General features: G+C 39.5%; 1 protein-coding gene across 1 annotated transcript; it reads left to right on the top strand.

Annotated features, from left to right (window-relative positions):
- The first annotated feature begins 38,167 nt into the window (after window positions 1–38,167).
- On the top strand, window positions 38,168–66,156 carry slc7a11 (solute carrier family 7 member 11). Its single transcript, XM_029512507.1, has 13 exons — window positions 38,168–38,256; window positions 38,495–38,698; window positions 40,111–40,237; window positions 52,683–52,798; window positions 53,258–53,383; window positions 56,493–56,592; window positions 56,764–56,808; window positions 58,117–58,240; window positions 61,987–62,090; window positions 62,589–62,685; window positions 62,941–63,090; window positions 64,391–64,568; window positions 65,187–66,156. The coding sequence occupies exons 1-13, from the start codon at window positions 38,229–38,231 to the stop codon at window positions 65,240–65,242; spliced, it is 1,455 nt and encodes a 484-aa protein (XP_029368367.1). The 5' UTR covers window positions 38,168–38,228; the 3' UTR covers window positions 65,243–66,156.
- The last annotated feature ends 5,933 nt before the right edge of the window (window positions 66,157–72,089 follow it).

Raw genomic sequence — 72,089 nt, 5'->3', positions numbered from 1 at the left:
ATTAATTTTTTTTCAGGAACATTTCTTTGATGCTGCAAGCAACACAGGGTACATTTCTTGGCGTCTGAAAACAGTCCAAAGACAGATTCGTCGAGGGTCTGCAACACCACCAAATAGCTCCATTGACATTTCTCCAGGAGGCCCAAATTTCCAAAGGACTGTTAATGTTGACGGGCAGCTTGATGGTGATGCTTGCCAAGAAGCCTTTTAATGTTCGTCTTTTTAGATTCAAATTTGTTTTTGTGTTTTTTTAGATTACCACGATTAGACATTCTTGAATAACTTTTGATAGGAAGGTGATAGAGACATGAAACCAAGCTCTATCCCCACTAATTCGGGTACGCCCTTTCCAACGGTACCCTGGGGTCTGTACGACCTTCCGTTCCGGAGATACGTCACTTCCTGTGACGACGAGTGCATATCTCGGGAACGGAAGGTCGTAGAGACACGGGACCAGGACTAGCGCGTTCAGCGCCCCGGAATTATGCCTGGAGGACGCTATCCCCGAGTGTCTAGGACGTTCGGTTCCGGAGTTACAGACGATTAGGTGTTCCCATTGCAAATGAATGGGATACGACTGTAACGAAAATTTGACGTGCGGAGGCCAAAACCCACCAGGTAGAAAGTGGTTAGGAGCACGTTTCGGAGCATTTGGAGTCATTTGGTACCCATTTTGAAGTGTCGTTTTCAAAAAAGTGTTAGCCAAGTCAACAAGTTGATTGTAAAATTAATGGAAATAACATCAAAAAGTTTAAACTGAGCTCATCTGCAGTGGGTCCTCACCTTATTCATCATCTTGTTCTGCTTGTGGAAGAACTCCACCTTGATATCTCCACAGACAGGAAGTGGCTGCGGGAAGACAAATAGCATCAATTTGTCTTCCCGCCGTGTGGTTGCGGGTTAGAAGTGTGAATCTTGACTTTCAGCTGGTACACCACAAACTGGGGTTACACTCAAAAAAATAACTTGTTGGGTGAACATAATAAAATTATGGAAAGAATTTCCACCTAAATGAGAAAGAATTTTGTTGACTCAACTAAATGTAAATATGCTGGGTCAACATGATGTACTGGGGGTGACGGTTAGTTAATTACCATGGTTCAGTCCAACTAGATTTGTATAGGCAAATGTAACATATTTACCATAGGTGGATCTGACTTGATTTTTTTGGGCTATTTAAACTTGTATGATATGATTATGAGTTACTTAATTTAATAGGGTAGTTACAACTTATTCTTAAAGTAGTACAATTACATGAAGTTAAGTTTATTCATCAAATAATGCTTTAGGCTGAGATATTAGCCTTTAAATTTTTTTTTAAGAAAATTAACATAATTACTCAGAAAAGTCATTTTTGAAGTTTATATAGTCAGGAATTAAAACACTTATGTTAATTTAGTTTACCCCCAGCTGGGGTCAAGTTTGGAAAAGAAAAACACAGCAAACCGAATTTGTTGGAATTAAACTTTACCAGAAAAGGCAAAACTGACTTAGCAACTGCTTAGAAATATGTTGCTGTGAAAACACAACAAGCAGACAGCCTAAAACTTAAGTTCAAACACAGACAGTGCATTATGTCATGTCTTTTAAAACAAACAAAAAAAAAAAGAATAGCATTCAACATCAACATATAAAATGTATTCATTTCAGCAAAACGGATCTATAGAAACTCAGGTAGACATCTCAGTATAAAACTATGAACATTTCTTAGACTGGATTCTTGGATTCTGACTATGTAGCCACAAAAGCTCAAGTGGTTTTTGAAAAATCAGTCTGCAACCTACATTCCTATACAGATTTCAAGTGTAAACCATTTAACAATTAAACATTAGATATCTAAATTAAGAGCTTTCTGATTACCAAAATACAAATCAAAGCTGATTACTAAGTTATGTGCAGAACGTGGTCCTGGCAACTGAGTGCAAACAAAAATGTTTGCACTAAAGAGATATTTCACAACATTCTATTTTCTAACCCCCAAATAGCAACAGTTGGAAGTGGTAAATGACAAACACAGCATGCCATTTTTTAAAAAGCAAACTGCTCATCATATGTCTTCAAATGCCTTCCAGCAAGAGTAACCCCTAGGTCACTATTGACGATGACTATAACGTGCAAGTAGAGTTTTCAGTGCTTGATTTTTTTTTGAGAGTTTCCATCAAGCTCCATGATGATCTTCTAAATTTGAGGAGGACGAGAGGGGTGATCTTAAGGGAGGAAGACTTTCCTCAGGAAGAAGACCAATCAGATTTGATCGAGTGGGCACCATTAGAAGAATCTTCCATCCAACACTCACCCCATAGGGATCTGTTAGACCTGTTCGAGGAAGAGGAGGAAAGGAGGACGAAGAAGAGGAAGACGATAATTGGGTAGTTCAAAGCCCCAGACCTTCTTCAGGCCATAGCCCCAGGCCTTCAATTGGATCTTCAAGTCAGGGGATCCATACACCAATCCGGCACATGGTTCAAATTCATCAAAGACCAGAGGAAGATGGAGAGGCCGATCTTCCGGAGGTTCTCAGGGATTTTACACAGGGACGGTTTCAACCAAAACGTCATATAAACACCCAACGGAAACTTACCGATTGGAACCTGGTGGTGGAGAAGAAGTGGATTCTGATGGGAGATTCTAATCTCAGTAAGTTGCCAGACCACTCCTGTGTGGATTTACAAATTGACTGTTTCCCAGGAGGACATTTCCGCCATGCCCAGGCCTTGATGGAAAAAACCTGCCCACCGAGGAAATTGGTGGTGGAGAAGATCATTCTCGCCTTTGGGATAAATTCCAGGACAAACAAATCGAAGGAGACAACCGTCAAGAACCTACAAGGGGCAATTAGGTCTGCCAAGACGAAGTTCCCTTATGCGGAGGTATGGATTCCACTGGTGAATTTTTCAACCAACCTGCCTTTGGAGGAGCAACTGAATCTACGGACACTCAACGACCACATCGAAAAGAACATGGGATTTATCCCTCTGCTGCCACAGCACCTGTTTCAAACAGAAGCAGATGATATTCATTGGACGGAGGACACGGGTAAGGCAATGTTTCAACATTGGTGGAGAGAGTTAAACTGCCCCCCCCGTAAGTCTTTCATTAGAGGGGGAGTATAGACCACCATCACTAATTAATCAGAGTGTGGTTTTGGCTAAGAAATTTAAATTGTCCAAATCGCAGCATGACTTGTTGAGTAAGGGATTGACCTTTGTACCAACTCGGGTTAGAAGAAGAAATCATCAATTACAATTACAGGTAGACTTACAGAATTATCATCGTAAAATAAAACTAGCAGATTTTTTTAAAAATCCGATACCAACAGAAAAAAGACCCTTTATAGGACCTTCTATTTGGTCACCTTCATTAGCCGAGATTGCACCAGAAGTTAAAAATTTGATTGAGAAAGATATTAAAATATTTCAAAATCATTGTAAAACGTATAGCGAAATTCCTAATTTAAAAACAATTGAAATCCAGGCACTTAATGAGTTAAAAAAGGCTAAACACATTGTGATTAAACCTGCCGACAAGGGGTCGGCAGTGGTCATTTTAGATCAAGAACAATACGTTCTTGAAGTCCAAAGGCAATTGAATGATAAGGTATATTATAAAAAGTTGGACAGACCCATATATATGGAGACAATCCCATTAATTAATGATATTTTATTAAAATTAAAAAAGAAGAAATTCATAAACACGAAACAGGTCCAATATTTAAAAGGAGAGATTCACAAAGATCCAGAGACATGGACAATTCCATTTCAAGTTCCTAAGGGGAGACCAATAGTTTCGGATTGTAATAGTGAAACGTACTTTACAGCTGAATTTTTAGATTTTTTTCTTAATCCCTTGTCAACTAGGCACCCTTCAAATGTGAAAGATACATATCATTTTGTGGAGTTGGTTAAAAATTTAAAGATCCCTTCCAAGTTTAATTTTTTTTTCGATGGACGTTGCTAGCCTTTATACGAACATTGATATTGAAGCTGGAATTGCAGCGGTGAAAAAGACCTTTGAGAGGTATCCTGACCCCAAGAGGCCGGATGAAGAATTGCTTCAACTTTTGGACATTAATCTGAAACGAAATGATTTTGTGTTTGATGGACAGTTTTTCCTTCAAATTAAGGGCACGGCAATGGGGAAAAGATTTGCCCCGGCTTATGCCAACATATTTATGTCAATATGGGAAGAGGAAATATTTTTGAAATGTACAAAGAAACCACTGTATTATCTAAGATATTTGGACGACATATGGGGTATTTGGGAGGGATCAAAGGAAGAATTTGGAGAATTTTTGTCTATTTTAAATGCTCATGATCCGTCAATTCAGTTGGAATCGGAAATCCATTCAGAATCGATCAATTTTCTGGATACTACTGTATTTAAAGGAAGAGACTTTGAAAACACTCACCAATTGGAGATAAAAGTCTTTTTCAAAAAAACTGATTTACATGCCCTGTTGTTTAAGTCAAGTTTTCATCCTAAACATACTTTTGGAGGGATAGTAAAATCTCAATTATTGAGGTTTCACAGAATCTGTACACAATCAGAATTCTTCATGGAAGCAGTTAAAATCCTGTTTAATTCCTTACGGAAAAGAGGTTATTCTAGACAATTTTTAAGACGGTGTCTAAAAAATTTTAAATTTGAAAAACAAAAAGATGATGGGAATTTGATCCCTTTGATTACCACATTTGATTCAGTGAGTAAAAAGCTGAATAATAAATGGAAAAATAATTTTTACATAACTTTAAATAGGTCAAAATTACTTCCTAATTTTAAGGTAATCTCTGCATACAGAAGGAACCCGAATCTTAAGGACCTTTTGGTGGATGCTAAGCTTCCAAATTTACAAGTGGAGAAACCACAAAGATATACGGAACAGTTTTCTAGGTTGAGGTTTATTAAAAATTCTAAAGAAAACACAATAATCAAGATCACACAATCGTTTACAACAAAATCATACAATTGTGTTTATGTTTTATTTTGTGTGAAATGTATGATGAAGTATGTGGGGGAAACTAAAAATGCTTTGTTTACACGTTTGATACAGCATAGATACAATATTAGACATAAGAAAGAATCACATACTTTGATTGTTCAACATTTTATATATCATGGTTTGGATGCTTTGAGAATGGCTGGCTTACAAAGGAGTGAGATTTGGACAGACTGGGAACGGAAAAAGATGGAGAAAAAAGGGATTTACATATTGGGGACGAGAGAACCAAATGGATTGAATATGAAATCTTAATTTTTCTAGAATTAATGCTCTTCTGGATCTGTCCGGGGTCTTAAATTAAATTTTATTTTAATAATCCTAAATCTGGCCCTAACCCTAACCATTATCTTAATATAGGCCCTAACCCTAACCATAATCCTAATCTGGCCCTAACCCTAACCATAATCTTAATTTGGCCCTAACCCTAACCATAATCCTAATCTGGCCCTAACCCTAACCATTATCTTAATCTGGCCCTAACCCTAACCATAACTCTAATCTGGCCCTAACCCTAACCATAACTCTAATCTGGCCCTAACCCTAACCATAATCCTAATCTGGCCCTAACCCTAACCATAATTTTAATTTGGCCCTAACCCTAACCATAATCCTAATCTGACCCTAAACCTAACCATAATCCTAATCTGGCCCTAACCCTAACCATTATCTTAATATGGCCCTAACCCTAACCATAATTCTAATCTGGCCCTAACCCTAACCATAACTCTAATCTGGCCTAATTGAGGGATCCTAATTGTTAAGGGGAAAGGAAATTTTCTTTAATAAAATCATATTAAGATCGTACAGAATAGGAGATTTATAAAATAAAATAAGGTTAGTGACAAATATAAAAGTGCTAATAGAAAAGTGCTGTATAAATAAGTGCTATAAAAAGGAATAACAAAATGAAGTGCTATAAAATATAATAAAATTATTAAAATGAGTTTAGAAGTGCTATAAAATGTAAAAGAAAATTAAAAAAACATGCAAATAGGTATTATCAAACATCATTAAGTGCTATAAAAAACTGGAAAAAACATGTCAAACCTGCAACAAAACAAGACTAACAAAAACATGCATAATTAGTAAAAGAATTAAATTAATCTCCTATAATGTCTAAGAAATTTCCGTCCTTATGGGGACTTGAACCCTGGTCGGCTAGGGGCAGGGTGGGGTTAGGGTTAGGGTTAGGAGGGTTAGGGTTAGGTTTTGGGAAAGAGAAGGGCGCCATCCCCTGGGGGATGGTCCCTTAGTGCACGCGCACTTCCCAGGGACCCCCTGGTCCCCCTTACTGAGTCGTGTTTTGTTTTTGTTTTTTTATTATTTTATTTAAACTTAAATTAAATTATAATAAAAAACGAATAAAATAATCAAAAGAAATAATTCCCATTAAAAAAAGGCCATTCCCAACACACACCGCCGCGACGTTTCGACCTGGTATTTGGTCTTCCTCAGGCTAAAGGTGTGTACTCTCCCCAAACAAAAAAGAAATGAAATGAGGGAGCTGGAGCGCTTCTCCTTTTATATGCTCCCTGGCTCCTCCTACTTTGGCTGTTCTTGAGTTTTGTTTTTACCGAATTTAGTTTTAGGTTTCCAATTTGCGGTTTTTAGTTTTTTCTTTTTTCTTTTGTATTTCAATGGTTTTAATAGATTTTTTTATAGAATTTTATTGCCAATCAATTGTGGATGATACTGTTTTTAGTTTTAATTATTTTTAGGCCTTATTTTTTAATATAAATTTTTATATTTATATCAATAGTTTTTTATACATAGTTTTTAACCCAATTTTTAATCAATTTTATATTTATACTTGTTTTTACTTGTATTTTTATTCCAATTGTTACTGTTTTTAACTTATTTTTTTATTCTTTTGCAGGTAAATTTTCAGGTAAGTATCCAGGTAATTAATTCAGGTAAGTATCATTTTTCTTTTTAATTTTTCTTTCACAGGTTTCCAGGTAAGTATTGTTTTATTAAACTTCTGTTTTTTTCTTTCTTTCTTTCTTTTAGGTGAGTCCCCGGGTGAGTAATTGATCACCAAGTTACTGTTTTTAATTTTTTATATATCCAATTTTTAATCATATTTATATTCATTTTATAATCATATTTCCCCTCTTTTCTCTCCTTCCTGCTTTTTCCTTTCCATCCCACTGCATCTTCTTTTCTTTCTTCCTTTCCTTATTCTTGTCTTCCTTGTCCCCCCTCGCTTTTCGCTTCACTATCCTGCCATCTCCTCTCTCCTTAGCCTCGGCACTACCGTAGTCCGACTTGGCCTCATGCGGGGTATGCTTCTTCCCGTGGGCAATAAATTTGGGCTTCACTGGGGCAGTCCTCATCCCAGGAGCAATAATGACTCGGCAGCGGGCATCCAAATTGGGTTGATGTGTAGGTTCGCGAGCTATTAGGGTTAGGGTTAGTGTCAGATTTGAATTTAGTTAGGTTTAGAGTCCGGAATCTGGGTGGAGCTAGACAGGTCAATTACGGTTAGTTCAAATTTTGGGGATTTATTATTATAATTAATTATTTTATTTTTAGAAGTCCAATTAGGGTTAGGGTTAGGTGTTATGGTGTTTTGGCCATCCCCGTGCACTGGCCATCAGCAGGTCGCCCCCTAGTTCCCATCCAAACTTTTGTTTTTATTATTTGTTTTTAGAAATTAAATTAACTAAATAATAAAACATAATAAAATAAAACCCCAAAATAAAGAAATTAAAATAATAGGCCTTTGTGTGCACTGCCGCGACGTTTCGACCGAAGTAGGTCTTCTTCAGGCTGAAATCACTTCAAAAACTGCTGAATATATGCTTTTCTCTTCATTTCTTGCTGGAAACTGCTTAATTTACTGTTTTTCAAAGTGGTTCAACATGTAGAGTGAGTTTTTCACATTTCAACAAAATGCAACTCAATTGCTGAAATCACTTCACAAACTACTGAATACATGCTTTTCTCTTGATTTCTTGCTGGAAACTGCTTAATTTACTGTTTTTCACAGTAGTCCAACATGTAGAGTGAGTTTTTCACATTTCAACAAAATGCAACTCAATTGCTGAAATCACTTCACAAACTACTGAATACATGCTTTTCTGTTGATTTCTTGCTGGAAACTGCTTAATTTACTGTTTTTCACAGTAATTCAACATGTAGAGTGAGTTTTTCACATTTCAACAAAATGCAACTCAATTGCTGAAATCACTTCACAAACTACTGAATATATGCTTTTCTGTTGATTTCTTGCTGGAAACTGCTTAATTTACTGTTTTTCACAGTAGTCCACACATAATTCAACATGTAGAGTGAGTTTTTCACATTTCAACAACATGCAACTCAATTGCTGAAATCACTTCACAAACTACTGAATACATGCTTTTCTGTTGATTTCTTGCTGGAAACTGCTTAATTTACTGTTTTTCACAGTAATTCAACATGTAGAGTGAGTTTTTCACATTTCAACAAAATGCAACTCAATTGCTGAAATCACTTCACAAACTATTGAATACATGCTTTTCTCTTAATTTCTTGCTGGAAACTGCTTAATTTACTGTTTTTCACAGTAGTCCAACATGTAGAGTGAGTTTTTCACATTTCAACAAAATGCAACTCAATTGCTGAAATCACTTCACAAACTACTGAATATATGCTTTTCTCTTGATTTCTTGCTGGAAACTGCTTAATTTACTGTTTTTCACAGTGGTCCACACATAATTCAACATGTAGAGTGAGTTTTTCACATTTCAAAAACAGACAACTCAATTGCTGAAATCACTTCACAAACTACTGAATCAATGCTTTTCTCTTGATTTCTTGCTGGAAACTGCTTAAATTACTGTTTTTCACAGTTTTCCAACATGTAGAGTGAGTTTTTCACATTTCAACAACATGCAACTCAATTGCTGAAATCACTTCACAAACTACTGAATACATGCTTTTCTGTTGATTTCTTGCTGGAAACTGCTTAATTTACTGTTTTTCACAGTAATTCAACATGTAGAGTGAGTTTTTCACATTTCAACAAAATGCAACTCAATTGCTGAAATCACTTCACAAACTACTGAATACATGCTTTTCTCTTAATTTCTTGCTGGAAACTGCTTAATTTACTGTTTTTCACAGTAGTCCAACATGTAGAGTGAGTTTTTCACATTTCAACAAAATGCAACTCAATTGCTGAAATCACTTCACAAACTACTGAATCAATGCTTTTCTCTTGATTTCTTGCTGGAAACTGCTTAATTTACTGTTTTTAACAGTAGTCCACACATAATTCAACATGTAGAGTGAGTTTTTCACATTTCAACAAAATGCAACTCAATTGCTGAAATCACTTCACAAACTACTGAATACATGCTTTTCTCTTCATTTCTTGCTGGAAACTGCTTAATTTACTGTTTTTCACAGTAGTTGAACATGTAGAGTGAGTTTTTCACATTTCAACAAAATGCAACTCAATTGCTGAAATCACTTCACAAACTAATGAATACATGCTTTTCTCTTCATTCCTTGCTGGAAACTGCTTAATTTACTGTTTTTCAAAGTGGTTCAACATGTAGAGTGAGTTTTTCACATTTCAACAACATGCAACTCAATTGCTGAAATCACTTCACAAACTACTGAATATATGCTTTTCTGTTGATTTCTTGTTGGAAACTGCTTAATTTACTGTTTTTCACAGTAGTCCACACATAATTCAACATGTAGAGTGAGTTTTTCACATTTCAACAACATGCAACTAATTGCTGAAATCACTTCACAAACTACTGAATACATGCTTTTCTGTTGATTTCAAATCATATCAAATCAAATCAGATTTATTTGTATAGCGCCAAATCATAACAAAGTTACATCAAGGCACTTTACATATAGAGCAGGTCTAGACCAAACTCTTTATAAATTATTTAAAGAGACCCAACAGATCCCCCAATGAGCAAGCACTTGGCAACAGTGGCAAGGAAAAACTTCCTTTAAGAGGCAGAAACCTCGAGCAGAACCAGGCTCAGGGGGGGCGGCCATCTGCCTCGACCGGTTGGGTTGAGAGAGAGAGAGAGAGAGAGAGAGAGAGAGAGAGAGAGAGAGAGAGAGAGACAGGCAGGCAGGCAGGCATTGGAGGGGGTGGTGTAGGCAGGAACATGTTGTTGCATGAAGTTCATGGAGTTGAGCTGTAATACAGAATTCATGCTATATGGGACCAGCATGTGTTGCAGGAACATGGGCTGGAGATGAGTCACCACCTGCAGGATGAGGACAGGGAGAGAGAGGAGAGGAACTGGGAGAGACAGAGACTTTGGCAGAACATGGTTAGTAAATGCAGTATAAATGCTTAGAACTGGGTGAAACTGTTTTGTTTTTGTTTTTGTTTTTTTTTTTTAAGAAGGATGGTTTTTATCAGCGCATGCAAGGAGGGAGTTAGAGAGAAAGAGGGAGAGAGGGTGACAGGGAGAGACAGAGAGCGAGAGAGAGAGAGAGAGAGAGAGAGAGAGAGAGAGAAGCTCAGTCCTTCCCCCAGCAGCCTAGGCCTATAGCAGCATAGCTAAGGAGTAGAGGACTTTTTAACTGTACGCTCTGTCATACAGGAAAGTTTTAAGCCTGGTCTTGAAAGTTACTAAAGAGTCCGCCCCCCGGACCAATGCTGGGAGTTGGTTCCATAGAAGAGGAGCCTGATAACTGAACGATCTGCCTCCAGATTTACTCTTGGAGACTCTAGGAACCACAAGTAAACCTCCATCTAGAGAGCATCCTGTTAATATTCGTGCAGCAGCGTTCTGAATTAACTGAAGGCCTTTTAGAGATTTGTTTGGACATCCAGATAGTAATGAGTTACAGTAGTCCAGCCTAGAAGTTACAAATGCATGGACTAGTTTTTCTGCATCATCCTGAGAAAGGATGTTTCTGATTTTCCTAATGTTTCTCAGGTGGAAGAAAGCTGCCCGACTAACTTGTTTTATGTGAGGGACAAAGGACATGTCCTGGTCAAAAATTACTCCAAGGTTTCTTACAGTGGAGCTGGAGGCCAAAGTAATGCCGTCCAGACTGATTAGATGTTTAGATAGTATTTTTCTGAGGTGCTTAGGACCGAGTACAATAACTTCTGTTTTGTCAGAGTTGAGAAGTAAAAAATTTCCAGTCATCCAGACTTTTATGTCTTCAAGACATGCCTGCAGTCTGACTATCTGACTGACTTCATTTGGCTTCATTGATAGGTACAGCTGAGTATCGTCTGCGTAGCAGTGGAAGTTGATGCTGTGTTTCCTGATAATGTTGCCTAGAGGAAGCAGATAAAGCGTAAAGAGGATTGGTCCAAGTACCGAACCCTGCGGGACTCCATGACTGACTACAGTACATGAGGAGGAGCTGTTGTTTACATGAACAAACTGATGTCTATCTGATAAGTAGGATTTGAACCACTTTAGTGCAGTCCCTTTAATTCCAATTTCATGTTCCAGTCTCTGTAGTAAAATATTATGATCTATGGTGTCGAATGCAGCACTAAGATCTAGAAGGAGAAGTATGGAGGCTGATCCATTGTCTGAGGCCATTAGAATGTCATTGGAGACTTTAACCAGCGCTGTTTCTGTGCTATGATGGGCTCTAAATCCTGACTGAAACTCTTCAAACAAACTGTTCCCATCCAGATGCTCGTGTAGTTGTTTTGCTACAGCTTTCTCAATGATTTTAGAAATAAATGGAAGGTTCGATATGGGTCTATAGTTTGCCAAAACATCTGGATCAAGATTAGGCTTTTTAAGCTGGGGTTTGATGACCGCAGTCTTAAGTGCCTGAGGTACATAACCCAGAAATAAAGTCAGATTAACCAAATCTAGAATAAACGGCTCAATTACATAAAAGATCTCTTTAAAGAGGCTAGTTGGTACTGGGTCTAATAGACAGGTTGACGGTCTGGATGATGAAACTATAGAAGCTAGCTCTGAGAGATTTAGAGGTGAGAATGATTCCAGATGTAAAGGAGGCGCCGCAGCTGATTCAGCAGTTGCCGTCTTCAGAAGGGGATTTTTATCTAACGTAGGCAAGAGCTGATAAATTCTTTCTCTGATCGTGAGAATTTTGTCTGAAAAAAAACTAATAAAATCATTACTGCTTAGAGCTAAGGGGATCACTGGTTCAACTGAGCTATGGCTCTCTGTCAGCCTGGCTACAGTGCTGAAGAGAAACCTGGGGTTGTTCTTGTTTTCTTCTATGAGTGCTGAGTAATATGAACTTCTAGCACTGCGGAGAGCTTTTTTATACGTTTTTAGGCTGTCTTTCCAGGCTCTGTGAGACTCTTCTGACTTACTGGAACGCCAGTTTCTTTCTAATTTCCTTGATGTCTGCCTCAAGGTACGGATTTGGTAACTATACCAGGGAGCCATCCTCCTCAGATTGAATACTTTCTTTTTGAGAGGGGCGGCATTATCAAGATTCGAACGCAGTGTGGCCATAGTGCTAGTCACAAGGTCATCAACCTGCGTATGGGAGAAATCCTCATTTAAATTTAGATATGGCATTGTTGGGAATGATGACCAAATGTTCTCTTTAAATTTAGCCACAGCAGCTTCAGATAAACATCTTCTATAGCTGAATTTATTCCTCAATGCTGTGGAGCCCATTAAAGTAAACTCAAATGTAATAAGGTAATGGTCAGACAGGAGAGAATTTTGGGGAAGAATTGTTAGCTTGTCAATTTCAATGCCATATGTTAGAACAAGATCAAGGATATGATTGTAGAAGTGAGTGGGTTCATTCACATGCTGGGAAAAGCCAATTGAGTCTAGTAGGGAAAGAAACCCAGAACTAAGGCTGTCGCTTTCTACATCAACATGTATATTGAAATCTCCCAGAATAATGATTTTATCTGTACTAAGTACTAACTCTGATATAAACTCAGAAAACTCTGATAGGAATTCTGAGTACGGACCAGGTGGACGGTATACTGTAACTAACAGAACTGGTTTTTCACCTTTCCAGTCCGAGTGGGAGAGACTAAGAGTGAGGCTTTCAAAAGACCTGCAGCCAGATTTTGGTCTCGGGTTGATTAATAGGCTTGACTGAAATATTGCAGCCACCCCACCTCCTCGACCTGTGGTACGAGGGATATGAAAGTTAACATGAGTTGGGGGTGTAGCTTCATTAATGCTAACATACTCATCCTGCTGCAGCCACGTTTCAGTTATACAAAATAAATCAATATGATGATCAGCTATGAGATCGTTAACTAGTAGAGATTTTGATGATAATGATCGAATGTTCAACAGTCCACATTTGATTGCAGTGTTATTTGAGACTAAATTTGTGGCTGTTTTAATTACAGTTAGGTTTTTGTTTTTAGCTCCTGTTCTGTTTAATTTGGGTTTTTTAACTTTTCTAAATTTAGGTGGTCGGGGGACAGACACGGTTTCTATAGACCTAAACATAGACAGAGACTCTATTCTATTCTCGGCAGATGACCGCTCTGACTGAGGCGCAGAGGAGCGTGTTAAGCTGCGGCTCTGCCTCCTGGTCTCGACCCGGGATTGTCAGGGTTTTGGATTTCTAATAAAATCGGCCATATTTCTAGAAATGAGAGCGGCCCCGTCCACGGTGGGATGGACACCATCTCTCCTAATTAGACCAGGTCTCCCCCAGAAAGACTTCCAGTTATCTATGTAGCCCACGTTGTTTTCGGGACACCACCTCGACAGCCAGCGGTTAAATGACATGCGGCTGTACATGTCATCACTGGTCCGATTGGGGAGGTGGCCGGAGAAAACTACAGTGTCCGACATCGTTTTAGCAAAAGTACACACCGATTCCACATTAATTTTTGTGACTTCCGACTGGCGAAGTCGGGTGTCGTTACTGCCGACGTGAACTACAATATTAGCATATTTACGTTTACCCTTAGCCAGCAGTTTCAGATAAGACTGGATGTCGCCTGCTCTGGCCCCCGGGATACACTTCACTATGGCCGCCGGTGTCGCTAACTTCACGTTCCTCAGAATAGAATCACCAATCACTAGAGTCGGCTTTTCAGCGGGTGTGTCGCTGAGAGGGGAGAACCTGTTGGAAACGTGAACTGGTCGGTGGTGAACAGGGGGCTGCTGCCTACGACTATGCCTCTTGTCTCGGACAGTCACCCAGCCGCCCTGACTAGATCCCGGCTGCTCGGGAGCCACTGGGGGGGAGGAAACTATCTTAGCTGCCGTATGAACTCGTCTAGGTTGGCCCGCACCGGCTACAGAGGGGGGACTAGCTACACTAGCATAGGTTGGGCTAGCTAAAGTGCGGAGCCGGGATTCTAGCTCATTAATCTTCGCCTCCATTTCTACCATCATCCTACATCTATGACAAGAGGTGCTGTCATAAAAGGAGGCAGAAGAATAACTACACATGAGGCACAGAGAACAGGAGAGGAGAGGAGGAGGAGAAGGAGGAACAGAGAGTGGAGACAATGAGCTAGAGGACATTGCTAATCGGGTAGTTTGATTAGCGGAGGAACAGAAACGGTTATAAACTTCGGAGAAAGGGGAGATATTGACTTCTAAAACCTAGTGTTGGTATGAAAATAATTTTCTGCCTTATTACTCGAGTGAATTAGGAAATAATAGCAGAAGAACAGTGGAAACAACGCAAGCACAATAGAGAGCACAACCGCCAGTGACCGGAAATGACGCAACACGCTTACCGCACGCCAACCACACTCGAAGTAGTTTGTGAAGTGATTTCTTGCTGGAAACTGCTTAATTTACTGTTTTTCACAGTAGTTCAACATGTAGAGTGAGTTTTTCACATTTCAACAACATGCAACTCAATTGCTGAAATCACTTCACTGTTTTTCACAGTAGTTCAACATGTAGAGTGAGTTTTTCACATTTCAACAAAATGCAACTCAATTGCTAAAATCACTTCACAAACTACTGAATATATGCTTTTCTGTTGATTTCTTGCTGGAAACTGCTTAATTTACTGTTTTTCACAGTAGTCCACACATAATTCAACATGTAGAGTGAGTTTTTCACATTTCAAAAACAGACAACTCAATTGCTGAAATCACTTCACAAACTACTGAATACATGCTTTTCTGTTGATTTCTTGCTGGAAACTGCTTAATTTACTGTTTTTCACAGTAGTTCAACATGTAGAGTGAGTTTTTCACATTTCAACAACATGCAACTCAATTGCTGAAATCACTTCACTGTTTTTCACAGTAGTTCAACATGTAGAGTGAGTTTTTCACATTTCAACAAAATGCAACTCAATTGCTAAAATCACTTCACAAACTACTGAATATATGCTTTTCTGTTGATTTCTTGCTGGAAACTGCTTAATTTACTGTTTTTCACAGTAGTCCACACATAATTCAACATGTAGAGTGAGTTTTTCACATTTCAAAAACAGACAACTCAATTGCTGAAATCACTTCACAAACTACTGAATCAATGCTTTTCTGTTGATTTCTTACTGGAAACTGCTTAATTTACTGTTTTTCACAGTAGTTCAACATGTAGAGTGAGTTTTTCACATTTCAACAACATGCATCTCAATTGCTGAAATCACTTCACAAATTATTAAAGACATGCTTTTCTCTTCATTTCTTGCTGGAAACTGCTTAATTTACTGTTTTTCACAGTAGTTCAACATGTAGAGTGAGTTTTTCACATATCAACAAAATGCAACTCAATTGCTGAAATCACTTCACAAATTAATGAATACATGCTTTTCTGTTGATTTCTTGCTAGAAACTGCTTAATTTACTGTTTTTCACAGTAGTCCACACATAATTCAACATGTAGAGTGAGTTTTTCACATTTCAACAACATGAAACTCAATTGCAGAAATCACTTCACAAACTACTGAATACATGCTTTTCTGTTCATTTCTTGCTGGAAACTGCTTAATTTACTGTTTTTCACAGTAGTCCACACATAATTCAACATGTAGAGTGAGTTTTTCACATTTCAACAACATGAAACTCAATTGATGAAATTACTTCACAAACTACTGAATATATGCTTTTCTGTTGATTTCTTGCTGGAAACTGCTTAATTTACTGTTTTTCACAGTAGTCCACACATAATTCAACATGTAGAGTGAGTTTTTCACATTTCAACAACATGCAACTCAATTGCTGAAATCACTTCACAAACTACTGAATATATGCTTTTCTGTTGATTTCTTGCTGGAAACTGCTTAATTTACTGTTTTTCACAGTAGTCCACACATAATTCAACATGTAGAGTGAGTTTTTCACATTTCAACAACATGCAACTCAATTGCTGAAATCACTTCACAAACTACTGAATATATGCTTTTCTGTTGATTTCTTGCTGGAAACTGCTTAAATTACTGTTTTTCACAGTAGTCCACATGTAGAGTGAGTTTTTCACATTTCAAAAACATGCAACTCAATTGCTGAAATCACTTCACAAACTCCTGAATATATGCTTTTCTGTTGATTTCTTGCTGGAAACTGCTTAATTTACTGTTTTTCACAGTAGTCCAGAAGCAAATCACAATGTAAAGTGAGTTTTTCACATTTCAACAAAAATTAAGGCAAAGTTGTCAAATTGCTTCACAACTTGTTAAAAAGATGTGTTCTGTTCATTTCTGGTAGAAAATTGCTTAATTTACTGTTTTTACAAGAGTCCAGAAGCAATTCACCATGCACAGTGAGTTTTTCACATTTCAAGAAATATGCAACTCATGTGCTCAGATCCCTTCGCAAACTACTAAATACCTGTTTTCTGTTCATTTCTGATGGAATTTGCTTAATTTTCTTTTCTTACAAGAGTTCAGAAGCAATTCACCATTGAGTGTCGAGTGAGTTTTTCACATTTCCACAAATATGCAAATCATGTGCTCAGATCCCTTCACAAATAACTAAATACCTGTTTTCTGTTAATTTTCTGCTGGAAATTGCTTAATTTACTGTTTTTACAAGAGTTCAGAAGCAATTCACCATGCAGAGTGAGTTTTTTACATTTCAACAAAATTTAAGGCAAAGTTGTCAAATTGCTTCACAACGTGTTAAACAGATGTGTTCTGTTGATGTCTGGTAGAAAATTGCTTACAATACACAGCTCACAGCTCACAGTAGTCCAGAAGCAATTCACAATGCAGAGTGAGTTTTTCACGTTTCAACAATATTTAAGGCAAAGTTGTCAAATTGCTTCACAAACTGTTAAAAATATGTTTTCTGTTGATTTCTGCTGGAAATTACTTAATTTACTATTTTTCACAGGAGTCCACAAGCAATTCACCAGCTACAGTGAGTTTTTCATATGTCAACAAAAATTCAGGCAACGTTGTGACTGTTTTTACAAGATTTCAGAAGCAATTCACCATGTAGAGTGATTTTCTTCATATTTCAACAAAAATGCAACTCATGCGCTCAGATCTCTTCACAAACTACTAAATACATGCTTTCTGTTGATTTCTGCGGGAAATTGCTTAATTTAATGTTTTTACAAGAGTTAAGAAGCAATTAACCATGTAGAGTGAGTTTTTCACATTTCAACAAAAATTCAGGCAAATTGGTCAAATTGCTTCACAAACTGTTAAAAATATGTTTCCTATTAAATACATGCTATAAAACAGTAAATTAAGCAATTTCCAACAGAAATCAATAGAAAACATCTTTTTAAGAGTTTGTGAAGCAATTTGACAACTTGCCAAAATTTTTGTTGAAATGTGAAAAACTCACTCTACATGGTGAATTGCTTCTGAACTATTGTAAAAACAGTAAATTAAGCAAGTTCAAGGAGAAATCAACAGAAAGCACGTATTTAATAGTTTGTGAAGGGATCTGAGCACGAGTTGCATTTTTGTTGAAATGTGAAAAACTTACTCTACTGTTTTTACAATAGTTCAGAAGCAATTCACAATGTAGAGTAAGCAATTTCCAGCAGAAAGCAACAGAAAGCATGCATTTAGTAGTTCGTGAAGATTTGAGTAAATAAGTGGCACTTTGGTTGAAATGTGAAAAACTCCCTCTATGTGGTTAATTGCTTGTGTATTCTTATTCAAAAATAGTGACATAAGCAATTTCTGGCAGACCATAAATAGAAAGCATGTAGTGTATGAAGGGATGTGAGATTTTTGATTGCATTTTTGATAAAATGTTAAAATTTAAATCTAAATGGTGAATTGTTGGTGGACTTTTGGTTAAAAATAGTGAAATAAGCAATTTCCAGCAAATCAGAAAATCAACAAAACGAATGAACTCCGTGGTTTTTGAAGAGATTTGAGAACTTTGTTTGTATTTTTTGGTAAAATGTCAAAGACTCTATCTAAATGCTGAATTGTTGGTGGATTCCAGTGAAAAATAGGGAAATAAGCAATTTCTGGCTGAACATAAAGGTAAATCCTATATTTAGTAGTGTATCAAGGGATTTGAGAACTTTGCATTTTTTGGTAAAATGTGAATTCTAAATTGCTTGTGGATTCCTGTGAAAAATAGTAAATTAAGCAATTTCAGCAGAATATCAACAAAAAGCATGAATTTTGTAGTTTGTGAAGAGCTCTGGGCATCTTGATTGCATTTTTTGTTGGAATGTGAAAAAGGGTCAGGTGTACTCTTGGGTAAAAATAGTGAAATAAGCAATTTCCAGCAGAACATAAGAGACACAATATATTTAGTCATGCATGAAGGGATTTGAGAAGTTTGGTTGTTAAATTGCTTTGTAAATTGTAAATTGCTTGTTAAAAGTAGTTAAATAAGAAATTTCCAGCACCACATCTACATGAAGCATGGAGTGAGGGAAGAAATTTGAGACCTTTGGTTGCATGTTTGATGAAATTTGGAAATTTAACTCCTAATGGTGAATTGCTGGTGAACTACTGTGAAAAATGGGGAAATAAGCAATTTCCGGCAGAACATCAAAAAGAAGTATCCATTTATTTCGTTGTGAGGGAAGAGATTTTAGATCTTTTGCATTTTTTTATTGGAATGTGAAAAATGGTGAATTGCTAAATTGCTGGATAAAAATTGTGAAATAAGTAATTTCCAGCAGAAATCAACAGAAAGCATAGATTTAGTAGTTTTTGAAGAGATTTGAGAACTTTGTTTGCATCTTTTGGAGAAATGTGAAAGACTCAATCTAAATGCTGAATTGCTGAAAAATAGGAAATAAGAAATTTCCAGCAAAGTAGAATGGGAAAGCATTATTTTATGGTTTAAAGTTTATATGTATGGATATAATATTTTGTTAGATTACAAAATAATATTCCTCAAAGACAGAAATTAATAAATATCTTAAAATTATAAGGACTCTTTGAATAACCTGTATCATTTATGTATGCTATCTCTTGCCTGGGCGAGAGTGTCCTCTTCTTTGGAAATCAAAATATGGTCACCCATGCCAAGGAAAGGCACTTTGATTTTTTGAAAATCCACTCACTCACTCATCTTCATCCGCTTTTATCCGTCGCAGGGCTGCTGGAGCCAATCCCAGCTCACATCGGGTGAGGGGCGGGATACACCCTGGACAGGTCGCCAGTCCATCGCAAGGCCAACACTCAAGGACAAACAGAGACAAACAACCACTCACGGTCACATTCACACCTACGGTCAATTTAGAGTCTCCAGGTAACCTATACATGCATGTCTTTGGACAGTGGGAGGAAAACGGAGTACCTGGAGGAAACCCACACAGACGCGGGGAGAACATGCAAACTCCGCACAGAAAGGACCCAGGCCGGGGCGACAGTGCTGCCCTGTTGAGAATCAACTCACATGAGGAAGAGGGTTAGGGTTAGGGTTAGGGTCAGTGGAGTCTAATTCAGTGGGTGTCCTGTTTGCTATAGCTGAGTTATAAACTCATTTGATTTATAAATAAATAAGCTGAAATGCAATTCGTGTCCCTGAATAATTTAACTGGTGAAACTGGTGAAAGATTGATCTTGCACAATTGCCAGCACAATTGAAACTGAGGTGCAACAAAACACACATGCATTTTTCAGTTTATCCACTTGGAGGCACTTAAACACCAGAATCCAGGGGGCACAGCACTACAAGGAAGCAACAACTGTATATTAAATCGGCATAAGCAATCAAACCTGAAAAGAATGTGTGTGTGTGTATGTGTGTGTGTGTGAGAGAGAGAGAGATATGAGATAGAGCTGCAGTGTTTATGTCCAATAGAGAAGCCAGGACAAAAGCAAGTTAGAAAAGGAAAGATTATAGTTTGGACATGAAAGGAATCAGGATGGATTTGTGTGATAGAGAATGAATTAGTATTTTGGTGGTAGTAAGCACAGAGACAAACACAATCACATCTTCTGCTCGCTGATTTTTCCTGAGAAATTTCCATGACCTTTTCCAGCTGTCACTAAGTATACAGTGGCAACATAACTCATTCATGCTCTGTCCATACAGCCAATCACCCTCAAACACTGTTTAATAACTATAATGCTGCTACTTCTGGCTCACTTATGTAGACAGCTATGATCTTTACGCTTCCTCCTGGCTCTGTTTGAGTGAATGCCACATGGAGAAATATAAAAAGAAAATAAGAACTGTATGTAACATTTTTCATCAAATTTCAGGTGGCCTAGTTCCTGTCACATCTCTCTGGTACCCCTACACTGAGTTCCCAGACTGCAGGAACTGTAGATCGAGGTGAGGTGGCAGCTTTTGAAGAAGGCACAGCGGGCTCAGCAGGAGGAGGAGGAGGAGCAAGCAGGTAGTCCGTCTCCGCAATCTAATGGGATGTCTGTCTCAGAGTCCGCTGATTATCTGTAGCAGTGGAGGAGACATGGTTCATGAGTGGCCAGATCATAATTTGAGGCTTCTGGGTTTGAACCCAACAGCTGGATACCACTGACCTGGTGCAACTGCTGGTTGTGAGGCTCTGAGTGGGTTGGGGCCTCTGGGGAGGGGACTGTGGTTGGTGGTGAGCAGGCAGGGAGCAAATAATAGGCAAGATCAGGTTGACAAGGTTGGTCAGTTTTCAAGGGTAGTGACAAGAGAGATGGGTCAGCGACTGTCGGCAACAGGGAATCAGTCCAGTAGAAAGTGCTGGAAGGTCTTACATTAGGGCAATAAACAATTTGGCAAGGAGTGAGTGAGCGGCTGATGAGAGGCTTATATACTGACTGACTTCAAGGTGGATTCAGACTGAGTCAGAATTACAGCACAGACTCTTTTGCTCGATCTAAAATCGGTGAGGTCCATCTAAGAGTTTGTTGATAACATGTATGAAAATCTGATGGTCAGCATGGCCTGCCTCGACTCATTTGCTGCCGCATGGGTGGATCTTTACCTTTCAGAGCAGTTTTTTCTGTTTGAAAACCTTTAAAAAAATCTAATCAAATCAGATTGATTTATATAGCACCAAATCATAAGAAAAAGATAAGATAAGAAAACATGATTAGTAAATAGTTACATGTGGTTAGAACTAGGAGAAACAGGGACTACGGAAAAAACATGGTTAGTAGTATGTCGGCGCATGCAAGGGGGAGACAGAGAGGGAGCATAACTAAAGAGTACGTGAGCTTTGACCTTTTAACTATGAGCTCTGTCATACAGAAAAAGTTTTAAGTCTGCCCCTTATCTTGTCACCCTTTGAAATGCTGAAGGGAGCAACCATCTTCACAAAGCTTGACTTCTGCAACGCCTACCACCTGGTTCGCATCCATGAGGGGGATGAATGGAAGACAGCATTCAACAACCCCATGGGCCATTATGAATATTTGGTAATGCCATTTGGACTCGCTAAAGCTCCAGCCATGCTCCAAGCCCTTGTTAAAGACGTCCTCCACGACATGCTTAATAAGCACATCTTTGTTTACCTGGATGACATCCTAATTTTCTCCAAGACCTGCGAGGCGCACTTCCACCATCTTAAATCAGGGACAGAGCAGCAGCTACTGGAGAACTCACTCTTTGTAAAGGCAGAAAGTGAATGTGAGTTTCATGTCTTGTCAGTCTCCTTTCTTGGATACATCGTTTCCAGGGGTCACATCCAGATGGATCCTACCAAGGTCTCCGCTGTTGCCTCATGGCCTACCCCAGAATCCTGCAAGGCCTCCTGGGTTTTGCCAATTTCTACACATGGTTTATTAGAAACTACACATCTGTGGCTGCTCCGCTCATTGCCGTCACCAGTCCCAAGACCCTGTTCCTCTGGTTGCCAGCTGCTGAGGACACCTTCACTACACTCAAGAAGAGGTTCACGTTGGCCTCAATCCTCCAGATGCCAGATCCCAACGTCCAATTCAAAGTGGAATTGGATGTCTCAGATGTGGAAGTCAGAGGAGTCCTCTCTCAGACGTCTACTACGGACCAGAAGCTCCACCCCTGTCCCTTTTTCTCTTGAACATCTGTCCCCAGCTGAAAAAACTATGATATCGGCAACAGAGAACTCCTAGTAGTCATGTTGGCTCTGGCAGAATGGCGCCACTGGCTTGAAGGCGCCAAAGATCCCTTTCTGTTCTGGACCGAACACAAGAACCCGAGTACATTAAAACTGCCAAAAGACTTAACTCCCGCCAAGCCCGTTATTATCTGTTGTTCACTAGATTTAACTTCACCCTGTCCTATCACCTGGGTTCTTGCAACACCAAGCCTGATGTCCTATCCCGCTAATTCCTGCAAGACAGCTTCCATCCTTCCACCTCCCTGTGTTATCTCCAGCCTAACCTGGGACATTGAGGAGCGAGTAAGGGCTGCTTCTCTGGAGTAGCCAAACCCCAGCGCCTCCCTTCCCCACTGCATCTTCATCCCAGCGGCTTTAAGATCAGAGGTCCTGCTGTGGGCCCATCCCTCCTCCCATCAGGCCCTGGCAGAATCCTAAAGCCACTTCCCATCCCTAACCAACCTTGGTTGTCCAATGTCTCCTTGAACTTCGTTACTGGTCTGCCTCTGCCACTGGTATTGGCTCTGCCTGGCACCATGAGGACCCACCCGACATTCCACGTCTTTAAGATCAAGCCTGTGCATGAGAGTCACCTCCTCACTTCATTGATGGGGGTCCCACCTTCACAGTCCACCATCTTCAATATCTCGTTGGCTGGGAGGGTTACAGTCCAGAAGAAAGGTCGTGAGTGCCTGCCCGGGACATCTTAAATAAAGATCTTTTTAGGTATTGCCACTGCAGGCATGCCGACCAACCCTTGGGGAAGGGGCAGGGTCTCCCACTGTTAAGTCAAAACTGTTTTTTATTTGCTGTATGTGCAGAAGCAGGAGAGGGCAGTAATGAGCAGTCAGGTAGAGAAGGAGAGGGGAACCTGTAAGTCCCTGTTGTGCTGGTTATCTGACCCCTCGCCTGTCCCTGACTATCGAACTGTCTGCCCCCTTGTTCTCCTCCTCTGTCTGGACTGCTGAGCACAACACCTTGTGGCTCTCACTGCATTTACATGCACAGTTAAGTGGAGCTTGTCACAGTATACATGCATGGGAGTGGAATTGATTTATTTGTTGAAATCATGCCGCCTCTGCTACGATAGGTGGCAATATGCACTCTTTTGGCTTGTGTGTAATAGGCCACTACTGATTGACCTATGACATCACGGACCATAACAGAAACAGAAAGAAAAAAACCAAGTTAGTGACTCAGAGCATGAACCCTGTCTCTGTATCTGTCCAAAATGGGCTTTTGCTGCAGACTTTGCCATGTTCAACGTGTAGCAGTTGATGCTGTTGAAAGATTTCCTGTTAATGTAATCTCCTACATGTTCCCCTGAGTGCGTTTGATTGCGATATGGGTGCAATCCATTGCACCAATGACTTTACGGAAAGCTGTAACATGACATCACAAAGCTGTGATTATCCAACTCAGACTGATAAAAATTGGAAACTAATAGTTACAAGTTGAAAATAATGTTACCTGCAATCTTGTAAAACTCCACCTTGACATAGAGGAGTCTTCTGTGGACATTATCATTAGCATAGTAATATAACATGAGCCTGACAGTAATAATACCACATGAATTAATATAAAAAGACTGTTGCAATTAGAAACAGTCAACAGACTTCAATGAAATGATAAAAGAGAAAATATCAGTAATATTTTAATGCAGGATAATTAAAATTATGCAGCATTAGAAAGACCATGGAAATGCTGTAAAACACATTAATTTATCACAGGATTCACAGTAGAACTACCAGATGACTCACCAGGATTAATCTTACCCTGGTTGTTAGCCTGGAGCAGGCAAGCTGCAGAGAATAAATCACCATAGTAACTTGACTGGGATAAATTTGACCTACTTTCATGCAACTGACATAAGGCTAAATTCAGCCAGGATGACAAACATATCGTGGCTTACACATAACATTCAGAAAAGATTTAATTTCCAGCTTGTTGGCAATGTTTACGCACCACTCTTAAGAAGGGTTAGGGTTATTTTGTAGCCCAAAGGGAGCCCTGTCACTCTTTAATTTAATTCACAATGGTGTAGAATTTCTGGCTCCCTGGCAGCAATGCAAACAAATTCCCGAAAAGGCTTTCTATCAGGTTTCAGAACAGGGGAACCCAAAAGCACGAACACAGAGACAGTAGAGATGCCAACAGGCTTTAATCAGTCACAAAAAAACAGGCAGGGGTCAGTAACCAGGCAGGCAGGCAGATAATGCAGAGGAAATCCAGAGGGCTAGGCAGAAGAAGCTTCTGCCAGAGAGACAGGCAGGGGTCAGGAAACCAGGCGGGCAATTAGATAGGCAAAAAAAAACAATAGACAATCTGGCAGAGAGCAGAAGAAAGTGAACCAGTATACAAGTATGGAGTTGACTCTCTCTCACAGGTTTGAGGTGAGAATCATGAAACATAGGGTGGACCCTCATGGAATCAGGCAGGCAGAGGCAGGCTGCTGCAGGGTTGATGATCCTGGAAACAGGGAATGAGCCCACGGGGCCAGTTTCCAAAGATTGCGGTATTGGTGAGGGGTGTGGAGCAGGGTGGAGTGGGTTCAGGGTGCGGGTCATTCCAGGATGGCAGGCCAGGGGAGTGTCCCCATTGGACTACCTGGGAGCGAAGGTTGGCTAGCTCAAAGAGGCAGTTATTGGGGCAAGTGCTAGTGGCAGGAAACTGAGAATTTGCCTGTGTTACCTTTTCTTCCAAAGGCCAAGTGAGGGCACTGAGCAGATAGTGAGACAGGAGAATCTGGGTCTGCCTGGGAGGTGCTGACGTGGAGCTGGGCACCTACCTTGGAGTTCTTGGAGCCCCCTGGGTGTAGGAGAGGGTGAAGCGGAAGTTGTTGAAGAACAAGGCCCATCTGGCCTGGCGGGAGTTGAGCCTCTTAGCTGAGCAAATGTAATCTAAATTGTTGTGGTCCGTCCACACCACAAAAGGTTGTTCTGCCCCTTCCAGCCAGTGCATCCACTCCTCAAAGGCAAATTTGACCCGATTGGTGGGGCAAACCAGGTACAGGGAATAAAGGTAATTGCCAGGCAGGTGGGTGTGTAAGGAGAGAGTGATTAGGCAGATGTCACCATGACACTTTCAAGCCCCAATTTAACAATGGACTACCGGGAAATTTACACCTGAGTATTAACCGTAAGGACTTTAATGACGGGTACTCTGGGTTTGTGTCCCCTAGGTGGTGACTATGACTCACTGTCTCCCGTCTCAATTGGTAAGACTGGAGATGAGATTTAGAGTACTCTTGCTGCATACCACTATGCTTATCATCTAGGCTTGTTACGGTTCTATTCTGCAGATCAACTCTTAGAGACAGGTTTTGGCCAATTATTACAAAAAATAGATGGATAACATTCAGCCAGATGGCCTTTTAAATTGTCTGCTGGGGGATGTATTTTGTGGCATATAGGCTTCCAACCAACTGTCCTCACTGAACCCGTCCTTTACAACTCTCGCCAACATCACAGTCAACACACACTCAACCCATATGCTGGTAGAGCACTGGTTAGTTTTAACTCCGAAAAAGCGCGGGGAAGCGTTCTGTTTTTATGTTTCCTCTTTATTGTTTCTTATCTTTGATATTTTGTATTTGGTTATGAGGGACAAGTAAGTACACAACTATCTGTAGCTGTATTCATAAGGGGCAGGACTTAAACTCAAAGTGGGTGTGGTTTATACAAACTTATACAAATTTTTAAGCCTGAAATTGATATGGGTTGATGAGAGGTAAGAAGAGCGAGCCGACCAAAAAAAAAAAAGACCTGGTGAAGAAACAGCGAGAATGAGAAATGCAACGCAGGCTGCATGTAGCACCACTTCTGTTACGAATCAAGTTTTTACCCCATAACCCCATAAACAGGGCAGATTTCAAACATTTGGGTTATAAAAAGCTTTTTTAAAATAATGATGTAGCTATTAGCTGAAATGATGATCTTAATGGGGGACTCCATCAGGTAGTTGCAAATTAATGTATGACACCTCCGGCCATTTGTTGCAAGAATTTCTCCATGAAAATGAAGGCTAACAGAAGGGACAATAAGAAAGGCCCAAATATGTGAGTTTTGACTCATTTGGGTCATGGCTCCTACCATCTTGCTGGGTTTTTAATCTTCATATGGGCTATGTAAATCTACTGGAAAGGGGGCCTGGATAAGCCTTAGTTGGTCTACTGCTATTTCTCTTTCAATAGGGATTTGATCTAAAGGATGAGGAAACAAAGCCCCAGGTCAAATTTTAAACTCTTATTGATTTCTTGCATTTCTTTTAATGAAAGTTTAAGAAGTAACGTACCGTATTTTCCGCACTATAAGACCTGATCCTGACCTTGCCAACAAACAGTAGTCATCCACCATTTCTCTTTTCACCATTCTCAATTTGCACAGCTAGTATACCTCTTCTGTTAATAGGCAGCTGCAAGAGTGTTTAGCCCCTGCTCACGTAAAAAAATATATTATGTCATAATTGCCTTATCAAATAAAGATGAGATTCCAACAAACTAATTTTTTGTGGCACATTAATATTGCTGTCACACCACAGTCCTGATCAGTTTCTGACAGATCCGGTTAACACTGAAAACTCATACTGTTAAGTTGTGTTGACACATTGAAATTTCCATTTCACTGAACTGGCTTAAAACCTGAGTTGGAAAACCAATAATCCATTAAATTAAGTTGAAATTTCATAACTTAGTATGTTAATTAGAAGTAAATGATAGAAACAAGTTACGATAACTTATTGAGCTTAACACTTTTTACAGTGTGGAAGCAACAGTAGCACTACAGGACTGTTTTGGCACCACACACTGGGACATCTTCAGAGAGGCAGCAACACAAGATGGAAAGATAGATTTACAGGAATACACAGAATCTGTCATCAGTTATATCAACAAGTGTACTGAGGATGTAACTGAGGTTAGATCCGTCAAGAAGCGTGCTAATGAGAAGCCATGGCTGGCGGGGGAGGTGCGCTCATTGCTTAGAGCACGGAACGAGGCATTAAGAGCTGGAGACTCTGTACCATAAACACTTGCAAGAAGCAATCTGGCCCGGGGCATTAAAGGGGCAAAAAGGCAGTACACACAAACACTGAACAGCCACTTCACTGAAGCTAAGTATTGACGTTGCTTGTGGGAGGGCTTTCATCCCATCACTGACTATACATCCACGCTGCGGATGAGTCACTCTGACCTCTTGTTTCCAGATGAAGTGAACCCTTTCTATGCACGTTTTGAGGCCAAAAATACCACTCAGGTGTAGACACTGCTGCTGGCATGAACAGCATGAAAGCTATAAATGCGATAACTATGTCTGCAAGGACCATGGGCAGACACTTACATACTATCCATCCTGTGCCAAGTAAAACTGATTTGTGTTCTTTTTGGTATTTATTATCTCATTTTCTTCTTACTTATTGTTGTTGTTTGCACACTTTGCGGTTGGGGGAGTAATGAGAGAAGTATGTAGTTTTTTTTTTGTATCGCTGTCTTGCCAAAAAAACTGTTTTTGTTCACCTTCAATAAAATACATTCAAAAGTACTTTCTGCACATTTCTGCTACTTTCTTGGGCTATATAAGTGCCATCTGTTGCTGCAAAATTCATGTTTACGCTTATACAGTGCCTTTAGCAAGAATAATAATCATTAACCTGTGCTTATTATGGCAGGTGTGTCGTAATAGTAATGAATGGTGTCCACTGATTAAATGCAGTCTTTCTGCAGTGAGAAGAGGCAAAACCCAGATATTCCCAAATTTTGTGATAAATTGGTGGTTTCATCATGCAAAATAGATTGTAGACTTAAAATTCAATTAAGCTGCTGTATTTTTGGGGCTTAATGAAGGTGGGTTATTTTTGACCCTGAGGACATGGGGTGTATACAGAAAGTGAAGACAGCACGAGGCTTAAGGGGTGGAGAAGTGGCTGCTAAATGGATTGTGAGGGGAGAGTCCTGAGACCAGAGGAGATGATATTGTAACCTGGGGAGGGGGAGCAGATGCTGGAGCACTTTGTTGTTGAGGCCTACACCTCTGAGAGGGGTCAGTTGGGGGTCAGTTGGGGGTCAGGGAACAACAGTTTTTTTGTTTAAACTGTCTCAATTGTGTCTCACTTACAGAACCCCATTCTGGGAAACCCAAATTGGTACCATATTGGTAACAAAGAACAAACCTCGTCTCCATGCTCCTTTTTCATGCACGCCATTATGTGGGAGTCAGCCTTGAAAGGAACTAACTTGCCCATACATTTACCTATCTCCCTTTACTGTTTTGCAGTGTGACCATCTTCTCACTGCGTGGTTGCTGTTCACGACAAAACAACCTTAAAAGCACAGTCTAGTCTAGTTCTTCTAGTGAGTAAAAACTCTTGTACTATCCCCAAATAGAGCACCTACTGTAGGCAGACAAGCCGATCTCCTAAACTACCACGCTTAAATACACTGTGTATGCTGCCATGTATATTTGTTTAAAATGGCATGTATGCCATGAAGCATTTAAATGAAAATAAACATTTTTAAAATTAAGCCCCAATTAATCCTTTATTTATTTCCCCTCAAATCTTAAATATATTACAGACTTTTGAATTTTGAATTGAAAATGCTCTGTCAATCACTTTTGAGTGCATTGGAAAAGAGCGGTGTTCAAATCAAATCAGATTTATTTGTATAGCGCCAAATCATAACAAAGTTACATCAAGGCACTTTGAGCAGGTCTTGAAAAGGCAGAAACCTCGGGCATAACCAGGCTCAGGGGGGGTGGCTATCTGCCTTGACCTGTTGGGTTGAGAGTGGGAGAGAGAGAGAGAGAGCGAGAGAGGCACAGGGCAGTTAGTGTAGAAGGACAGCTGGAGTGGGGAATATTCAAAGCAGGTGTCGGCAGGAACATGCTGCATGAAGTTTATGGATAAGATGCTGTTGTATGGAATTCATGAGAATAGGAGAGAAGTAGGCATTGCAGGAACATGGGATGGCGATGAGTCACCACCTGCAGGATGAGGACCGGAGAGGGACTGGGAGAGACAGAGACTTCAGGAGAAGTGAATGCAGTGAATGTAGTACACATGCTTAGAGCTGGGAGAAATGGGGATTCTAAGAAGCATTGTTATTGTCAGCACATGCAGGGGGGATGCTAAGTCCTTCACCCAGCAGCCAAGGCCAATAGCAGCATAGGTAAAGAGTAGATGGACTTAAACTTTTTAACTATAAGCTCTGTCATACAGAAAAGTTTTAAGGCTGATCTCGAAAATTGTTAAGGAATCGTCACTGGACCAATACTGGAAGGTGGTTCCATCGAAGAGGAGCCTGATAACTGATAGATCGGCCTCCCGGTTTACTCTTGGAAACTCTAGGAATCACAAGTAAACCTCCATCTAGGGAATGGAGTGGCCTACTAGGACAGTAAGCAACTATGAGGTCTCTGAGACTCTGAGATATGACGGAGCTTGGCCATTAAGCGCTTTATATGTTAAAAGAAGGATTTTAAATTCTACTCTGGATTTCACCGCCAGCCAATGAAGAGAAGCTAACACAGGAGAGATGTGATCTCTTTTCCTAGTTCCTGTTAATATTCGTGCATCAGTGTTCTGAATCAACTGAAGGCCTTTCAGAGATTTGTTTGGACATCCAGATAAATAATTTGTTACAGTAGTCCAGCCTGGAAGTAACAAATGCATGGACTAATAATTCTTTATCCTCTTGAGAGAGGATGTTTCTGATTTTCCTAATGTTTCTCAGGTGGAAGAAAGCTGCCCTACTGACTTGTTTTATGTGAGGGACAAAGGACATGTCCTAGTCAAAAGTTACTCCAAAGTTTCTTACAGTGGAGGTGGAAGCCAAAGTAATGCCATCCAGGCTGATTAGATGATTAGATAGCACTTCTCTGAGGTGCTATCCTACTTCTGACACCAAATTGTGGTGGAGGCAAAACCACAAAACTCTTCTGGTGAGAATAACTCGAGGAGAGATTTTGGCATCTTGATCCTTGTTAACCCTCCTGTCGTGTTTGGGTCAAATCCGACCGATTTACAACTTAAAACACTCATAAATATTGTGCTTTACATCTGATTGCCTCAAGGCCTTATGATATCCTCCACACTAAGCACTTGAACATATTAAAGTGATGATCACCTCTATCATTGAATTTTGAGTGTTTTAGTCAACCTTGTTACACCTGTGGTGTTTCTGGTCAAAAGTGACTGCCATAGGAAATGAATGGGTATCCAGACTATATTCATCCATCAGACAGAAAACATCCCCATACACACCACCCCAACTCACTCACTCACACACACATTTCAGACTGAACAATGTCTTTTGCGGGTACACATCTCTTTCCCGCGCTTATGTGCCGATCCTCCCATGTGAACCAACTTCCTGATGAAACAATGTATCATATCTTCACACAGACTGGACGGGTGTCTGTTATGTGAACCCATCTCTTTCCCACACTTTTGTGCCTATCCCCCACGTGAACCACACCTTCTAGACTAATCAATGTATCATCTTCACACAGATCCCATTTATGTAGCATGGTGTTGCCTTGCACTCCTTTTACTCTGAGCACAATGAGTACGCCACTGACCAAGCGGTTCTCTGTCGAAGAGGTTCTGGTCCAGCTTTTTGACATGATGAAGAGGGCACTGAAATTGAACCAGAGATAGAGGAGGATGTCTCAGAAGTGGAAGACAACCTAGATTTTGATCCAGACTTTGAGGAGACCGACCAGTCAACAGATGGAGAGGGAGAGGCACCTGAAGAACAGACACCTGAGGAGACATTCCAGTCCAAGAGTGGACACTTGCTCTAGTCTTCATCCCCCCAGGACAGAGGAAGTAGAGCAAGAGTGGAAAACATCATAAAGATGACACCAGGGCCAACACGGTATGCGACATCTCGTGTGGATGACATCAAGTCCAGTTTCCAACTCTTTTTACCAGAGTCCATTGAGGGAATTATACTCGAGATGACAAACCTGGAGGGGAAGCGTGTGTTTGGGGACACCTGGAAACCGACCTGGTAGACCTCCAAGCCTACATAGGTCTGTTGATTTTAGCTGGAGTATATTGCTCAAACAATTAGGCTACAAAAAGTCTGTGGGATGCAGAGTCTGGGAGGCCTATATTCCGGGCAACTATGTCCTTACAACAGTTTCTTGTTGTATGTTGTATGTGTCTTGTTGTTCTTGTTCATGTCCTTTCAAGAATTATTTGATTTGATAACAGACATACACGACCCGTCCGCTGGCAAAATGACAAACTGGCTGCCATCAGGAACATTTGGGACAGGTGGGTGGTGCGCCTACCACTTATGTACAATCCAGGCCCTGACGTAACAGTTGATGAGCGCCTGGTTCCTTCAAGGTGTACATTCCAAGCAAACCGGCCTCTGCCAGTCCGGTTAGGAGTGTGCAAGCCCCAGCCCCAGCCACTGCCCTGGCCGCTCTCCCCCAACAAGGACATGGGCAGAAAAGGAAGCGCTGTGAACTCTGTGCCCCTAGAGACAACAAAACAAGCCTGAGATGCTGCAAATGTGATGCCTATATTTGCAAGGCCCCTCTGACCTGAGTGTCACATGCCACTCATGTGCATGTATTCTCATGCACACACACACACACTTCATGTTGAGTTTGGTCTTTGGTTTTCCATTTAGTTTTCCATTTAGCTTTTACATTACATGTTCGTTTTGCAATAAATTTTCAGTGCCTATTCAGTATTTATGTTAAACACTACTTTGAGACATTGTTCACAGCTAAAGAATGTTGAATAAAAAATTGGTGGTGAAAAATGTTTTTTGCGCTAATTTAAGAGCAGTTAAAACAGACCGGTCAATTTTGACCGGGAACACTAAAGTAAAGGGCGGGAGGTGACCACGACCGGAGGGTTAATTACATACCTTGCAGCAAGGGGCACTCCGAGCTCAAAACTCTGTAGCAAGGAGTAAGCAGTGACCCCTTTCCTAAAGCACTCAGCAAATACATATATACGAAGTACAAAGATGGTTACTATCTGGAGTACCTGTAGATACCTGCTGTAAAAGGCCATGATGAAGTGCAGAGCATGCTTCCCTCGTGAGGTCACATTCCATGCAAAGGTTAAAATAATAATGAGCGCATTCCTGAAGTAGATAACAATGAACACATTGGAAGAGTAAAAAAACTTTCGCAGTCCTCATATGAAAACATCAAAACACATGCTTAAAGGCAGCAATACATGAAATATTATTAACCCCCTAGTAACCACCCCAGCACACACAAAAAATGTTTCCTATGTCCACTATGTGTACACTGCTGTTGTAGCTCTTACCAGTGGGTTACGACGGTGTTTTCATTATTGCTATTTTACTCCACATTCCAGACAAATGCCTCCTGTCAAAACAAGTGTTAAGCTATCAATACATGCCACAGTCGGCTGAGGGTTGTATTCTTTTCAGATTTTCTCTTTGGTAATGACTGAACAATCTGAGAGGAGTCAATCACTAACTTTCCCATTTGTGAGAGTTGTGGGAAGATGAAGTTGGGTCACCAGGAACAGCAATATTGCAAAACCCTAACCTCGATGGTTATAAAAATTATAATGCAATAGCACCAGCTGCTGATAATTACAGTGTGGTTTTGTTGTACAGTCAACTAGTATGGGTGATCCTAGCTTGAGTTAACAGTGTGCAACCAATTTAGCATCACTCCCTTTATAAAAAAAATATGAATATAACCACACAGTCTGCTTCCACATCGGATTACCCACAATGTATAAAATGTGAATCAAACTTTAGGTAGAGATTGAGGTTAATCAAGCCTGGTGTGCTCATCAGAGATGATGAGTAGACTTTAGAGGTCTGCTAAATTCACATGAGATTTTTAAAATGTCCCATCAGCTCTTTCACTTTTGCTGTTGACTGAATATATTTGGTTTTGACATCAAAAGAAAAATCTGAGACAACTTTTGTACTTCAGATCATACAACCTTGATGCTTTTATTGCCAATTACTATCTTGTCTCAGAGATCTCCAGAACACCACTGCCGACTCCACCTGGCCGGGCGGATGTGCTTGCAGACGGCGTCAAGACTATAAACAAAGACAGGGTAAACATAGAGCTAAGCGAAAGCTTGATCCACATTGGCCCCCCTTACCCACTATTTTCCTTGCCAATGTACGGTCTCTGGCGTTTAAATTGGAGCCCACAATTCTTGTATTGATGGTAATGCACAATCATAATTTGTCCGATGCCTAGATTTTCATGGAAATGGAAACAATCACATCAGCACCACCATGGACAATTTCACTGCAAAGAAACAGATCACCATATACCCCAACCAGAAACCCTGGATGAATGCTGAAGCCCCATAATGCTGCCTTTAAATCAGGTAAAGCTCAAGCTTACAGCAAAGCCACGACTAACCTGAAGTGGGGTATCAAAAATGTCAGACACTGCTACAAGCTGAAGGTTGAGGACCATTTTCCCAGCCCTGACCCAGGGGTATGCAGGACCTTGCCAATTACAAGCCCATAAACCCCTCCCCATCCGCTGGTGACACCTTCCTTGATGAGCTGAACAACTTTTATGCTTGGTTTGAAAAGGAAAACCAGGTGCCAGCAACAAAAATCGTACTTACTATTGACAACAAACCACTAAATCTTTCCCATGCTTATGTGAGGTTGGCCTTGATCAAAGTCAAAGTCATTAATATAAGTGTGATAGGAAGAGGGATAAACAAAGAATGCAGAGGTTATTCAAAATACATAGATTGGCTTTGTAGCAAGTATGCAAAAGTGATATAATATGTGTTTGTATTGTTTGCTGATACGATTTGTGATACTGGTATGTTTTCTGTTTCATGGGGGGGTATGGAGCCAACCCCAGACAAACAGAGGTGAAAAACCACTCATGCTTGCATTCACACCTACAGCCAATGACAGTCACCAGTTAACCTAAACATGCATGTCTTTGGACGGTGGGAGGAAACCTATGCAGACATAGGGAGAACATGCAAACTCTGCACAGAAAGAACCCGTGACCTTCTTATTGTGGGGTAACAGCACTAACCACTATGCTGCTGTGCTGCCCTCTCATGCACCCATACTAAATTTAATAAAGATATATACAAATCAGTCCTACCAATAGCATTTATAATTGCACAATTACAGACATTACTTCTAATAACAGGTTAAACATAAATTAAAGAAATACTCAAACAAAAGCTAAACCTGAGAAAAACCTCTACCTCCTCCCCCCTCTGATCTTGGTCCACTTGATCCAGCCAAATGAGGTAGATTATTGACCTCAGCTGGAGTCGTGTGGATGCGTTCCCATGTGTGCACCCATAAGAACACGGCCGCTGGAAGTTGACCTCAAATAGACAGGGGTTGGAGGGGTCATCAAAATAAAAGCAACAAAATAAACTTTGTATTAGATACAATGTCTACCTTCACACAGTCAATATTTGTGTGCGCGTGTTTTTTCCCCTCACTGAGAGGGATGATTTCCAGCTCCCTCACAGAGAGGTACCTATGTTTTGTTTTGTTTTTTGGCTTGGTCAGTGTAGTGTGGATGCTGTCAAACTAGAGAGGGATTGGAGTCTTTGTGTGTCGCTGCCTCTGTTTTCAGTCTCTTTTGTTCCTCTCTCCTGTGTTCAAACATTTGTCAAGATGTTTTCAGATGTAGGGGTAGCATATCAAATTTCCACAGGAATCCTTCATCCTGCAAGGATGGGAAAAATTGCTCTTTAACATGCCTCTTTCTGTTGTTTTCCAACTGCAGCAATGTTGGCTACTAGCTCATCCAGTGACATTAATGCACAAATACATAAATACACAAAAGCAGCAAAACATTTTTTGAACATTTCTCTTACTTTAAATGTGCTACCTGTTGAAACCTAACAAATATTGAATTCCATTACTTTAATTTCTCTAGCTGGGGCCCTCATGGGGGCTTTATTTCCACATTTCTATTGCTAACTGAAAAAAACTAAGTTGATGGCATTCATCAAAATGTATGCCTATGAAAAATGATCCCATCCCAATAAGTTTTTCTTTCATTATAGCCATCCAGTGGTGATGAGCGGTCAGAAAGTGAAGAGTTCAGAAAAAATTATCTGATTTTTGTTTACAATTTTCATCATTTCCACCTGTAAAAAAAAAAAACAAAAAACAAAGCAAAACATCTATGCAAATATAAATACTTCAGTATTTCAGCTATGACTAAATAATACACATGTAGGTTCCACTTTTTCCTGCAATAACATATAATTACAAAAAAGTAATAATAATAATAATAATGAAAGGTTGATTTTGTTATTTTCAGTAACTTCTACTACTTCTACTCTGTCATTTCCAAACATGCACTGTGAAGTAAAAGGTTAGCTTATTCTGAGATTGGTTTGCCCCATGTGTCTCTTCATTCAAAAAATTATAATTATATCCTGAAAATTACTCCATTACGTAATATGCTTGATCATTTAAGTGTTGGTGACAAGCTACTGTGTCTTTATACAGAGGCTATAACTAGCCTTAAATATTTTGTATGCATATCTGCATGTTCTGAAAAGACTCATCTGGAGAGTACTGACAGAGAAGATCTGTTTGTCTTGAGGTGAGTCATTAATTGCTGAGGAGCAGGTCTGAACGTATCTATTCCTCGTTGGGGAATGGAACCCCTCGCCTCTATATTTATCACATGTATCCTTGTCATTAAAGGAGGCAGATGAATAACTAAACATGGAACACACTGACCAAGAGAAAACAGGAAATGGAGAAAGCACAGCTAGCAGAAATTAGTTGTTTGAAATGTTTGGAAAATAAAGAGACAGTCGAGTGCCTGAACTGAGCCATTGCAAGTGTTGGTGTATAACAGATAACTGGAATAAGTATTGAGGAAGATAGAGCAGATACAGTATGCAAAAGAATGCAACAGCCACCTCCAGTGAACTAAGCATCTGTTGTCTTGAATGCTTTCCAAGTGGGTCACAAGGAGGCTGGAGTCAATCCCAGCTGATGCAACTACCAGGCTTACCCCATTATACAGAAAGAAATGACTAAACCTTTTCTGTGTGCAACCTATTCCACAATATATTGGCATAATGCAAAGTTATGAACATTTTACTTCTCAATTAATTCTATCTATCACAAGTAAGGAGTTTGATTTGGCACTAAAATTACACATGGCCTTTTTCTTCTAATGAAAATCCTCTTAAACTTCAAGAAACACTAAGAATAAAATCCCTTCAAATGATAAATGGAATTGATAGAATGGATTCAAAGTGCAGCAACAATCATATGCAATACTATCTAAGATGAAAATATCTCCATGAGAGAAAGCATTGTAGTCTAACATCCATCATGGACACTGGTTGGAAGAGGACCTGAATATTGCCTTATAAGTACTGTATTTCCAAAAGATTAAAAGAGTTTTGTAATGATGAGCCAGAATCTTTAAAACATTTATTTTTGGTCTAGAGTTTGGTGTAGACCTGCTCTATGTGTAAAGTGCTTTGATGTAACGTTGTTATATATATATATATATATATATATATATATATGATTTGACTTGCTTTATTTTACTGAGATTTTATTAAGCTTGACTTGAATGATACGTATAGTATAAAATTAACATTCTAATTAACCCATGTTACAAAGCGGGCTCAAATGTTGTAACAAAAGGAGCCCCCACACTGCTGAAGGTTAAAAAAATATTTAATCAACTAAAGATTACAAATCAAGTTAAATATCTGCGTGTCACTTATCAGTAGTGTAGAGTATGTATGGATGTTGAGACTGTCATGCCTCATCCAGTCATTAGGTTAGGTTATGTTTTGTTCTTTTTCCATTTAGTTCTGCACTTCCTTTTTTTTTAATTAAGTAATTAAGTAATTAATTTTCCTCTCATTTCAGATCCACTTCCTGCCCTTGTGTGTTTCCTGCTCCTGTCTCTGTCATTATCCCCTAATGTCATCCACCTGTGTCTCATTAACCTCACTTCAGTTGTGTATTTAGTCAGTGTGATTGCCTGCTCCTGGTGCCGGTTTGCTTTGCAATCGTTCCAGCAGTATTTTTCTCGTGCTGTCTTCTAGTGTTTTTTCACCTTGGACCTGTGTTTTGACTCTGACTTTGCCTAGCCCTTTTGTCATTTTTCCTTCTCTGACTGCCTGCCTGTGCATTAAACCTACCTAAATAAAGTAAAAACTGACGGTAAATCAAAAGAAAACAGAAATCTAAACCAAACAAACTCCATGTGGCATGCCTAGCAAAAACAAACAAACAAAAAAAAAGAACAGATTTCCAAGTCAGAGGTCAGTTTAACCATTTAACCACAGCCCCTCAGGTGCAGCCGTTTTCCTTCTGACAGCCTCCTGACACCTGGAGAACCACAGAAAGTTGGGTGAGTCAAGCAAACTTTACTACTAAAAAAAACAACACTCCAAGCTTATATAAGAACCTTTTACAAAGAAGAATCATGGAAAGTTTGGCAATACTGTCGTAGTTTGACTTCTGCAACATATAGCACCACAACTTAACACAGGACAAAAGGCTCATGAGAAATCTTTTCAGAGTGATTGATGTGTGCAAATCTATTCCTACTTATTGACATGGATGAAACAATTTCATCGTTCTATAAATGTCACATATGCAGTAGAACGAAAACCATGCTGCAAATACAGCCAGATATTGAGGTTTAAAAACATACTAAATAGAAACCAAAGAGGGAAGTGTGACCCACATGCTTGACTTGGATCACAGCTGGTTTTAAATGAGCAAAGCAAGACAAACTGAAAAACAGGGAGGAGCTACAGAAAAAGCAAACAGGATGAGGTGGCAATACTGAGAACAGTAAAAGAGGGAGAGGAAAAAAGTTTGGCAAAGTCAGAAGGGGAAGGAGCTGGCAAAGGGTGTTTGCAGTGTACTGAGCAGAACACATACAACAATGAGACGGAGCAAGAGAAAGATAGAGGGTGTGTAAGTTGGACTGTCCTTCGATGAATTTAGTTTTACTCATAGTCTGGCAACATTTGCTGTATACAAAGTCACACTGGGTAAATGCTAGGCTATTGTAAACCATCATAATAGCTATTGTGTGTGTGTGTGTGTGTGTGTTAGACAGTTTTAAAATATGACAAAAAGATCCATATCTATTTCAAAAGATGGAACTACTGGACTAAATAGACACATTTTCCCATGGGACTAAATCAGATCCTGGTAGGAAACTGCCGGATGAGGATGACAGGAAAGTTGGACTGGGGAAGAAGGTGACCCTGCTCCGTGGGATTGCCATCATCGTTGGAACCATCATTGGAGCTGGAATCTTCATCTCCCCAAAGGGCATACTAAAAAACTCAGGCAGTATAGGAATGTCCTTAATAGTATGGATTGCCTGTGGTGTCCTGTCACTTTTCGGTGAGTTAGTTCACAAGTGTTTCAGGAATGGTACATTTCACATTTTTACTTTTACATAATGAAGGAGAAAGATGCTGTTAAAATTAAAAAATGTATTCTTGTGTACACTTGAACGTGATGTAAATATATACATCAAGTTATATAAGTCAATTACCATATTTTTCGCACTGTAAGGCGCAGTTAAAATCCTTAAATTTTCTCAAAAATTTGCAGTGCGCCTTTATAATCTGGTGCACCTTATGTATGGATTCTTGTTGTGCTTACTGACCTCGAACCAGTTTTATGTGGTACACTGCACTCAAAAATCTGTGACTTTTGCAATGTTGTTCTCACGTCACACTAACTTCAGGTGTTTGCTATCCCTTTATATATGTTTTACCATGCGCCTTATAACCCAGTGCATCTTATGTATGAAAATAGACCCGTTCATTGATATTGCGCCTTATGGTCCACTTCAACAATTTTGTTTCCCAGCATAAGGTCGATGTGGGTCCTGATTTTTAATTTGCTGATTATATTCCCTGAAATGAAATTGAGAATGTATTATTTCTACAAAATCTAAAGAATGAAAGTTTTTTTTTTTTTAATCCATGTCTCTTTCAAAAGGTATTAACCCCTCTTTGTACCTGATGCCAAAACACCAGTGTATGATTGGGTAAATTAGACAAATTGTAAAAACACAGTGAAGTGCATGGTTGACCAAAAAAGCACAAGATCATTGAGGTAATTTCACCAAATATCTTTAGAAATCTGGTATGTCCGCCAAATATGATGATGCTACTCTGCCTTCCAAGTGTAGTTTCACCTAAAAACTTAACTTAGTTAACACTTAAAAACAGTGTCTAAAACTTTCCTGAGAACACAAAGTTCACAGTGTATTCTATTCATACTATGTTAGGCCAACTGCAAAATTACAAATACAAAACATGTCTTGAAATTATTTGCTCCACATAATTTATTTTATTTATTCCAACACATCTGACCTTACAGGACAGAGCATACTGGTTAAAATTTACAATTTTAACACTTCCTCAGACCTCTTCTATGAAACTCCAGTACAATTTAAAAAAATAAAAAATAAATAAAATAAAAAATGTGGCACTAAAAACTAGGAACATATGACAGTAGAAAAACCAATGTTAGAGGGAGACATATTTGCCTATATGTTGCAGCATATGTTGCTTTATTATATTTAAATCCTTTAGTTTGCACTGTAATAAAAGGTTTAGGCACATTATGAAATATCTTTACTTATTTCCCTTCCCTTCAATTGAAAGGCTACCCCATTAGTATATTTTGTGATCACAGGGCCCAGGGAGGAACATTTCAGACAGTTTCACAACTGTAGGACTATTCTTTGCCTTCCATGTTGTTTTAGAGCCAAAGCTAATCTTTCATCTCTGTTACTGCAGGAGCCCTGTCCTACGCTGAACTGGGGACTTGTATAAAGAAGTCTGGTGGACATTACACTTACATGATGGAAGCATTTGGATGTGAAATTGCTTTTATGAGGCTGTGGGCTGATCTTATTGCAATAAGGTAGGCCAAAGCCTACTCCCTTAACTGAGGTGTATTGGACCTGTACTAATCAAGTTTTTATTTTTTTTATTTTTTTAACTCTCCTATTATCCTCAAACATTACCAACACATTTTATCCTTGGATTCAGCTTTCCTCCAGAAATTGATTTCAAGAAAATTGTTGACCAAGTTTGTGTGTCAGACACTTTATTTGTTGAATACATAAAAAAAAAAAAAAAAACCTTCATAATGAAACCTTGACCTTTCCTCTAGCACCACCATCAGGCCAATTTTTTAGTTTGAGAGTTAGTATATCTTGAAAATCTTTCATCCAAATCTTTTCTAATTTGGGGTGCACATTCATGACTATATTCATTGATGTTGGTAACCCTGCCAAATGTATTTATTTGTTTTTATCTCCTTTTTTGGTGGCATATTTGTGGTTCGTCACTATAAAGCAGGGCTATTCAATTAATTTGGAATTGGGGCCAGTTCATGAAACTGAGGCAAAATAAGGAACCAGAGAAGATGAGTAATTAATTATTACAAATAAAGAAATAAAAACACCAACATACTGAATCTATAGAGGCACAAATGTGCAATATCACAGTCAACCCATCCATGGCCAAAGACATCGCCTCGGCCTTCTGTAGCTAGTCCAAAAGCGTCTCAAAAATATCTGATACAAAGGAATCAACTCTCCTCATATTTGACGTGTCAGGAATTCAAATTTGCTTCATCGAATTGGTTTTTCTCATCTGTTACCACGTCCTCAATGGATGCCAGCATACACTCCTTGACTGTCTCTGAATCTGTAAACGGCTGTTTCTTTTTGCCCAATATCGATGCCACAGTTACTCTGTCTTGAGCTGTACAAAACGCGACGTATTTGCTCATAACACGATGTAAGCCGTGTTATCTTCTGCCTTCCGAACTGCAGAGCCCGTTGAGAAAGTAGAATTGAAGTTACCATGTGCTGTCATGAAATGCCATATCAAATTATACTCTTTGTAAACGGCGAGGTACTCGTTGCATGTGAAGCACACAGCGTAATAAATGTGCGTTTCTCTGTCCATTCATTTTGAACTGGCTGTTCACTGAGTCAACATTTAGTTTTTTTTCTTGTTAGCCAACTTCGTGCTTGGCTTGAAAGAAACAAGTCAGCGGTCAATGTGCAGCACTAGAGCCTGAATGGGTGACTTTGATTGTTAATGTATGGTCCCCTAAAATATAAGCCCAGCCAAATAGGTAGAAATTCTACCTATTTTGCCACCCTGGCTTAAAGGGGTGCATACCACCTCCAACAACATGATAGAATGTGCAATTAACCATAGTCCTGCGCAGTATGAGACTACCCATGTATAATAACTACACAGCACTCCAAGGGCCGGTACAAAAGTCCTCAGGGGCCACCAATTGAATGGCCTGGGTATACAGTCTCACTCACCCCTCCTTTTGTTATCCAGGCTTGTGACTGGCAGTGGCAGGGTTAAAGTTTTTAGTTTTTGTTAGATTTTTTTTTTTTTCTTTCTGTGTGTGTGTGTGTGTGTGTGTGTGTGAGGGGGTTTACATGTTTGAAAATTCACCCATTTGTGATACAAAATCATAATGAAGACATCAGTCGAATAGTCAGAACATGGAGCAGTTCTTTATGCATCTGCAGGTGTGGGGATGTTTGTCACACATGGGTCACACACAGTAAGATTTTACACAGTTTTACACAACTAAAACAGCTTGGGGTCAAATTGACCCCAGAAAAACTGCAATATTCAGCACATTGAAAAAAAAAATCATCATGATAATTTTATGCTTAATTAATTGTATCCATAATTTTAGGAAAAGTCATGAAATATGAAGCAAAAAAAAAATTCAGCTTTTATTTTTTGAATGATAAACATTGAATGGGGACAAATTTACCCCGAGGATAGTAAGGAGGGTTAAAGTTACACTGTGAATGTTGCTTAACCCTCGTATTATCCTCAAATATTACTAACACATTTTACCCTTGGGGTCAATTTGACCCCAGGTATATTTGCCTCCAGAAAATGATTTACAGAAAATTGTTGACCAAGTTTTTGTGTCAGGCACTTTGTTTATTTGTTGAATACTTAAATAACCCCTTGATAATGAAACCTATCAGTGAGTTTACCTGCCCTCTAGCGCCACCATCAGACAAAACTTTTAAATTAGAATTAATTTATCTTGAAAACTTTTCATACAAATCTTCTCAAATTTACTGACAACATTAATGACCACAAGAGTATGAATCCTATTGGTTTTGGTGATGATATGACCTTCCCTGTAGCGCCACCATCAGGTCAAACTTTCAGTTTTAGAGTTAGTGTATCTTGAAAATCTTTCATCCAAATCTTTTCTAATTTGGGGTGCACATTCATGACTCTCACAGAATGAACCATATTGACTGATGTTGATAGGCCCCCCTTTCCTCTCATAAACATATTTATTTACTTATTTTTATCTCCTTTTCTTGTAACATATTTGTGGTTAGTCACTATGAAGTCATACTCACCCCTCCTCTTTTGTTATCCGGGCTTGGGACCGGCAGTGGCAGAGTAAAAGAGTTTTTTTTTTCCTTTTTTGTTTTTTTTTTGTTTATGTTTTTTTGGTGTTTTTTTTGTGTTTTTTTTGGTGTGTGTGTGTGTGTGTGTAGGGGGGGGGGGGTTACATGTTTGAAAATTCACCCATTTGTGAAACAGAAACCATAATTAGAACAACAGTCAGATAGTCAGAACATGGAACAGTTCTTTATGCCCACAGTCAAGCTTTTAGTCTGCACTACTGTACACAGGATGTGCAGAGAGTGTGTGCATGCTCCTTGCAGACATATTTCTTGCATTGCGAACAGGTCATGCTGGTCTTGGAATCATTTCGGGTGGGACAAACCTGACACCTGCCGCGTTTCTTGCCCGCGGTTTGTACCATTGGAGGAGTTGGGGTGTTTGTCTCTGTCTGTATGTCCCTCACAATAGCTGCAGCAGCTGTTGATGCTCTTGGAAGGCATCGTCTTCTCTCAATCTGTGGTTTCACCAGTGCATTACCAAGCTGCTCCAGGAAAATCCTCCTGCGGCTCAGTTTTCCCCTGTTCCAGTCCTTGTTTATTTCACACCGTATCACAAACGCATTGTATGCACTCACATCAATGATGTGGAAGAAGATGACAAGGGGCCAACGGGCAGTCATGCGTCGACAGCTGTATGTGGCTGTGACCTTGTCCAGGTTGTCCACCCCTCCCTTTGTCTCATTGTAGTCCAGCACCATTTGTGGTTTTTTGTCTTCTCTGCTGCTCAGGGCATCATCTTTGTGCATGGTGCTAAGCAGCAGGACATTTTTCCCTTTCTTGGGGCAATAGGAGACCACAGTTGCTTTATCAGTGAAGGCAAACACTGAAGATGTTACCTTCCTGTTCTTGACAGCAAGAAGTTCAGAGGGAAGCTCTGGTTTATTTTTTCTCACTGTCCCCAACATCGTTACCTTCCTTTTCAGCAGTTCCTCACCCAGGGCATAAGATGTGAAAAAATTATCACATGTAATATTATGCCCATGCAGTCCTTCAGCCATATCAAGCACAACCCTTGTGCCCTGATTTTTTTCCGGTGCTTCGCCAGGAGATTTGCCTGTGTAAACCTGCATATTCCATGCAAAGCTGGACTGTGCATCACATGCTGCCCATATTTTGATGCCATATTTGGCAGGTTTGCTTGGCATATATTGTCGGAATGGACAGCGCCCACGAAACGCAACCAAGCACTCATCGACAGTCACGTGGGGGCCTGGATTGTAAAGCAGGGGTAAACGCTGCACCCACTTGTCCCACACATCCCTTATTGCCGCAAGTTTGTCACGTTCGCGTCGGCCGTGCCTTGTTTGTTTGTCATCAAAGCGTATGACACGGGACAAAACTTGGAATGTCTTCAGAGACATGGTGGCTGGAAATATTGCCCTTCCAGTCTCAGCATTCCAAAGGCTTGCTGTTGCTTCACCTTTTGATTTATAAACTCCCGCCAAAATGAGCAAGCCAATGTAGGCTTCCAAGTCGACTACATCCAAGTCTTTCCAACTGTCCCCATACACACGCTTCCCCTCTAAATTTCTCATCCCAAGTACAATATTCTCAATCGATGGTGTTATGAAGAGCTCTAATGATGACTTGATGTCTTCAACATGGCTGATTGCATATCTGGTGGGGCCTGGAACCATTTTGATAATATTAGTAGCGCTAAGTCTACCTTGCTGTCTAAGTGGGGAAAGGGACCATATTATCTTTCCATTTTTGGAAAGGATCGTGTCTGCTGGTGGTTGAGAAGCAACAGGAGGGTCAACACTCTCATTCTCATCAGATGAGAATGCCTCAAAATCAGGGTCCTCCTCAACACAATCCTCTGTCTCAGAAACATTCTCCTCTATGTCACTATCACTGTCAAAGAGCTGTTCCAAAACGTCATTGACAGTAAACCTTTTCCCAGAAGACATTTTCAAATGAGAGAGCGTGCAGATTGCAGTGTACACAGAGCACAAAGAAGAATGATGTGGATAGAGGGCTGCAATGCAAGCTTTTATATGTTTGCTCCTCCCTTATTTTGCATGAACTACCAATGTCCTTGCAGGAATACCCCGCCCTCCACAGAGCGGGAAAGTTTCCCCCCATTATGTATCAACTCAAAAGTATCAACTCTGCACCTGCAGGTGTGGGGATGTTAGGTCACACACACAGACAGACAAGTTTTACACAGCTAAAACAGCTTGGGGTCAAATTGACCCCAGAGGAACACCTAGCGTGGAATATGCGTTCAGCACATTGAAAAAATATTATCATGATAATTTTACGCTTAATCAGTTGTCCCCATCAAAGTCATGAAAAGTCATGAAATATGGAGCAAAAAAAAAAAAAGCCAACTATTGTTTTTTGAATGATAAACATTGATTGGGGTCAAATTGACCCCAAGGATAATAGGAGGGCTAAAAAAGATGAACACATGATGAATTAACAGATCAGAACAAATAAGTGCTGCAGAACCAGCATCTCTCAGCTCTGTCACTGGTGACTGGTGAGTCGGCTCACATTTTTAAAGGTAAATCTTGAGACCACCCTCTGAACAGCCACTTGATGATAAGCAAGTAACAACTTAGAGTCTAACAGTTTCCAAATGACACATGACAGATTGCTTGAGGAAATTTGTATTGCGCTGTTTCTCAAATGGCAAAAACTGTATTCAGAATTCAGTGCAGCTACAATGAAATCTAAAAAGGCTAGAATATGTAGTTCATCATATTTGACGACTCCTTCTGTAGTTGATTCACGACATAGATGTGTTGCGCATCCATATTCTTAATGTAGTGATTTCATATTGATAATTATTTATTGTTATTGTAATAACTATAATTCAACAATTTAACTGAGGGCAATGATGATCATTTTTTTTATATATTATTTTTATATTTATATTTATATTTATTTTATAGAGCTGCCAACTATAAATCTATCAAAGGCTGCAGGGGTTCAGTACTCAGGGGTCTGATGCTTCTAGTAAAGAAATAAATTCTTTGCTGTAAGCAGGGAAATCGGGTCAATCCAAGTTATTTACACATAATGTAATTAATCATTAAACAATATTTGTTTCCCCGTTCCTGTCAGTGACGTTAAACCAGGAAGATAAAGGCTCTCTTTGGCTGTGAGCTTGTGGAATACTGAGTTTTGTTCAGAGCAGTGAACAGAGAAAATGCTTAGTGTGCACATGGTGCAAGTGAAGCAGTATAAGCAGTTTTGTGGCTATCCTGAGTTGCCCAGCTTATGGCCTCAGGAAGAGGGACTGAAGGGAAGCCATGGGAAATGAATAGACACAGAGACAGAGAATGAAAACAAGTGCAAAAAAACAGTTTTTTTCTTTTTCTTTTTTTTTTTTTTTGGGCTGAGCAGCTCTTTGGCTGTCAGAGAAATGAAGAGAGAAAAGTGATGAACTCCAATATGAACCTGTAGGGTCATTCAACATTATTTATATTGAAGGGCCCGGGATTTATGAAGGATACATAAGACATACCTTTTTCATCTCATCCAGCCCGTGGTTGGTTAGAGGCCTGTCACAATTGTGCATACTGAAAGTGGAGTCTGGTCCAGTACAGCAGAGTGTAAAAAACTGATTCATACAGAAGTTTCTGTTTGAAAACACAGTGACAAGCAGACAAGACAAAGCATCACTGACTCACTGATATTGTCCTTATTGCCCCTGATACTGTCCAGTGTGTACTGTCAGTGAGTTACTGTGAAACTCTAAAACAAAGTCATAAATTATAATCAATTTTGAAATCCAGGAGTATCAAGTTGCATTTTTGGTTCAGAAGAACTACCAATATATTCTATTGTCTCTCAAAATGTCAAAGAAGAGGAATATCTCTGCCCTGTCAGTTATGATGATATATGATCAGTGATGGGAATAACAGTGTTATAAATAATTAACTAGATTGCTAAACCGAGAGGTAAAGAGATGTTTTTATTGTTGCTCCTTGGTTAGTGGGCATGAGACAATGGCATAAATTATGAAGATTTGCTGAGGTAGAGCAAAATGTAATGGTGAACCAATCAGAGGTAGACATGGGCATGTGTTGTTTCCAGAAATTCAAAAGCATGCATAGTTGGACACACCGAAAAGACACGAGTGAGTCAATCAACGAGAAACAGGAACAGCAAGCCCAAATAATCCAAAAGTAGTCTTCTCTAAATGGAAGTATAGCCAAGTATATATAAAGTATAGTTCCTTTAATTTCCCTCAAAGAAATTAAAGGAACAAATGTATTCATGAAATGCACATTATGCCCAGGACAAAAGTGCCTCTCCACGTCAGTATCAAGTAATTCAAACCTACTCAAACATTTTATAATTGAACATGCCCATGTATTTTAAGTTCCGTTAAAAAGGGGTGGAGGTGGCTCCAAAGTCACACATTTGAGCATTTAAAAATTTACTTGAAAGTAATGCAATAGTTACTTTTCACAGTAACTACTTACTTTTAATGAATAAATTAATACATAATAATTTGTAACTGAGTAACTATTTTAGTTACTTTTTGGGAGAAGTATCTAGTAACTGTAACTAATTACTTTTTAAAGTAACTTGCCAAACACTGTATATGATTGATTGTATATGTGAAGATGCTGAGGCAAACATCAGTGCAGTTTGGTGGTTATTTTGATTTGAGATAATCCAGATTAAGTTATTTAAAATCTGATTATTTATTCCTTTAAAACATAATGATTGTAACAGTCAGTGGAGCTAGACTTTTGCCATAAAAGCATATGAGAAAATAAACAACAAAGTGGCATCAGGTTGTTGTTAGCATGAAATAGGGTGTTTGTATTTCACTGTCGTCAATTTACTGACTCACTTAAACAGATTTTGAAGATATTGATAGATAGATAGATATAACTTTATTGATCTCCAAGGGGAAATTCACCTCGTCAGGAGCTCATAAAAATAAAAAAATAAAGATATAAAAAAAACCAAAACAAAACATTATCCAGTCAGCAAGAGGAATTGAACATTCTAATAGCTGTGGGAACAAAGGATCTTCTGAACCTCTCCGTTCTGCAGTGCAATGAGAGGAGCTGACTGCTGCAACTGCTCCTCTGTTGCTGCAGGAGGCTCTGGATGTTTAGTCTGTATCCTGGAGAACTTCACATGAAACTTCAGCAGTTGCATTGGGTGGAACTGGGTGGAACAAGTATTGTTCTGATATGACTGAATTATCTTGGTACATAGTATGGTCTCAGACCAACTGCAATGTCTGGACAACACATCTTCTCCTTGACAGTAATATGTGAAGGATTACACCATCTCTGATTCACAAATAAAGCCAGTCCTCCTCCTTTCTTCTTTCCACTAGCTTTATTGTCTCTGTCCGTATGAGAGTGAAGCAGGTAGTTCCACACAGGAATCAGAGATGTTTTGATTCAACCCAGTTTCAGTAAAACACACAAGGCTGCACTCACGGTACACTTTCTGAATCTTCACCAATATCTCCATCTCATCATGTTTGTTGGGCAGTGTTGACATTTCCCATGATGATCGATGGCAGAAAGGGCTTATATCTCCAGTTCCTGGCCTTCACCTTTGCACTTGCATGGCAACCATGAAAACACCTCTTTATCTCAGCTAGAATCGGGTGGTATCCTCCAGATTTGGCCAGTTTCAATGAAAGAAGCTCTTCTCTTGAGTAAACTCTTCTCCCTACAGAACTATCCATCAGCAATTCACAAAAAATAGTGAAAATACAACAAAAAAAAGTTACATTTAGTAAAAATTGAGAACTACCAGACTTGTACTGTTGCTTGTGAAAGCGCATGTTCTAGATATGAACATCAATCAGCTTTAATTAATGAAATTGTCCTGTGAACTGGTGAAGAGCTTTTTTATTTATTCAAATTCTTATCCCGTGTTGTAAGATGCATGGTGAATACATGCATGACAGCAAGATGTATTTGAATACAATGAATAAAAACAGATACAGTGGGGCAACAAAAGTATTTAGTCAGACACTGATTGTGCAAGTTCTCCTACTTAGAAAGATGAGAGAGGCCTGTAATTTTCATCATAGGTACACTTCAACTATGAAAGTCAAAATGAGAAAAAAAAATCCAGGAAATCACATTGTATTTTTAAAGAATTATTTTTAAAGAATTTATTTGTAAATTATGGTGGAATAATTATTTGGTCAAGAACTAAAGTTCAACTCAACACTTTGTATCATAACCTTTGTTGGCAATAACAGAGGTCAAACATTTCCTGTAAGTCTTCAGCAGGTTTGCACACATTGTAGCTGGTATTTTGGCCCATTCCTCCATGCAGATCTCCTCTAGAGCAATGGTGTTTTGGGGCTGTCGCTGGGCAACACGGACTTTCAACTCCCTCCACAAATTTTCTATGGGGTTGAGGTCTGGAGGCTGGCTGGGGCACTCCAGGACCTTGAAATGCTTTTTACGGAGCCACTCCGTTGCCTGAGCAATGTGTTGGGGATCATTGTCATGCTGGAAGACCCAGCCAAGTCCCATCTTCAATGCTCTTCCTGATGGAAGGAGGTTTTGGCTTAAAATCTCACAAAACATGGCCCCGTTCATTCTTCCCTTAACAAGGATCAGTCATTTTGTTCCCTTTGCAGAAAAACAGCCCCAAAGCATGATGTTTCCACCCCCGTGCTTCACAGTGGGTATGGTGCTCTTGGAATGCAACTCAGCATTTTTCTTCCTCTAAACACGATGAGTTGAGTTTTTACCAAAAAGTTCTATTTTCATTTCTTCTGACCACATAATATTTTCCCAATCCTCTTCTGGATCATCCAAATGCTCTCTGGAAAACTTCAGACGGGCCTGGAAATGTACTGGCTTAAGCAGGGGGACACGCCTGGCACTGCAGGGTGTTACTGATGGTGGCCCTTGTTTCTTTTGTCCCAGCTCTATGCAGGTCATTCATCAGGTCTCTTTGTGTACTTCTGGGATTTCTGCTCATCATTCTCATGATCATTTTGACCCCACAGGATGAGATCTTGCTTGGGGCCCCAGATTGAGGGAGATTATCAATGGTCTTGTATGTCTTCCATTTTCTTACAATTGCTCCCACAGTTGATTTATTCACATCAACCTGCTTGCTTTTTGTAGATTCACTCCTCCCAGCCTGGTGCAGGTGTACAATTTTCTTCCTGGTGTCCTTCGATAGCTTTTCGATCTTGGCCATAGTTGAGTTTGGAGTCTGACTGTTTGAGACTGTTGACAGGTGTCTTTTATACAGATAATGAGTACAAAAAGGTGCCATTAATACAGGTAACGAGTGGAGGACAGAAGCGCTTCTTAAAGAAGAAGTTACAGGTCTGTGAGAGCCAGAAATCTTCCTTTTTTTGGGTGACAAAATACTTATTTTCCACCATATTTTACAAATAAATTATTTAAAAATCCTACAATATAATTTCATGGATTTTTTTTTTCTCATTTTGTCTCTCATAGTTGAAGTGTACCTATGATGAAAATTGCAGACCTCTCTCAGCTAAGTAGGAGAACTTGCACAATAAGTGTCTGACTAAATACTTTTGTTGCCCCACTGTGTGCCCATGACTTCCATGGTTGTGCTTCAGAGAGACGAGCCTGAGCCCATGCAGTTTGGCAAAACTGCATTGGCCAGTGACAAGGCCAAAGGAACCTCTGCCTGTTCTGTGGTCAGGCTGGTCATATCATCTTTTGCTGTCAAATCAAATCATATTTATTTATATTGCATCAAATCATACATCAAGGAATAAAATTATTTAAAGAGACCCAACAAATCCCTCCATGAGCCAGCACTTCATGACAGTGGGTTTTTTTCAATACAAAATCACCAAAATCAGCAGAGAAGAAAAGTCTGCTGCAATTATCCACTTCCCTTCAAAGCTTCTGTACAAAACAGAAATAATGAGTGCAGCAGCATCAGATGCAATGTTGGACAGTACGTTCGCGAGATATGCCCATTACTTTCAGTCCGTCGGGACATGAGGAATATTGTAATTAAATGCACTTTGTGTGCAAAACCTCAAGAACCGTCCACTTCCTGAAATAGCCCCAATATTATATTGTTACCACATCAACTTCCACTGGATGTGTAATGAGCATAATGAGCTGCATTTAGAATGCCAAATCCATATTTGCAGTTATTTTGGTGAGAGTAAATTAAAAGTAATGCAAAAGTAGTGTAATGCCTTACATTTCAAATACAGTGATATTATTATGTAATTAATTACTTTGAAATGACAGTAACAAGAAATAAAAAATGCATTAGAGTTTTAGTAACTTGCCCAACACTGCATGTTGGTGCATGCAAGTGGGAGAGAGAGAGAGAGAGAGATGCTCAGTGCTTCCCCCAGCAGCCCAGGCCTATAGCAGTATAGCTAGTTAAGAGAACTTTAACTTTAACATTTTAACTATAAGCTCTGTCATACAAAAAAGTTTGAAGCCTGGTCTTGAAAATTGCTGTGGTCTAGGAGGCCGCCCCCCCAGACCGATCCTGGAAGTTGGTTCCATAGAAGAGGAGCCTGATAACTGAAAGATCTGCTGCCTGATTTACTCTTGGAGACTTGGGAGCCACAAGTAAACCTCCATCTAGAGAGCGGAGTGGTCTACTGTAGCCTATTGTATAAAAGCCTGTAAAATCATCACTGCTGAGAGCTAAGGGGATCACTGGTTCAGTTGAACTATGACTCTGCCAGTCTGGCTACAGTGCGGAAGATTAACCCTTTGGTTGTTCTTGTTTTCTTCTATTAGTGCTAAATCATTTGAGCTTTTAGCATCACAGAGAACTTTTTTATTTTTTTAATTCTTCAGAGTCCCCTGACCCCCATTACCTTTTCCCCAACACCTCCTTGCCTCACTGATCACTTGGACCCAACATACATTGTGTGACATCTCCTCTGCTCCCAGCGGGAAGGGCCTCCGATATCTGGTTGACTAGGAGGGGTAAGGTTCAGAAGAGAGATCATGAGTTCCTGCCAGTTTCATCCTCGACCCTCACCTCATTGCTGACTTCCATCAGCAGCACCTGGACAAGCCCACCAAGGCCACACCAAGGTACACCCAGGTATCCCTGGTGTTTGTACTCCCTTTTGTACTTTGGTGTCTGTACTCCCTTCTCTGGAGGCAGAGGACTCCCTCTCTTCATCAGGGGATTCTTCATCTGATAAGGAGGATGAAGGATCCCCCCTCCAGATCGACTCCACCTACATTGCTGATGGTGTGGAGTGGTCCAGCTCAGAGCAATTCTAGGCTCAACCCCTCCTCCTGCCCTGCTTGGTTTGCTTTCTGGGACGTCAGGAGTTGTCCCTTGAGGAGAGGTGGGTGTGGGGGGGGGGTTCTGTCACAGTTTTGTCATCCAGCTCCCATTCAATACTTTTCCACTCACTCTGCCTGTCAAGCCACACCCCCTCATGAAGCCAACTCTACTGACCTATTAACACAGCTGCTCTTGCTCTACTGATATCAACCCAGCATATATTCACCAGCTGCACAGTTACTGCTTTACCAGATTGTTCTTCACCTTTCATGCTAAACTCTTTTGCTCTTATTTCTGGATTGAGTCCCTGTTGCCAACCCTGCCTGTCCCTGACCACGTCTTCAGCCTCTGTGTCTCTGGAACGTAAACCTGAATTCAAAAGAAAACAGCTTGCCCTTAGCTTCTAAATTGTCAGCAATCTTCAGCTGGTCTCTATGTCTGCCTGCAGCAGAGCAAGTGGTGAACACTGTCTTTCAGTATTATTCCATTTAAAGTGAGGCCATAAAACAAATACAATGAACTGCATAATGAACTCCATAAAACTGCAGCGTTGACTGATGATTCCATTTATATTCATATTCATATATAGACCTCTCATTTTTGTAATTTAGAGTTAAAAACAAAACTTTAAATTGTGTGTGTGTCTGTGTGTGTATGTGTGTCTTGTAGACCTGCAGGGATGGCAGTCATCTCTCTGGCATTTGGTCATTACATTCTGGAGCCTATCTTCATGCCCTGTCGCATCCCCCCTATGGCTGTGAAACTGGCCACTGCCCTTGGAATCAGTATGTACATAGACTGCTGTTAAAGTAGGACATTGGTTGTCAGAATGATTATATCCTTGTGGTAGCCTGTTTCTGAATGACACCTGAAACTGTGCAGGCAAGGGCAGGGGAGGATGGTTGGAATAACCTCAGCTCTCTACACTACAATAAGACCCAGGGAGATTTTTGTACCAGTTCTGTCCATGAAATAAAAACACATACATACAACTCACAGTGGCTGGAAAAGAATATTAATAAGCATTAGCAAAAATTTGTCTCTTTTGCCAAAGCCAAAGTTATACACCCTAATATAATTATAAATATTAATTGTAATATAATTATAAAGTCATATTCTGAACAAATTGATTGTCTCCTGCATTTATTACAGTCAAGTAATCAGATGGAATTGTTTAACAAATTTTGCTAAATTTACTCAATAACTCACAAACTAAAAAATACATGTACTATTTTTGTCTCTAGCTTCTGTCATGTACCTGAACAGTGTAAGTGTGACATGGACTGCCAGGATTCAAATCTTCCTTACATTCAGTAAGCTGTTTGCCATCTCCGTAATCATAGTTCCTGGGATGTATGAACTCTTTAAAGGTAAGACATCACCATTATCATCACCATAAATGCGAAGTCCTGGGGCATTTAGTGCTTTATTGCTCTCAATAACATCTCCAGGTGTCACATAGCATAACTGCAACAATTGTTTTACACAACACACATGGTATAAATATGTCCCTGCCGGCAGTAACGCACAGCTGCTCACAGCAAGCAACTGTGTGAACATTTCACAGTGTCTTCACATGTGACTCAGTTTAGGGTATGGATTCCACTTCAGCTATAATGCCACTAAATTATTATTATTATTACTACAATACCCTCCAATGTAGAGAAGAGCAATAGTGTCAAATGGTTGCTGTTTTTTTCCCGGTTGCCCACATCATAGTTCCTGTTAGCAAGGGTAAGTTTCCTTGAAAAGAATGCACAGGGGTGAACCTTGTTTTCCTTGGGAGAGCACTGAGAGAGACCCACGCCCACTCCCACATCAGAAGTGTCCACGTTGACGATAAACTGGAGGTTCGGACCAGGTAAGGTGACGGTGGGAGCCAAGAAGAATCGCTGCTTGAGGGACTGGAGCTCCTCCTGAGCGTGAGGGTTCCACCTGAAATTGGTTCCTGAGGATGTGAAGAAGAGCTGCCACAGAGCTGTAATTCCTTATGAAGCAGCTGTAGAAGTTAGCAAAACTCCAAAATCTCTGCAGTTGTTTCCTGTCAGTGGGAACTGGCCAGTCAGTGACTGCACTAACCTTCTCTGGGTCCATCTGGTTCCTGCTGGGCGTCACAATAAACCCAAAGGAGAAGACAGACAGTTTTTGGAACTCATATTTCTCCACTTTTACAAAAGCTGATTCTCTAGCAGCCACTGCAGAAGCACATGCTCTTCTTTCGACTTGTAAAAAATCATCCAAGTAAACAAACACTAATTTGTTCAACATGTCCCTCAGAATGTGTTTTATCAAGGCCCGAAAAAGTGCCTGGGCATTGTTGAGACCAAAGGGCATAACCAGATATTCATAGTGGCCACTGGGCGTGTTAAAAGCAGTCTTCCATTCATCCCCGTCCCTTATGCAAACAAAATGGTAAGCAATTTGCAAGTCTAAAATAGTGAAAAAATAGTGCCCCCCTGTAACAGTTCAAAAGCAGAGATGATACCTGTTCTTAACTGATGTGATGTCATTGAGTCCCCTGTAGTCAATGCAGAGATGCAGCATCTTGTCCTTTTTCTCAATGAAGAAAAACCCTCATTAGTCTCGCTTTCAGCAACAAATGATCCCCGCTGAAAGGATCCCTTGGATGTACTTGTCCATGACCTTTTTCTCTGGCCCAGAGATTGAGTAGAGACAACCCTTATGTTGCACCGCTCAATGGAGCAGTTTTTTGTAGACCTCTTTCAGAGCTAGTTACATCTCAGGCACATTGGATGAGTCTGGAAACTCAGAGGAGGGTTCAGGCTTGGAGGGAACAGAGCTTGAAAGCAAATAGGATATGTGACAGGTTAGACCCCACCCCAGTATCTTCCCTGTAGACCAGTCTATTTGAGGATTTGTTTGCACAGCCAGGGGTATGCCAAAATGAGAGGGAACCTTGGGGAATTGATGGTTAGAAAAGAAATTGCCTCATTGTGATTACCTGACATACACTGCGACAGAAGAGCAGTCTGGTAGGTCACCCAACTTAACAGATGGCCGTCAAGGGCATTAGCCTGGTGTGACTTGGGCAAAGGCTGTAGCTGAAGTTGAAGCTGACGAGCCAGGTTCTTATCCATTAAATTTTCTTCAGCTCCAGAGTCAATGAGAACAGACATATCCAAGGGAGTCACAGGGGTAATGGAAAGCTGGAGACAACAGCTGAGTGACTCACCAGTAGGCCTCCGGTTACTGGTGAGCCTGGGCTTTTACTGGGCACCAGCGAGGAAATGTCCAGAGGCTTCACAATAGAGGCATAATCCCTTACATTGGTGTCACAAACATTCCCCTGGGCTAAGGCAAATCTGCATCGGTAGATGAAGGAACCAGCCCTGGTCTAGGAAGTTGGGATCCCGGTGGGGTGCTGACCAACGAGGCTGTAGCCATGCCAAATTGCCTCCAGTGATGAGGCTCCTCATGTTCCAGAGGTTAATTGTCAAAAGACACTGGTCAGAGCAGCAGAAAAAGCAGCCACTGAGTTACAGCTTGATGAGCGAATTGCCCATTCAGCAGTAGCCCATTCTCAAGCTCTGCCAGTGAGATTAGTCACCATATACGCCACCATGGAGCGTTCTGTAGAAAAGGTGGCAGGTTGTAGTTCAAAGGTCAAGGAACACAGTGTTAAAAAGGAGCGGCAGGTCCTGGGAGAGCCAGCATACCTCTCAATGGGAGGGTGCCCTGGGCTTTGAATGAGGCTGTGGAGGTGCTGGAGAAGCTGACCTGACCTGGGTCAGTGGGAACAGATACTGCTGGAACCATTGTGTAGGCAGGCTCTGATCTGGTCTGGTCGGACAAGGCTTGGAGATGGTCCGAGAGAGACTGAAACCCAGACCCCAGGCTGGAAAGAATCAAGAGGTCCAGAGTAGTTATGCGCTTCCTCTGAACCCCCAAGGCATAGCGGAAAGCCTCCCCTTCTGCTCGGTCCATCGTGGTCAGATTGTACTCTAATGGCTGGTGACTGGGGACCCAGGAGCAAAAGACCAAGCAAGGCGGAGGTACAAAGTCCAGAATGCAAAAATCTTTAATCCAGGTTGCTGACACCCGATTTTTATTGGGGCAGACTGGCTGCGGCCCAATTGCTGGAAATCAATTAGTGGGATGTAAGGGTAGGGGGACTACATACTTCTTACCACATTGTCCACAGTGGCTTTTTTGTCTATGCAGAAAAACAAAAATCAACCCACACAAGCCCCACATAAAAATGCACAATCCACAGCAACGCAACTCAAATACATACACAAAAGATCATGAAACAACCTAAAACACACAAAGGGTAATCTGCAAGCCATAGTGACATTATCAAAAGACGAAAATATATCTGGTTTCTGTCGCCCTTGACATAAGCACGCAAGTTTGCTCATTCCACTGCTCTAACAACCCTTTAATTAGAAACAACTGCAGCTTCAAATGCTTCAAACTGTCAGCAAGATGAAACTTGTGTGTCTGTGTGTGTGTCTTCAGGGGAGACTGAAAACCTTAAGTATGCCTTTGACCTGAAGAATACGAAGTTGGCTGAGATGCCACTGGCATTCTATTCTGGGATGTATGCATATAGTGGTTGGTAGGTATGAGCTTCATAAACACAAACACACAAACACATATACTGTTCTTGCATGCCTGTACTTACCATATCCAGTGAGGGTCTGTGATCAACTATTTATCTTACTTAATGTCAATTAAGTTGTGACTCTTCAGTCATTGGAGGTTATAGAATAATTGTTTTCTTTTCCAGGTTTTACCTGAACTTTGTGACAGAAGAGGTGGATAACCCGGAGAGGTAAGTTCAGTTTCTCTGATCAAATGTAATGAATAACCATTTATGCGCTACATTTTTGAAATAGGTAAAAAATGTCATACAATTCTTGTACTTTAGCATGCCATGTCCCTCTCATACTGTCTGTTGTGATGTACAACAACAGTATAACGTTTGGACACACTTTCCCACTCAAATGAATAGGAATGTGTGTAAAAATGTTTGACTGGTACTGTAAGTTTAAGCACTGCCCTGCAGACTGATGTTGAGGCTGTGATTAGAGGATTGCCAAATACGTTTGGTCTTGGTGACTGGACCCAAACGTTTCCAGTTGCTTCATCATTGTATTCTATCATCTTAAAGCACAAGCCCTTCTGCAACTCTCAGGCCCATTCACTTGGCAAGCCATCTTGTCTCTTCAGCCAGAACCAGAGATTACTCGATTTTTTCACTTCAAATGTTGTCTTGATAGCTTAGTGAAATTCAAGCTCTTTCAACAAATGTCAACAAGTGCAGAATAATACCAATCAACACATTGTTAGTTTACACATATTCAAATTAAATTTGTGGAGAATAATGTGAAAAACAATAACACCTTGTACAAATACCTATTTGGCTGCTGGACAGAAACCTTTTAAGTCTTAAGTCCTGCAAATGTTTTTATCATCTCAACAAAGAACTTTAATTATGCTACTGAATCCGAATGAAGTATTGTAATAGTGTGAATACACTATTACAAATGGTCTAAAATGTTTTGGAAAAGATAGGGAAAATGCCACAAAAGTCTTTCACTATTAGCATTCTGTATTTCTCCATCTTTTTTCTCGTAAGATAGCTAACCATCTTCTGTGCTTGAACACTGAAAATAATCTTAATAACAGACAGATGGGGAAGAAAACCTTTTTTTTTTTTTTTTTTTTCACTAGTTCTGTTCCATGCTTTGAATATTTTTAGGATTGTCCTCTCCAAAAGTGTTTCTATGAGCCTCTGTAGACACAAACTGAAAACACTTGAGTGAGTCAATTAATCTGGTGTTGAAAATGTTCTCCACCATAGGCACTATTGCCTTAGCATAAAATTATAGTCTTAGCATAAAAAAATACCAAAAAATGTAAAGCATAAGTTAAACAGCTTCAATTTGCCTATTTGAGCTTTTTCTCTATCTATCTATGGACTAAAAATAATTTTTATGCCAGTGGAATTAGGGTGTTGATGTTATACTGACTTGAAAATGTAAGACACAGAATCACAGGAAATTTCCCACATTTAGCTTTGTGAATGTGTAAGTCAATGACAGTGTGCTCCTTCTGTTAATATTGCTCCCATGCTCAGGACTGTGCCATTAGCCATTTGTATCTCAATGGCAATTGTGACCTTCTGCTATGTGTTGACCAACATGGCGTATTACACGGTGATGTCACCAGAGGAACTATTGGCCTCTGACACTGTTGCTGTGGTGAGTAAACGGAGTTTGAACACAGATACACAGACAGACAGACAAATAAATAACAATACATAGAAACATTTTTGCAAATACAATAAAAATATATTTCTCCCAAGTAGCAGGTGGTTGGAGAGAACAGGTTACTAAAACCTAAGATCCTGAATGCCTAATAAGATTCTAACAAGATTCTAACAGGATGACCTGGCAGTCATCCAATCTTCCAAAGTATCGCTCAGCGAATTCTTATGCTTATGCAGATTTCAAATGGCTGCTTATGATTTGAATTTAAAGAAATGTTATTAAGAATTGCTAGTTTCCAATAAATTTTTGACAAACTTTCTGGTAATATGAACATTCGCTGATCTGAAATTGAAGTCAAGTGATCCATCAAAGCAGAGAGACTATGTTGATATGTCAAAGGGTTTTTTGTCATAAGGAATTATGGAGAAAATTAAATGAAGAGGCTGCCCTTTACAACAGGACAACAACAAACAGAAAAGCTCATAAGCCATTTGCATGAAGAATGTTAACAGTTACCAGAAATAAAATCTGTGAATTTCAAAGAAAAAACTTTGTTTCTTTCTGTATAATCTTATGCAACCTTCTTGAAAGCTGTTTTAGTCCACTGAATTTATGGTGTCAGCTGGCAGTTTATAGACCTATGAAAACACTAAGACATGCATATGTATTTTGAGTCTCTTGTTAAAAATAAATTAATTAATTAACAAACAAATATATAAATAAACATTTTGTTTTCAAAATAAAATGCCCATCTCTTTCAGTAATTTGGCATTATAATACTAATAACAGTCTAGTTTATTTCTGATCGATTTACAACTGTATTCTGGAAATAGCATTTGTCTTTCCAAAAAGTATGCTCAGTATTAAAGGAAGCAGGTGATAGTTGTCAATAAATCCACGGTGTCAGGCTTTGAAAATGCCTCTGGGGTATTCCACAAAACAGAATGAAAGAAAAGCTGCACTTATTTCTTAAAATATGGCATAATTAAGAGAGACCTTATTGGAGTTCCTGCTGAGTAACTATGGTAACTTATATGTGAAAATTAGACTGCTCTGGGCTAGGATTGTCACTACTGAGGTTGATGTGAGTTATTACCTGAGGTGAATGATAGATCCACAGTCAAGCTTGCCATCCTGGACAGCTACGTACAGCAACACAACATTGACAAAATACTCTTCTTATAGCTTTTATTGATTTATTTTATTCATGTTTCAACCATTGTGTAAAGTATGGAAGCAATATTGGTCAAGAGAATTTTTCTACACTTTGCCCATCCAAGTGGCTGATGCAACCTGTTACAGCCTAACCAAACAAAGGCTCCCCCAGGACACCGAAACATGATAAGGATGCCAAGGCCTCTAGTTTAACAACAATCGTGAGTTTTATTTTTCAACAAATCAATCATTCTTAAAGGGTAAAAACAAACAAAAAAGAGATGGAGATCCCAGCTAAAAAGACCAAAGCCCAAACCAAGAAAAAGAAGGGGAAATATTCCCCAGAAGCTGCTGTTGCTGGCTGTCAGGTCTGTGTCAACACCACCCCTAAAGTCCCTCTTTTCTCTCATGGAATTATTGCCTCCAGGTGCACAAGCAAATCAAAGACAGATAGAGAGAGAGCACTGAAGAGAGACACAGAGAAAACACTCCCACATGCAGTGTGCAGTATTGCACCAACATGCAGCATGTAGCACAACCTGATGCAAATCTGCGGCAGATGGGTTATGCGACTAGATGATGCACATAAACCAATTTTGCACCATTAATTTTAGCAGCATTGTAGTCTATTTCATGTAGACTATTTTTTTTTTAATTCTAACATCAATTTGATTTAAAAATTATTTTCTTTTTTATTTAATACTGCTTTAAAACGCAATTCTTTAAAATTTAAATACAGGGAAAGAACCTTTCAGCATTTGCTTGAGTAAAAACAATATTGCTTATATCATATAATACATACCCATTCAGGGACTAATAAAAGATTGTATTTTCTAATTTATTTTAAATGTTTTTATAAAAAAAAAAAAAAAACAACTTTTTGCCGAAATCACAATAGGTAAGTTTCGTCGCCATGACTGATTTCCAGATAGTTCCACATGTAAGCCTACTGTTAACTTCTGCAAAACATTTCATTTATTTATTTAAAGTTGTTATTTAATGTTTTCTTGCATCTTTCAATTGAATCAGACAGCATTTCTTTCAACTATCATTTCCTGTCCAAATGGTGGACAGGAGAGAACCTGTCAACAGGACAGATGGAGCAAAACTACAGTTCTGCTTGGTGATTCTCTGCAATCACATCATGTTATGAAACTTTTCCAAAGTTTTATGAAAATTGTGTCACATCATTTACATTATTTGCAAATTCAATTGGTCAGTATAAGCTATTAACATAGCTCAAGTCTCTATAGCTTGTGTTGACTGTAAAAATGATTTGATGAAACAAGATTTTTGATGATGACTTTGTTACACTAAAGTTTTCCTGATTGGGCTCTCCTGCAGTAGAGCAGTGTTTACTGCTGTAAATAATTTAGTTGAAGTCTAACCGTCTAACAGTCTAACAGTTACATCCTTGATGTGAGCAGCATTTGTTGCCATGCTGCACTTAACATGACTATTAGTGGTGTCTCTGACAACTCTACTTCCGAGCAGCTGCTAATGGGATTGTTTCAGCCCAGCCCCATTGATGCTAATCACATTGCAGACATCCTATTCTCTAAGATCTCTGCATTGGAAAAGATCTCTGATCTTTTCTAATGCAGTTATCCCTATGTAAGTTAAGTGACTAGGGTGCCTTAAGATAGGCGTTAAGAGCATTTTTCTGTTCTTAGAAGGCTGTGGTGGGATAAAGGAATTGCATCCTGATCTTAATTTCTTAAACAGTGGGCTTTAAATTTCAAACCAAGTTACAGAATTGAACTCCTGTCTAGAACTTCTCAAGGAGGCTGCCCTGTGTATTGAAGGTAAAATTTAATTTCAGAACAGAAGGAGCTGAAGGATGAAAAATATAAATGTTTCATTTAGTTGCTTGTGCAGTTGGTCAGATGAGGTCAGTCACATTATGGCTGGTAGTAGGTATTAATTTTATTAAGTGTCCCAGACAACATTCTGCCCACTAAACATAGTAACAAAGAATTCAACACTTTATTCTTCAAATTGGTGATTCTGTTTGTCACCTAAGTTGCATTATGAAAAATAAACATTTGATGGAAAATTAACAAGAAATATTTTTTCCACATTTCCACTGCCTGAAACTATTTAATATGTAGGCTGCCCCAAGATTAAGCAATAGCACACAACAGGTCATTGGATGCACTTATTATATCACAGATACGGGCCCCCTTATTTGATATAAGGGAGTTGATATATATGATGTATCACAGACTAAAGAGAGCCGTTAATCTGATGCTTTCACTTTTTGGCAAATGTTTTATAATACACATGGGTTTTTTCAATTTTATTTCATTATTATGAAACTTTTAAAATACTAAAAAGTAGGTCGCTCTGTTCTGGAGTGATATGGGTATATGAAAAGTAATTCATAGCTTGTGTATACGGCCATTAAAAAAAACCAAAAACAAAACAAAACTATTAACCAATCCCATTTGTTATCTCAGTCTATGCTTGTCAGCTTGTCACTGTTGACATATGAAGGCCACACATTAGATAGTTGAATCTATCATTATGTTGTAAGATTATCTCTACTGATTACATTGCTTTTGCTCTTTCACCTGTCACAGGCATTTGCAGAAAAGATGATGGGGAGCTTCTCAGTAGTTGTTCCAGTGTTTGTTGCTTTGTCCTGTTATGGCTCTATGAATGGCTGCATTTTTGCCATGTCAAGGTACTTCACTGATTAGTTTTTTTGCTTGCCTTCATCTAACCTATGTGTAAATTGAAATTATTTTTACAAAAAACTGTACTTTCCGCATACAGCCAGGTATTAATTTTAAATAAACTCTTTGAAAATCCCAGAAAAGTAACACCAGCCAAACATTTATCATGTCATTTTAAATGTAGGTGCAAAAAGTTTTATGAGGAGTAACTTATTATAGCACAGTACAGCAAAGTGGCATTAAGCACAAGTTTCTTAGGTATGTATTGGTAGACTACATACAGACAATGAATGTAAGTATACAATATACAATGGAAACGTGCAGAAATTGGTATTTATACCTGTATTCCATAAACCTGGGAAAAAACAAAATGATTACAGGGAACAATATACAGCTAAAATACACACACACACACACACAAAAGAAAAATGCATTCAAATGAACCTGTTTGAGTCATACAATCAATATTAACCCGATATTTGTGTGTGGATATCTGTGTTCAAAAGAATGTTCTACGTGGCATCACGGGAAGGACAGCTACCCGAGGTATTGTCAATGATCCATGTTCGCCGAAACACTCCATTGGCTGCTGTTCTTATACTGGTCAGTTCACTGCAATAAAAGTATTAATGCTAGCAATCAGAATAATACAAAGTATAACATTAAAACAATTATAACTGACTAGATTCAATGTTTGAAATTGTTTGCTTCTTAGTGATTTCACAGATAATGTAGCATTAACCATAAATGTTTCTCTGGTTACCTGCTTCCTCAATAATGGACTTAACTGATTTCTCCCTCCTGTCACAAAACTAAGTAACCTCTTCTTGTGTGTGTGTGTCTGGTGCATGCATGCAGTACCCTATGACCATGCTGCAGCTGTTTGTCGGAGACATTTATGGCCTGCTGACCTTCATGAGCTTCCTCAGGTGGCTGTTCATTGGTGTTGTGGTGCTTGGTTTATTATACCTCCGGTATACAAAGCCTGACCTTCCACGTCCATTCAAGGTCAGTATTTCCACAACTGTGCACATTTACAGCTCACTCAGCATTATATTTACAGTACTCTTGCTCTTGTGAGTCATGAAGTATTCCAACTCCTTAACATTTTCCCCAAAATTAAAAATATTATAGTATTTACATTTTAGACCCCCCGACATTATGGAGGGAAAAGCAAGAGCAATGAAATTCTAGTCCATGGTTTCACAGCTACTGGCAGCTTCTTGTACCCATGCAAACACAAAGATGACACTTGGGATGTTTGTTGTGGCCTCTTACAGCTGTTCTAGTTGTCTAATAATGAAATTGTGGCACTCCTAGTTTTAAAAGGCGCTAATGCTTACTTAGAAAAGTTTTCATTTGAGTGTTATTTTAGTGTACACTGGTCTACTTTTTGGATGACAGTCACCTGGTTTGCGTGGAGCCTCAGACGTGGCATGGGGGGAAAAAAAAGATATAACGTGCACACAAAATACTAATTCGTGGCCACGAAATAGTATAACGTGCGCACAAATTACTAACTGTTAATTAATAATATTAATATAATTCCCGGACAGCTAGGTAAGCAAATAGAGTGCACCTTCTGTAACAGTTAGAAAAGGAACAGAGGAAGAGGCGCTAAACAACCAAATGGCCAGGGATAGTATGAGTGAGTTTTATTTTAGGTAATTTTATGTACAAATAAGTCATAAGCCAGTCACTGAGTTAGTTACAGCTTACTTTACATGTAAAGTTTAAAAGCGCTTTGCTTGTTGGAAAATGGTACTGTTGTTTCTTTACATTTTGTTTGATGAGCCCATAAAGTCAGCATAAAATATGTGACAGTAATAGAGTCAAACTAAATTGTTACAAACGCTTCTCATGGCACGTTATATTTATTGCGTGGGAACAAATTAGTATTTCATGCACACATTTTTCCCCCGTGTCATGTCTCGGGCTCCGTAGGTTTGATATATTTATTCCCAATAAATATGTGATCTTTGGCCAAACACTTCCACTGTACATAATTACAAAATGTATCCATTCTTCTCATAGTATCCTCAGGTCAAAGAGTTACATCAAGGCACTTTATATATAGAGCAGCTCTCGACTCAACTCATTGTGGAGTTGCTAAATTGACCCAACAAATCCCTCCAAACGCAAGCAGTTGGTGACAGTGGCAGAGCCAGTTTCAGGAAGGGCAGCCATCTGCCTCAACTGTTGGGTTCAAATTAAGTGTGCAACAAGTAATTGGACCTGAATACTTCCCAAAATTACTGCACATACATTAAATGAAAAGTAACTAACATCACTGCTGATTCTTCCACAGGTTCCACTCTTCATCCCGGTCATATTCTGCTTCACATGTTTTTTCATGGTTTTCCTGTCTCTGTACTCGGACCCAGTTAACACTGGGATTGGATTTGCAATTTCCCTCACTGGCATCCCAGTATACTACATCTGCATCTATTACAATCGCAAACCAAAGTGGCTTCGTAAGGCTTTAGGTAACTAATTTCTCTGTACTGGTGAAATTAGAATTCACTAAGCAAACACTGTTTCATATTTTAATAGTCTTTTTTCATGTGAAGCAATATTATACAGTAAAATTAGGTCTACTCTCAAATGTTTAGAGGTCTCAAGGTCTCACATGTGCACAAAGATGTTACAGTGTGTATTTTTCACAATGACAATTTAATAATATATCGTAAATGTTGATGAAATAATCCTTGAAGTATTATGCATAAGAATAATGATTATTTTGTAATTGCTGAGTTTAGAATTAATTTTATAATGTATGCACTATGGTCTTCTTGAGGCAAGATGTTAGTCTTGCTGCAGCAAATGAATTATTAATATTTGTCAAAGGACCTCTAGCAGCATTGGAAAACATTGAAAACTTAGACTACCTGCCCCATAAGCCATATAAGATATAGATAATAATAGATATAGAAATACAAAAAAAGTTACTTGAAATCTCTTCTATGTTGCATGAGATGTTGAGACATTTTGCAATATTTAACGGTTAATTAATTACCACATGGAGAAACACACCAAGTAATTGACTTTATTTCACTCTAGAAATTAAAACTAGAAAAATTAAATGTCTTTTTCTTTGTCCTCAGATTCCTTCAACAGAACCTTACAGATCATCCTGGAGGTTGTCCCTGCTGACCAATAGCAGCACACAAACACTAAACATAAACTTTTTGGTTCCTTCACGTTATAACTGTGAGGTTAGTATGAGAAAAAAATGTATTGTACTCTATTTGGTTCAAGCACTGAGTAGTCTAAGCAAGGCAAGTTTATTTGTATAGCACAATTCATACACCAGGCAATTTAACATGCTTTACAGACATTAAAATCATAAATAGAAAATAGAATTCAAAGAAAAAGAAATAAGAAGAAATTACCCTAGTAAAAGAATGATGACAAGCATCAAAATTATATTATTCGCCACAGAATTGACTTATATTCAATATAACGTTTTCAAGCCTGATTTGTGCAGGGAGGTTGCTCCACAGGTGAGGAGCATAACTGAAAGCTGCTTCACTTCGTTTGGTTCCAATTCTGGGAGCACACAGTATACCTGTCTCCAATAACCTGAGGAGTCTGAATATAAGTCTAATATAAGTCTAATATATTTTGGTCCTAGACCATTTAGTGTTTTGTAGACTAACAGTAAGATTTTAAAATCTATCTTCTGACTCACAGGAAGCCAGTGTAGTGATCTGAGGACTAGTGTAATATGGTCCATTTTCCTGGTGTTTGTAAAGGTCTCTTGCAGCAGAATTCTGTATCAACTGTAGTGGTCTTATTTATCTTTTGTTTAGGCTAGTAAAGACACCACTACAATTATCCAATCTACTGAAAATAAATGTTTTTCCATGTCTTTAGACAGAAATTACTTAATCCTGGCTATATTTTTCAGGTGGTAATAAACTGATTTCATAATAAGCTTTAAATGGTTGTTAAAATTCAAGTCAGAATCAATAATGACACCAAGATTTCTGGATTTATCTGTTGTTGTCAGTGACATGGAGTTAAGGTGAGTGCTGATCTTTGACCTTTCATTTTTTATCTGCATTACACTGATAAAATTTCTTGCACATCCACTCATTGGTTTGATGAATACACTTACTCAGTGAATGTAAGGGACTGTAATCATGTGATGACAAAATATTTTGGTGATGACACCAAAATATAAAGTTGTGTGTCACACATTCTAGAACTACATACATATGATTAGAAATATAATGGTGCTCCATAATCTGAGCTCGGGGCAAAATGTAGATATTGAAAAGAAGTGGACTGAGAATGAAACCTTGCAGCACTCCACACATAATTTTTTCTTTCAGAAAAATGCTCACCAAGGGACCCTTTTCACACTTGCGCATTCCACTAACTGGAAGTTGTCATAGTAGGGATAAACTATGTGAAAACATGACAGCGGGGAAGAATTCACCAGTAACACACAACTGCTGTGACTCTGAGAAGTTGTGTGTTACCGGTGAATTCATGGGTGGGGGGGCAGAGTTACTCCAGAAGTAAGCGGCCAAGGAGTTGCAAAGACGGTGTTTCAGTTTCATTGGTGACCGTACAATAACGTATATTGTAATGTGAGATGATCACCACTTAGCACGTCAGCACTTAAACTGAAACACAGTGTCAACTGTTTCAAATAGGATTTACATTAAAGAGGAGATATTATGGAAAATTACCTTTTTGAGGTTTTTCAATGTATTTTGAGGGTTTTGGCTTGCCATCCTGATACACTAACATTGAGACATCACACATTCTAGAACTCATTTGCATTTAAAGCATTGACACAGCCTGTTTAAAGGCGAAAGCAAGAAAACATGATCAGGAATTACAAAAGAAAAATAGAACATGGCAGTAACAGTATTCCCCAGTACTTCAGATTCCCTCGGGTGCACTTTCACTATCTCTTCATCAACAATGGGCCACCCAGCAGCAAAGGAGGAGCAAAACCAAGTGAAAGAACCACACTTGGTCGATTTCCTCAAGCATTTTGTGGAACATGCCAAATGCTCCAGGAGAAGCCCTGCTTAGTCCTCCTGGATAACCACTGCTCACATCTTTTGATTGATGGGCTGAAGTTTGCCAAAGAAAATGGTATCATCATGTTGTCCTTCCCACCCCACTGCTTACACAAGCTGCAGCCTTTGGACAGAAGTGTTTATTGGGCCGCTTACCACTGGAACCGCCAGTGGGCAAAGTTTACCCGTATAGACACAGTCATTTTCACACTTCTACATCGTTGCAGTGTTCTACAATGTACTGAATCTCACCGTGATCAATGCCTTTGGGCTATACCGGAGCTGCACAGGTGGAAACATCCCCAGAAGGGACTTCATGCTCCGGCTAGCCTGTGCTGCAAGGGAGCTGCATGCTGAATGGATGGTATCAAAACAGATGCTGCGGGTTGACATGCCTGCATGGTGAAGGCTAACTGAACAGAGTCCATCTGCACAGTGGAATCGAAAATCCGGCAGATGTTGCAGCAAGAGGAACTAGTGTCAACAAAAGGAAGGTCCAACTTGGCTCAAACAAAGAGAAATAAATTACTGTGAAACTGAACTTGAACCACATGAGAATGTTGAAGTTGTAAAAGAAAATATATCAGTTGTGGAAGCTACAAATCTGACAAGTTCTGAAAATTCAACAAAAACGTAACTGCTGGAGTTGAAAAACTATAGTGACCTTAACCGAGTGTTACATGTAACTGCTTGGGTTACAGTGCTAAAGGGAAACAGAAACACACGTGAGTAGCACAGAGCACAAGTTTCTTTCCTGAATACTCCTGGATGAAAAAAGGAACAAAGGAGTATTAAGAGTGGGAGGTAGATTACAGATGACCAACTAGAAATTTGAACTAAAGCATCCATGTATTCTTCCAGTTGATGCCAGATTCTCAGAGTTGACAGTGAAAAAACGTCAAGTAATGCATTTGGGCTGCAAGATTCTCTTAATCAAGTGAGAGAGATAGGTTCTGGATAATAAGCGGGAGCCAACTAATAAAAAGAACTGTAAATTCTTGTTTACTCTGCCATAAATTTAAGGTCATTATATAATCTGACAATGCAAAGACATTCAAAAGAGCTCATAAGGAATTAAATGTATCGTGGAACTCCCTGGGTCATTCTACAGAAACATCCATGTCTCTGTCCCAGGCCTTTAGATAAATATTACTCTTGAAAAAATAGTTTGTTTTTTGTAATTTATAAATAAAAAACAAACATATTATTTGAACTATCAAATCATTTGGAGCCATCAACTTGCTAATATTTGCTTTTTAATCAATTATTTATCACCCCAACCACCACAAAAGTTTTCGTCCCCACAGTTATTTCTGGAGGAAAAGTGCTGTATTTTGAGTTTAAAAATATGTTTTTCAAGTAAGTCGCAAGTCTTAGCTTTCAAGTCTCAAGTAAGTCCAAGTCATTTGTAAGGACGATCAAGAAAGTCTATGTTTTTCTACCAGTGATATGTGACATATTAAAATGCCAAATAAATATTACAAACTATATTTAATAAGTAGTTGTCCCCTGTGGTGATGTCACTGGTGTTACCATGCGACAAAAGTCTTATTTTTAAAAAAGAAATCACACTGACGACACCACTTGACTTCCTTTGACCTCTTTCCTGAAGATCTATGAAGAAGGGCCACAGTGAGAACATGTCTCTTTTCAGTTTTCAGAAATATTAACATTTATCTCATGATTTCATATGAAAGGCAGCACGGCAGCAGCCCCACGACCCAGATGAAGATGAGTGAGTGATTTCATTTGAAGCTTTTAGTTGACGTCACTGTATTCAATTTGTTCGCAATGCAGATGCCAATAAAGTAATTTACACCAAATGTATTAAATTACATAATTTAGTGAATAGATCATGATTGACAACATATGGTTTCATGCTCTGTAGCAGCCATTTTGTAAAATGCATTTTTCATGAAAACTGTCACTGGTCTTACCCATAAGGAAGGTAACAGCAGCGACGGTAAAACACCAGTGACAATCAGCAACACCAGTGACTCCAGATGTCTGGATACACTTAATGGTGCTTAATGAGTTTTTCTGCATGAAATAAAAACAGATGTGTGTCTTTTAATTGTTAATCCTTCTTTGGTCAGGTATGGCTAAATTGAGTGCAGCATGGAAGCAGCATCTTTATAGACAGTGGAGGGATGCTGATCCTGTATGAAGAGCAGAGTATTTAGAGAAAAGGAAGCGGGGCTATACCAGAGACGTTGAAACAAAGAAGAGAAGGAGAATAAATTATTTAAGTGAAAGGGAAAAAAGAGCAGAACATAAGGCATGGAAGCAGCTCCAGCAAAGATGCAGGCAAAGACAGGCAGGAGCAGGAGCTGAGGGCGTGTTTGATTGCCCATGCCACAGTCTACAGGAGGTTGATCAGTTGCCTCAATAGCTACAAGAGCAAACAGAGAGGGATTTCAGACCAAATGCCATTGAAGAGCATCACATTGGACAGTGGTATGTTGTGCGATATGATGACGAGCCCTACCCTGGCATCATCCTGCAACAGGAAGCAAACAATGCAAAAGTCAAGTGCATGCTCTGGCCAAGCCTCAAAGATGACTGATCAACTGGGACAGTGATGAGCAGATCATGTGCCTGATAGAGGCAAACCATCTACCAAAAAGTACTTCCTCTGCCTCTCTCTGCCTCTGTCTGACTGTTCATTGCCACGTCACTGCAGTAAGTGTGTTACGTCATTTCTGTTGACTGGTGGTCGTGGTATGTGTCACCTCATGTTGCTGTCTTTGCTATTCACCTTGATTAATAGACATTGAACAGTTTAGGAAAGGGAAAAGAGGTTGAATTCTTACCTAAATATAAGTTTGATAACAGTTTAGACGATTCTGTAGCTCCACCAATCGAGCTAAAAGATAAGCAATGGCCTCTAGCTCTTTCGCTCCACTCTCTCTTCCTCCTTCTCCCTCTCCTCTCCTGTCCTCTGTTATTTTCTGATGTTATGACTACTTTGCAGGCAGTAATGGCAAGCTGAGATTTAGTTTGAAGAAAAAGCTCCACACTCTCTTGGTCTTCAACTGGCAAGTCAGTCCACAAGTCATCGTCCTCAACTCTTTCATCCTCTTCATCTCCATATTTTGGAAAACAAGTGCGGAATGCCTTTCTCATATTTGCAGCATTATTGCATATGATGTGCAATAGCTTTCTTTTTGATTTGGTACTCCTCACATATTTGCCCACACGCTGCAGTTAGTTGTGGGGGATGGCTTAAAAGACAAAAATAGCTAATGCAGCTCTTGCGAAGGCCTGCAAGCTGAGCAATTTACTCCACAGCAGTACTTCTTTCAAGGGCATTTTTGAGAGAGAGTTTGGGTAATCTGGCATCCCCTCCTCAGTTGTCACACGTTGGAACTCAACGCTTAGGCAATTGAAAGCAGTACTGAAATGTGACGCCATGAAGCTCACAGCCATTCTTCAAGAGTCTGCCCACAAAGAGACAGCATTCACATCAAGAGAATGGAGTCAAATTCCTTTTGCCTTTTGCTGAGGCCACCAACCTCACTCAAGGTGAAAAAGGGGTAACCATAAGTGCAGTGGCTCCCTGTGTCCTCTCCCTCAACCACCATCTGGAAAACTTAAAAGGCACTATGTGCTACTTGGGGGGCTTCATCAAAACCTTACAGACATCTCGTCAAAGGAGGTTCAAGGGGATCTTCATAAATGTGAAGATGGCAGAAAAGTCATCATCTGATAGCCAGCCATTGCCCTTTTCTGACCCACTGTATCTGAAGGCAGCCATGCTGGATCCTTCTTTTGGCAGCATGTGAGTGACACATGATGTTTTGGTCCCTGACAACACTAAGGAGTAGGTGTCAAAGATGATCAAAGGTATGTTATAGCTTTACAGTAAATACATGTCAAGTTAACCCATGTATAAAAAAAATGTATACACATCATCATATGATTTGGTGATTAAGTTATATTGTTTTTGCTTTTGCTCAAGACTTGATTCTGAAAGAGGCGGTGAAAGTCACCACAACGACCCCACGTGTGGAAGAGGAGGAAGAGGTCCAGGAGACAGAGGATCAGTCAAGCCTCTTTGCGTCCTAACAGAACAAAAAATAAAAGAATGACTCAGCTTCAACACCTCATATGCAGCTCACGCACTTCTTGGACATTTGTAGTGGACAGGACTGCCTCCACTTCTGGACACTGAACAGACACACCCTTCCTTCTCTCTTTAAGGTTGTGGTAAGACTGTTGCATATTGCTGCATCCAGTGCCCCAGTTGAACGTGTGTTTAGCCATGGTGGTGTGATGATGAGACCCCATCGGTCTCAAGTCAGTGCAAAGGTTTTAACTAGTTTGATTTTTTGTATTAGTGTAATGGCTATTGGTAATGGTTCACAACTCAAGATATTCTGATGCTCTCTTACTGTAGGCACACATCGTTTCCTACCCCTCTCTCTCACACAGACACGTACACATCCTCTCTCTCTGCCCCCTCCTCTCTGACTCACTCACATACACACACACACATTTTTGTTGAATTAAGCAGATTCTAAATGTTTCTTTTGACATACAGCAATGTGATTGTTTCATCTTGTTTAAGTAATTAAAAAGCTGTTTGAACTTCATTCATGTTGAGCTGATTCATTAACTTGTCAGATAACATAAAAAAAAAGATACTGACTCTGAAAAACAGGTTTGCTGAAATACAGACATTTGAAAAAACTAATGACTTGACTCTAGACTTGACTTGACTTGCTTGACTTAAAGCTGTGCTTGGACTTGACTTTCTTGATCGTCCTTACAAATGACTTGGACTTACTTGAGACTTGAAAGCTAAGACTTGCGACTTACTTGAGACTTGCATGTATGGGACTTACTCCCATCTCTGCTAAAAACTGAAATCAAAACAGCCACTAATTCGATCTCAAATAATCCTGCAGTTAAATATGGACCGTTGAATATTTGATCACTATCATGAAAATCCCATAACTGATCATC

Source organism: Echeneis naucrates, chromosome 10 (assembly GCF_900963305.1).
Source record: "Echeneis naucrates chromosome 10, fEcheNa1.1, whole genome shotgun sequence".
Lineage (NCBI taxonomy): Eukaryota > Metazoa > Chordata > Actinopteri > Carangiformes > Echeneidae > Echeneis > Echeneis naucrates.
Note: the sequence above shows the minus strand (reverse complement) of the source record. Positions and strands in the feature narration are given on the sequence as shown.

Coding starts and splice junctions, on each gene's coding strand:
- slc7a11 (XM_029512507.1), top strand. CDS start 38,229: ATGAGACGGAGCAAGAGAAAGATAGAGG. Junction 58,241..61,986: donor CCTCTGACACTGTTGCTGTG/GTGAGTAAACGG, acceptor CACCTGTCACAG/GCATTTGCAGAAAAGATGAT. Junction 63,091..64,390: donor ACCTTCCACGTCCATTCAAG/GTCAGTATTTCC, acceptor ATTCTTCCACAG/GTTCCACTCTTCATCCCGGT.